We start from the raw sequence: 72089 nt of genomic DNA on the forward strand, positions 1-72089 counted from the left end.
ATTGAGATATTAATGCCTTCCTGTCAGTTGTTGATTCCGTGTACACGATACTGGGAAAGCTTATGCTGTTCTCTGCTGATGTTGTCATCAGTACGGGGGAGAGCAATTGTTGTATGAATACAGGTTTTACTCCACCTGCTGCATAATGCAGTATAGACTCTAATAGTAGGGCTACACACGTTTTGATCATAATTACATCCGTACTACTGAAATTTATCCTGCAGTTGTAAGGTGATGGGGGCCAGGGTGCAAGGTTTATGCTCTTGCCACAGATGAAAAGAGCTTGATTAGGTTGAATTCGACCCGTACAAGGTATTGATGCCAAGAAAAACCATGTAACAACAACATGAAGACGTGTCCAATGCAATCAGTGTGATATTACATCAGGAAATTTAACAAACCAACAGACACTCGTGTCAAACAGCGTATCAAATACTCTCGTCTTTTTCGAACCAAAACTCTGAAAGTGGAAACCTTTAATTCATCATTTAGCATTTAGCCTTATTTCATGTCTGTGTTTTGTTTTTGTCTTTGGATGCAGTCGGGAAATGTGTGCAAATCCCTGAACTGTGCTTTATAACAAAAGAATATTTGGGACAAAATGTTGGAATTTCTTTTCTGCTTGAGTGATTATTGCCAACATTATGTAAAGATCTATGTAAAGTTTATAATAGACATCACAACCACATGTTCTTTGAGCATTTTTTTTTTCTTGATCTTCTACCATGAAACTGCCTGGAGGAAAAAAATATGGGAATATGGAGCTCCATTTTTGAATGTCTTAAATTAGTGTGGAATTTGTTAAATCATTTTCACTCAGGAATGGTATGCTGGCAAAAAAAACAGGGGTGATATTCCAGGCAAAATTTTCTTGGATCTTTCTGAAACTGCTCACTGGTTTACATATGAAATGTGCCCATTGACCCTGTACATACATCCTTCTTGCATCACGTTCCTTGATGCAATGTTGTTGCATGTTGCACATCGAGGGGGCTGCAAACCAGCCTGCCTGCCCGCTTCTGTAGGGCAACTGCAACTCACTATGGGGCAAGTAGTCTGAAGGGGCGCTTGCCCGCTCAGGGCACTGTTAACACCAGAAATTTTCGCGTGCATGAAACTTCACAATTTTGCACCTAGCCAAGATTCACGAAAGTATTTAAAAATGCATTTAAAACTACTTGTCTACACAATGCATTTGATGTCAGTGGCAGTTCGCGAAAGTTTCATGCCACGCAAAAAAGTTCGTCAGCTCCAATTTGCAAAGTTTCATGCCGCAAATGTATCTATTTTTACAGTAATGGACCCATTCTAGCAAACAGGGGAAACATCTCCTGTAATTGCCTGTACATGTGATGTAAAACAGTCCAGGGTCAAGAAACATGCCAAGTACATGATTCATTTTCATCTAGATACTTCCTCTATTATTTTTGTTCTCGTGACGGTATGATCTCCGCAGCTTGTCTTAAGCTCGACAGTTGATTAGCAACCCTTGTACCCAGCATTTGCGGTATGATGTCAAATGCCAGGGACAAAATGATATCTGCAACAGATTGACAATTGCCAGATTGTTTGGATTTCTATGTTACACTGCACTGCACTGTTCACTTCTACAGAAACAATACAATGTATCATGCAATATCATCATCAAACATTATATTGGTCGTTTGGCACTTGGTATTTTTTGTTTTAATTTTGTTTTAATCTTGAGCTAAAAGTTAATTCGTAGGAATATATACATCAGTCAACCTTTTGCAATGTTTGTACATAAATTTTGCTAATTTCATCAAAGATGATGAAGTTCTTGAACCTTTATTAACTGTACATGTACTCATACTTTGCGCTTTAGGAAGAAGGGGGGAAAAAGCATTGTAGACCTACAGGATGCAACAATTGTATCAGTCTAGCACTCCCATGAAAGGGCTTTTTACACTTGTAAATTTTTGCTTAGTCCCGTACCAACGGTGGGCTAAGGGAGTAACGATAGTCCTGGTTCAGAGAAAGTCCAGGGTTAAGAAACAGAAGTGTAAAAAGGGCTTAAGTGTGAATGATAGTGAGGCATTCAACCCGTAGCTGCTGAGAACATCCACAAATGAAGTGGTTTGGTTGTGTTGCTTGTTGCCATGTGGATGGACAAGTAACAGTATTGCTGCAGCTAGTCATCTTTAGATTATGAAGCGGGTAGTAGAGAGGCCACTTTTCAGGATCCAGTTTTAGCCACGTGAAAGTTATGTAACAACATTTGCCAGCGTTGAAGCAAGACACTGACAATGTGCTCGTGACATGCATTCAACCAGCTTGGAAGCATTCTAGATTTTCAGGCTTTTTGAATACAGAATGCTAGCAGACACAGCAAGGCTAACTTTCCTGACTGATTGTAGTTAATTTCAACAACCAATGTTACAGATGTTGTGTGTGTGTGTGTGGGGGGGGGGGGGGGGGAAGGGGGGAGAATGATACCGTTAGACCTGAAATGCAAATGTGAGCCAACTGCCTTTTTAGCAACATGAAACTTTTGCAGATTGCCACTGGCATTCAATGCATTGTGTAGACAAACACTGAATGTGCATTTAACTTAAATTGTGAATCTTGTCTCCTTGCAAAATATGCAAAAATTTCATGCATATGAAATCTCTGGTTTTACAGTGCTTAGTTACTTTAATTTAAAAAAAAAAGAAAATGGTCTTTCATGACGCACTCAATCTTGAAATCATGAAGGGAATGATCAAAATTATGGCTTTCATACCTTCAAAATCCAATATACAGAATGCTAAAAGTTACATTAAAGATGGAGTTAGGATGAGGAATATTTGTAAAGAATCCTCAAATTGTGTTTTCGCAAAACAGTGATATCAGACTAGTTCACGCTAATTTGCAAAAGAGATGCAATGTTAAAGTCACATTCACACCGTTAAGTTGCAAGATAAATGCAATATTAAGGCAGCATTAGTCTCCTATCAACCCATACACTGTTTTTTACTCAATTTCTTTGCTTGATATAGAAAAAGAAGGCTAAGTTTTCACAACAAATTGTTGTAATCTTGAAGTGACTTTCATGCAATAATGACTGTTATTAGGGAGGGAGTGTTATCAGCCAACTTGAATCTGACAAGTCAATTATATCCGACAAGTTTTGAGAAATTCTTAAGTCTGATTGGCTGATTTCTCTAAACTTGTCGGATATAATTGACTTGTCGGACATTTTATCCGACAAGTTCCTTCATGAAATGCCCCCCTGGTCTCTGAGTGCTTGATCTTCTCTGTGTCAGTCGATGAGTCTAGTCATAATGATATGTTCCTGTTGCAAAATATCATCGCGGAATATCTTATGCAAGGGGGGGGGGGAGGAGGTGTCTCAGTCTACAGTTTAATCCTTTTCTGTCTGGTCAAGTCGTATGTTACAAGCGTTGATATAAGCTGCGTGTTGTGAGGTAATAAATCGCCAACCCAAAGAAAGAGCCAAGCGACAGCAAACGTTGGGAGTGCGGCTATTTATGGTGAGTGTGTGTACCCGTAGCTAGGGCAGCGCAAAGGGTGCAGGGCGAGTAGTAGTCATAGCGGAGTGTTAATTAGGAACTTCCGAACGTCACAGCCCCATTACAGGCCATTGGCAGAGCAGTTCCTTCTCGGGCTACTGCCGGCTTGAAATTTAGAAAGCCTTTTGTGTGAAACATGAACCTCTCCTTGTAGAATAAAGTTCACGTACATTGATGTCTTATTGCGGATTCATACAAAATCACATTACGTTGTATGTTATCAATTTTTGAAATATCTTTTTCTTTGTTGCAACCGTGTCATGAGAATAGTTTGATCATTGTTCATTGTAAAAAGAATAAAGAAAAAATGCAATTCAGATTGTACATTATGAATAATGCCAAATGCTAGGCATTCATAGGAATAGATAAATAATCCAAGTTTATGACAATACGAAAAAAAAAATAGCCAACAGACCAAACAATTACAGACTTGGAAACAGAAAATTTATGCAGTATTTGATAAATTCTAAAGGTTCAAGGACAATTCATTTCATATTCATCCTTTTGATTAGCACTTTTTTAATAGACTTAGGTAGTTGTAGTCAATTTAAAACTAATGTGATGGCTTTATATAGCAAATATCTCTGTGTAATTAATAGCTTAGCACAGCTGGGTAATTTGATGTACTGTTTGCTAAAATACTGTAAGAAGACAGAATGCATTGTAAAATACTGTACGTGTAGACAGTGTTGATTACGTCATATACATAGAAAGATAGATCGAAAGTATGATGTGAAGTTTAATAGTAATGTTATCAACAAATTATCTAATCATTCATTATGAAAACAAAACAAAGTATTAAAAACAAAGAGAGTCATACATTATTGCAAGTGGTTTAATAATCTTAGACATCCAGCTCACAAGATATAATTGTAAGACCAACAAGGTTGAGAAAGTGATACTAGAAAACTGATTATGCCAAGAGCGATATTTACCTGCCCAATAATCATCCTCGTTTGCACACTAAAGATGCAGGACGAGATTGCAAAATGGGTGTTATTTCAGAAAAGTGATTACATCACATACCGTAGCTTGGTGAACTCAAATACCATCTGACATCAGCCTTGAAAGTGAAAACATTCTTGGGTTTGTATGAGGGTGTGTTTGTGACCGACTTTTTTTTACATTGGCAAACACAAAAGCTGTCATCCATGTCCACGTCATACAAGCATTTGGTATACTTCTGATTTCTCAATGCCACTTTCAGACCATGAAAGACCTGGTTCTAATGCCAATGATAGATAGAATGTAACCCTATTTTTCCATTGTAAAGGGGTTTTCCAGACGAAACTTCCTGGTATGTGGTGTAGTGGACTGTTATCTCAAATAATTTTGGGGGATGACTTTCATAGATCTGTTCTCACTGTGCTTCCTTTCTGGAGAAAGGAAGGTAAAAATAGTCTCAGAGAATTACAAGCTACACGGTACCATATATCGCCCAAAATCCATTATGCTAGTCAAGCAAACTGCTTGCAAATATTGATTTCGGTCTCATCCATCCTTACCTTAAGAGACAGTGATATACTTGTACTATCCACAACATTATATCTATTTTTAAGTAATTTTTAAGTGCTCTTATACATTGTATTTTGTGCAGTAAGCTTTTACTGATGTAGACTCAGGAGACTCAACAGAAAGGCTTCTTTGTCATTGTGACATAAGGGTGAATTCCAGCATAATATTGGTAGAAATGAGCTGCGCTCTCCTAGTGCTTTCCTACAGTGTAGTTATTGTCATCATCGTCATCGTAATTGTTCTACATGTACTACATGTGTATGTACTACCAATATTGCTAATTCAGAAAAAAAAAAAAGTTTTGCTGTATGCATTGATCTGTGCAATTCATCTTGATCTTTGTAGCACATCATATAGTCATTTATGTTGAGAATTCACATTTTGATATAATTCAGCAGAAAAATGAAGCTTTCCCCTGACATAGCCACAATTTTCCATTGTTGCAGACATTATTTACCATTTGCAGATGAAAAAAAAAATCCAGCTTTAGTGCTTCAAAATAGTTCTAAAATATGAATTTATAGGGATAGAGACAACCAATGTAAAATGTTTATAATCAATACAATCAGTGGTAAGTATTGTTAAATATATACAAAATGTGAACAATAGTTCTGATAAAATTGTTTCTCGAATAAACCATCTACAGTTATGGTTTAATGAGAAAAATAGTGATATCTCCTTAGACAGCACTGCACACTGGCACTGTTATGACGGTCCCTGACCAGTAAAAATCACTGTCAGACCAGTAACTTTTTCAGGAATGGACCAGTAAAAAAAACGGAAAAACTGGGTGCCTACTAGTCTGACAGACCGGTCGGACTAGTAGAAAAAAATTGGGTAGTGTGCAGCCCTGCCTTAGAGTTTAACTTTATTGCAAAATTTTCATATGGTAGGATGTTTTGTGATACAACTGTCGTACACAATGCATCAAATGTGATATTAAACTCTAAAAAATTTTTGAATCACTTCTACTAATGGTAAACAATTTACTATTGTGTCTGCAAGAGCAGAGAGAGTACTGTCGGACTATAAAAGGGTCGTTAGGAGTGACACCCTGTCCTTGTCCGAAGGGGGACGTCGAGCCCTGATGAGTCGTACATCCCATTAGACCGGAGGAAAGGGGGTGGGGGGCAGCGGAAATCAAAGGAAATCGGCTTTCGGGGGCAGAACAATGCTTGAACGGGCTCCAAGGGAAGTGGATTTAATTAGTTCACAGTTCTGGTGGATCGGATGACTGTAATACATTGTATGCAGACTGATATGTGTGTGCTGAGTATAGGAGAGGGGTGAAACATGCATTGCAAGTACATACATTCAGAGTAAAACAAAAAAACAAAGGGCCATATTTTTTTTTACTTTTTTCAAAAAGCATACATAATTATACAATGTATGTCTGTTTAAATTATACACATCCTTACACGCACACACATAGAGATATATTCTATCAGGTCTACATATTGTGTAATCTGTCTGCTACGCACACACACTTTCGAAATATACATACCAGTACTTGAACTATAGAAGTGAGGGTGTAAATTATGTGTGAGTAGACAGATGTATGGATAGATATATGTTCTTCTCTTATCTTTATATATTACTCTCACTTCCTTTCTCCCGCTCCCTCTCACTTTTTCTTGCTCTCTCTCCCTCTGTATGCTTCTGGGACAGGATTTGATATAAAGCAGGATTTATCTGTGTTGCGTGACGATCTGGTTCCAAATGCGGTCAAAAAATGATCAGAGCAAAACTATTAAACAACTTGGTGAAATATAAAGCGTGTCTTCTGTTATGCAGGAAAGAGGAAGAACGTCAGAGAAGAGACGAGTGTGTGTGTGTGTGTGTGTTGCTACATGATTCCCAGTGATTAGTCCAGCCAGATAAGTGGGCTCATAGTGGTTGTGTGTGTGTGTGTGTGTGTGTACACACGTTATCTCTCTATCCGGGTCTGTGTGTGTGCATTGGTATGTGCCAACAGATCACTCTCACTTGCACATGACAGTGTGCATGCATGTGTGTGTGTGTGTGTTTCATTTTGAACTTGAATCATCATTTGATGGAGAGGAGCATCCAAAGCTGTGCCTGGAATGAAAACTCGTGGCACCCAGGAGCGTTAAATGACACGGTCGCAAAAACGGGGGTAGTGCTGCTATTTTCAGTGCTATTAGCGCAGAAAAAAACACCTGGGCCCCGTGTCGAGCTAACTTTTGGTGGATCCCCATCTACCGAGGATGCTACTTGTTGGATATCCTTTAGCAGTTAGTTTCCCTCACTCTGATCTTCTCTTTCCCGCGTTGTACTTTTTACTCCACTTTCCTGCTCAGATGCCCAGCTTACCCGTTGGGGAGAGGTTCCTCTAATAGTATGCAGAACATTGAAGAGCCTCATTTTAGATTCAATCGGTCTGTCCGCAGGGGTTCCGATTATTAACTATCTTATCTGTGTGCACTCTGTGTCTACTCGTCCCCACGCAAACACTGCCGCGCTTCACCTGCGTTCTCTCCGCCGCGGTCAAGGTGGCGTAAAATCGAATTTGCAGACTCCTGCCTGCCTCCCAGCTCTCAACCCAGACCCGGCAGCCAGAGTACGTACGTGTTTGCCACGGGCAATGGATGGCTGATTCCCATGGGGATTCCAAACGACGATTGATACTGTCCATAATTATGAATCTGTGAGCAACATTGCTCGTTTGGATATCCATGTCTTCGTGAGAAAAATTCATCGCCGCCGTTGGCTAGCGGATGTGCCAGAATCTGTCATATTTACACACCTTGCATGTTGAGGAGAGTGTTTCACATCGTATCACTTTGATAAGAATCAACCCCGAGTGGAAACAGCTGAGGTGATCGCCGTCTGGAAAATCGGGACAAACACATGAATATTGAATGCATTTTCGACGCCACGAGTCACAGTTTTTTTCCCCCTCCACACTCACGGCGAGAGGGGAAGGGAAACGAAATTGCTAATGGGGGAATTATTCACCACCAGAGCTCCAGTAGAGTTGGAATATATTTCCATCTGATTAAGACACTGTGTCCTGTTTTGCCCTTCCTTTCTTAGCGGACTACCAAACCTCTTCAGCTTGCTCATTTTTTTTGGAGGGAAGAGGCTTTTATTGCGAGTATTTCTGCAGCTGATTCCAGCAGTGCTGGCTCTCTCTTATAGGAAGATATCTAGAGGAGTCTATCATATCCTTGGCGGAGAGAAAATACTGTCTCGCCGTACCTTCCTCTGGACGTAGCCTTGTGCCAGAGGAGTATGGATCATCGTTTGAGTATCGAGAAAGCGCTGAGGAAGCTTTTCACGCAAACGCCCTCAAGTCCGAACGGTAAGCCTTTCCCCCTTCCCACCGATAGACGGTTATATGTCCCTACCCTTAGCCATCTCAACGGGTGATCAATGTAGTACCGGTTGTCGACTGTCTTATTTCGTGTGTACACATTGTAAGTGCAGCTTGATCCCGGCTTCGGACCATATTGTATGTTAGAACATGATTCATCATTCAATTTACTGCTCATGCCCTGCATGAGTTGTTTCATTCTGGTGTGCTGAACATGGAAATTCAGTGGCTCTTTTTCCCCATCTTGTATCATTTTAATGCTGCCCATTTGTCTTTGCCGCATATTTTTTTCTTCTTGTGTGCCAAATGTGACTCACTAGACATAATACGCTCTGCACTTGCGTGTTGAATCAATCTGGTGCATTCAGTGAAGTTAACTGCATTCATTAGTCTGCATGCTATTAAGGAAGTAATGGGTAACCGTGGGCAGTGCACAGCATGCAGTTTTTTTGAGGAAATGCTGTTTGCTGATCATCAATACAAAAACCATTTGAAGGGAAACCCAATGCCACATGCTGAACTCTCCGAACATTATTGAACTCATGAGAAATACTTGTAGCTTTTTGGCAAGCCCCCAAGCTCTGGATTTTGTAGGATAGTATTACAGTGTACACTACTGAGAAATGTACATCACGTCAGGAAAGTGTAATTTGATGCATGATTTATTAGAATGAAACAAAACAAAGCATAGCGAAATACCAGATAAAATCGTAGAGCTATCTTAAACTCTTGACCTTGTCATTAAATAAGAAAGATCATCTGTAGGTCTTCAGTGGAAATTTAGAATAAAGCTTAGATGACTCAACACTATAATGGGATTTGATGGAGGGAATAATTCTAGGTGTAGCTGTTAGAAAGTCATTTGATATCACTGCACCTTTTATGTGGTACGTTCCAATATCCATGTGCAAGTGTTGTAAATGATAAATCACATAATGTACTGCACATTACCGTCTATTACAAGTTCAACAGTGCTTTCAGTTCCTCTCAATTGTTTGCGCTTAACAAGATGAATAAGATGGACCCCCCCAGATTTTGATATCAAAACATCACCTTATGGTTTTATTTATTCTACCAACACCAAAGTAATTTCATTTTCTCAAGTGATTATGAGAGAAAGATTGGTAGGAGAAAAAATGATACCCATTAAAATTTAGATGTAGCCGAGATGACACTAGAGGACATCTTGGATTAGAGCTTCTGGTCCTACAAAAAAAAGTTTAATGGTGGGTGATTTCACGTTCTGTTGCCATGGAAACCTTCAAAGAATGCAAACTAAGAGAGGTATAGCCTTTCACAATGTGTGCACTGAGGAACACGCTTGGCGTACCCTGGGTATACAGTATGTGTGCCTGAAAGTTGACCTGGTAAAACAAAGTCAATGGTAGGATTCACACTGATGCGAATTAGCAGGATACAAATCTCGGGATACAAATCGGGATTTGCATGATGATCCAAGCCTTGAAGGCATAATTTACCATTTGCAGATGAAACAAAAACCCCAGCATTAGTTCTTCAAAGTAGTTCTAAAATGTGTTAGGGATAGAAACATCTAATGTCAAAATTTCAACCAGTGTGGTCGATGCTAAATATTGTTAAATATACAAACTGTGAGCAATAGTTAAGTCTGTTTCCAGACTTAAACTGTCTACAGTTATGGTTTCATGAGAAAATAGTGATATCTTCTTATACTTTAGTCTTTATTGCAAAAATTGTATATGATAGGATGTTTTGTGATACAACTGACCTACTGTACATACATGTGTACATGTAAGCATCAAAAGTGATATCTTGAACATTTTTAAAATCACTGCTCCCAAAGGTAAACATTACCTTTAAAGGACAAGTTCACAGTATTGAGAGAATGCAGCAATATCAATAGGAGACAATTAGTTTCTGCGCAGTCACTGCTGGATGAGAAGACTGCTATAGCTTGTACTTTTGTCCTTTAAAGGACAAGTTCACCTTCATATGCTGACATGTGGATTGAGTGAATACAGCAAAATAAGTAGAACACATCAGTGAGAGTTTGGGGAAAATCGGACGATCCGTTCAAAAGTTATGAATTTTTAAAGTATCTGCACAGTCACTGCTGGATGAGAAGACTAGTACAGTGTATGATGTCAAATGCGTACAACGATATAAGGAAAATATAAAGAGAATTTCACAAAATTTTACTTTTTGAAAAAAGTGCTCATTTCCTCGACTCATCACTGACGTATGTGAAGGGTAATATTATTCCCCCTTGCCTTTTGAAAGAGGGAAGTCAAGTGTTCTTTTATTATGCGAGAAAAGTGAAGATATCTTGAATTTTCTTTATATTTTCTTTATATTTTTGTACACATACATGTATGACATCACAAGCTGTAGTAGTCTTCTCATCCAGCAGTGACTAAGCATATACTTCGAAAATTCATAACTTTTAAACGGATTGTCTGATTTTTCTCAAACTCTTGCTGATGTGTTCAATTGATATTGCTGCATTTACTCAATCCACATGTCTATGAAGGTGAACTTGTCCTAAAGATTTTGGCCAGTGTGGACATAAAAATCTCACAGTGCGATCAGCATGGCAATTCAAATCCCAAGAAATCTTGCGATTATTTCACAACTACTGCATTAATTTGAGAAATTGCACTATGTTAAGAGTGTAAATGCTGTAACAAATAATGTCAAGATTTTTTTTTTTCAGCATCATTCAAAATACAGATTAAAACAGCACGTAAGCACACTTAGAGGGCAGGGGTCACCATTTCTGTAGGTTTTGGGCGTGCGCAGTTTGGTTGACGATCGACAATTAGCAGGATATTTCTGTCCATCTAAATGGGTGCAAAAGTCTCAGTATTTGGATCGCGATCGACATCACACTATTTTGTCTGCAAATGGTATTCAACCTGCCAAGATATACATTACAAGTAAATTTTCATGCCTTCCTCATACTGCAAGGCTGTTGTTAGCATCCCTCCCCCCACCCACCCCCCCCCCCCCATAGGCTTGGCCTCTTTACAGCTTTGTATGCCACCAAAAAGGAGGTAAAAAACAGAAATAGTGCCTCTTCTATGTTTCAGACTGTACTTTACACTGATAGACATGAAAGATAGCTTCCTGCATCAGGTTTGTGAGTGGATATATATTTAAAGCAGATGTGTGCAGAATTAGAACCGACCAGTTTGTGCTAATTATACATTATGAGCCATTGACAGGTATATTTAAATACCAAAAATCACTCACAACCATGCAGGAACATGGGCTCGGCTGAAAGGTTGAAGTTCATGATGCAGAGCATGTTGGTTCATTACCTGGCCTTCTAATGAGTTCTTTTGCTTTTTTCAATTGGGGGGGGGGGGGGGGCATTGTTACTTTTTTCAGGGTTTTTGAGAGGTTTTTTTCTTTTCTGTGGACTACAGTATGTAGTGTATGTTGAAAAATTGAATGATGCTTAGCAATACTGACTCAGTCACATTTTACATACCTTAACCCGTTGAGGACAGACTGATTTTGCTAAAACACACATTTCCCGTAGACACCTGCCTGAGTACACTTAAGACTAGTCTTGAACGGGTTAAGTTAAAACCAGCTACAACATTTACATTGTACCTAGTAGCACATTCCTTCATGTTTCATCTTTATTTGTTTATTAAATTTCTAACTGAGTCCTCTGGATCTGTGAGTGAGCCAAAATCCACATATTGCATTTTGCCATAGTGTTGCACAATACTAGAATACATTTACAGGCACAGATTTCCCACACATGTAATGTGTTCTTTGAATGTCATCAATGGCATAATGGCCAAATCCTGTTGTTTAATGCAATAGGGCGGCAGGAATATGGAGTGTGCCCTGAGTATCGTGCGATTGATGAGGAGCTGTAGAGGCGAAGAGAAATGGGGAGATTATTCAATGTGAGTCAGCGCGGAGAATGTGCGCTGTTATCACATGATGCGTTGATTCATTGCGGTGATGCGTCTCGCCAATACAGGGGTGCGCGGGGGGTCTCGTCATGAGACATGAACTGAGAGAGACTCTCAAGAGAGTTTTGGTTTCAAAAACACGGCCTGGATTGACGCGTGCAATGTGCACATTTATGGCACGAATGCATCAAAGGTCTTTTTTACACATTGGCCAGTCTCTCAGAGGAAAAGTCTGGGAATGGATCTTTTTCTGTTATTCAGAAAATGATCAGTGAATGTTGATAGGCTCCCTTTCTTCAAAATCAAAGCTTGCAAGCCAGTGAACAAGATTTGAAATAAGCACACATGCTGGGCAGAAGTATGTTATGTTTTATTCCTTTCATATTTTTTTTTCTTTTACCAATAGATTCATCCCTCTCACTCCTTTTTATGGACACAATAGTACATGCCTTCTCTGTTGGCATTGCTGTTTTCAATCTCTGTGTTTTTGTTTTCTTTCTCTGTGTGCTTGTTTGAAACCAGTTCTTCAGATAACAAGCTGATATTCCTGTTTTTCAGATGAAAGTACAGCGAACTTGTGATGAGGCATGCGTTTAGTTAAAAAGGTTTTCATGACTTTGAATAGTGTAATGTTCAACAGAAATGTATAAAGTTCAATCCTTTTTTCTTTTCTTTTTTTGAGCTCCTTTACTGTTTTATGCACTATTATTTATGTCATAACTGGACATAAGAGAAAATGACTCATTTCTGAGATAGGGAATTAAAAATGAGTGCTTTAATATCAAGCAAAAGGACCTGTTTTGCTTTAACATGCATTTGCTATAGACACATGCCCAAGTACATGTATACTCTGCACTAGTCTTCAATGAGTTTGAAAGTACCATTTTCACTCTAATATTTATTTGGCTGTTTGCAATTTTTCCCATGTTATGAAGAGACAGTTGCCCATGAATCTAATTTTCTAATATCTCTCTCTCTCTCTATTTCTCTCTGCTTTTTATTCTGTTCTTGATAACACCTTGTGCTTTCTTCGTATAACTCTACCTGGTTTTCTGATCCATCAACCCATTTATCGATCCATACCTATCAATCTTACATGTGCCTGTCTGTCTGTTTATCTACAGTATCTATCTATATATCTATCATTCTATCTATCTATCTTTCTATCTATCTATCTTTATACAATGTATGTCTATCTACAATATCTGTCTTTCTGTCTATATCTTTCTGTCTGTCTGTCTATCTTTAGATATCTATATCCATCTATATCCATCTGTCTAGCTATCGTTCTGCCCATCTATCCATCTATAGATGTATTTATCCATCTATCTATCTATCTGTCTATATGTTTATATCCATATCTCTATCTACCTACAGATTCTATCTATCTACCTACCTACCTATACCTACAAGTGTATCTATCTAACCTTTCTATCTACCTATCAATCTATCTATCTACAAATGTACCTATCTATCTCCCTATCTATCTATCTATCTATCTACAATGTATCTATCTATCTATCTATTCATCTATCTATATTGCTACCTAGAGATCTATGTATCTATTTATATGATCTTTTAGTATCATCTATACTGTAAAACATGATATTTTCGAGGCATGAATTTTTCGCGAATTGGAGCCGACGGCCTTTTTTGCGGCATGAAATTTTCGCGAACTGCCACTGGCATTCAGTGCATATAGTGTACAAAAGAACTTTCGCGTGCATTTTAATTTCACAGATCTTCATGCTCCCGAAATCATGAAATTAAAATGCACACGAACATTTCTCGTTTTACAGTATCTGCTCCCTTTTCCTTATATGTGCTTCGAGTTTGATTTCCCTTTCCACCCATCATTCCATATCTTCAACTTGAGATACTCATGGACACAAATATATTTTAAGCCTACAATGTGCTCTGCCCTGACATCTGGAATAGGCTTTTTAGAGTACAGGATATTGTGGCTGGCTGCAGTGTAAGACTAAATTGGCTCAGAGATATAGAGAATTAGATAATTGCTGCTTTGTAGTCATAGAGAAACATCTATATGGCACTATTGCATTTTTCCTTTGAACAGCAGGTATTTGTGTACATTGTACAGCTTCCTTTTTACCCTTTTCACCTTCTAGTATGCATTGAACGCTATCTCGGCTCCCCATGTGGGGTTGAGTGGGAAGTAGGTAGGTGCATTTTCCTATTGAGCAGGATATGAGGCAAACCATGATATTTCTCGTCCAGGATAGGGCGGTGATTAGTAACGCTAGACGGACTGACGTGTTGTCCTTTAATATGTGTACATGTACCAGCTACAATAAGTGTTACGTTTGGTACCGGTATATGAGAGATTTATGCAGTACACATAATTGCTCGATGCAATACGACAGTAATGTGATTCAAAACAAAACCCAGGCAGGGCTAGAGATTGCAACATGTCATACATTAAGCTTTTTGGAATATCTTTCTCTTCCAAAAGTAAGACTGTATCAGCTGTGCCTATTCATATTCATAGGCAAAAACAGAGGAGAATATACATCTATAGACACAACACCATTTATAGCAGCATCTTTTCTGGCAAAGGAGAAAAAAAATCCCACAGGAGAAGACATACACCATAACCACACTTATGGGAGAAATTTGATTTCTTTTCATCAAATTAGAATAGAGCTACAGGATATACTAGTTGATACCTCCTACACTCATGGTGCAAATATATGTATTGTATATGATATGTGTATATGGATCCAACTTTGGGGGGATGTTCATAATTACTTTATGAAGGAGACACGCAACCTTTGTGGGACAGTTTGTGTCTCCTTGCCGTCAACTACAAGTGTATATTCGGTTCAATCTCATGCTTTATTGCTGACATCACTTATCTACACAATGTCTCCCTGAAGCTGGATCCAGAGTTCTTTATAAAAAAAAGAATATGTATATAAAATTATAAATAGCTATATATTTATATTGTTTTGTGTTTGTTCAGTGTTGAAAGTGTCTGTCCAGAAATCAGAGGTGAAGTTTTATAGTGACTGCAGCACCGAGTAATGAGAGATCAGAGACCCATGATCCTCTGGAGAATTTTCTGTCTTCTCAAGAAATCGAGAATGATCCTGTTTTAAATATATATTAGTCCTTTCGTAAATGAAACTAAGTAAAAACATCAACAGGTCTAAGGTCTGCAAATTTACAGAAACACAGACAGACTGTATACAACAATATGCACACACAACATAGACGCAATAGGCGCAGTCAGACTGGCAAAAGATCGAGGAGTTTAAGATCGCGAAGTTTGGGGCATTGGTACGCGCACAAGAAAGAGTGCGCCGTCCGATGGCTAGTGATTGTGACGTAACAATGCACATCTGTACATGACAATGGCCTCGCGCTTCGGAGACACCGCCCGCAAACAGATCGAGAAGTTTCGCGGGAAGTTTTGCGGGAAGTTTGCGGTCACACTGGCAAAACTTCGAGATCTTAAAGATGGCAATCTTAAACTTCTTGATCTTTTGCCAGTCTGACCGCGCCTAATGTGTACAAATGCACACACAGAGGCAAACGCAGGCAGACACATACATGCACTCACACAGGCGGAGATACACTGGGTGTACGCAGAATTATAGAGGGTTTTTATGACAGAACTAGTTTGTAATTGCATGTCTGAAGTGTGTTTCTAAACTATGCATGTAGATGACAGATTGTTCAGACTTGGAAGTTGGTCTTCTGGCCAGCATTAAATGACATTTTTAATCTGCACCACTTACATTTGTAGATACGTAAATCTGAAAGCAAATTTAAAATTGGTATGAACAACAGTGATAATTGATCAAGATTGGATAGAAATTATGGAAGTTATGAAATTGTGAAGATTTGGTAATTTACACAAAACAATTCTTTTCAGCAGTCACAATGAATATAATAGATAAAAATGTCCAATATTTTTTTTATTTGTTTAAATGCAATGATAAAACATGCCCTAATCTCAAATGCTTTGTCTATTTATGACTGATCATATTTTTTTAATTATTCAGCAAGGAACAACATTATGCTTTATGCTTTTTGTACCAGTATAATTGAATTTTTGTAAGCTTTTAGTGCATGAGCAATGGAAAGTTGTGAGGGAATCATGATGTTTCTCATTTGTATATTCACATTAACAGCTCGAGAACTGCTTGGAAAAAAATAGTGTAATTCTTTAATTTCATAATTTCCTAATGTTTTTTTTTTTCAATTTTGACCAAATTTTCACTGTTGTACAGCTAAAGTTTTACTCTTTCTCTTCAGACAGAAGAACTTTTAACTGGTCTCCAATTGCCATTTTAACTCTAAACCATACAACAGAGTTTAGTTTCACTGACTGCCAATCAGACACTTGAACTCTCATCATTGATTAAACTACTTTTATACAAGAGTATTAAAAAAGATTTACATCAGTCCGTTTACATGGGGCTAAACTACAAGCTAATCATCAAAGAATTAAACTTTGAGCTAATCTTTTATTAAGTTTTGGAACGTCATGTAAAAATAACGCATGCATGCACCACGGTGGAAATGATTTACAAGATCTAACCATCTTGACTTAACAAGCAGGCACCCAGAATCAAGCCAAACTATTCAAAGTTGTAAATACCTCTGCATGACAATTACGATGAGACATTCATGATTTGTGTTGTTGTTTTATATTTCTATATTTTTTTTTAAAGAAATATGATTCAAGTTTGCTTTCAAATTATATATAAAAAAGATAGATTAGCAATAGCATGAAATGTGCTTCTAAATACAGTTTGTATGAAAATTATCTCTTTATTAGCTGGAAACCCCTCACAAATGCAGAAAATATTCATTGCCCACTCCTCTTTGGAGCAAACATTTAGGGTTGATAAGCTACTTGGATTTAAAAAAAAAGTTAGACTACCTCATTCACCATGCAATTAGGCTAATTTCAGAGTGTTTCTTTTTTATTTTTAATGCAAAGTACCATTGGACTTGAATTATGTACATGTACCAATTGTTGTTCTAAGGAATCGAATATTAAAGAGATCCATATCAGAATAAAAAATGGAATGTCAAAAAAAAAATTGTGGATATAGATCTTGCCCCTACAAGGGTTAGATGGAGAATACTCGAGCAGGATTCGAACCTACGACCTCCTGATCACTGGACAGGCGTCATCTCCACTAGACCACCGAGCTCTCACCCGACAGCAAGTGTTGGTTCTGGTCAGGTAGCATGCAGTGGGTACTGCGTAATTTATTCAAATTCGATGTAGGGCAATTTGTCAATCAGTTGCAACTTTACAATGAATTGTTCTTTAATATGTAAAAGTCTGAAAATCGTCCGGAGGTCTCCTTTAAAGGGAACATAAACCCAAAGAGCAATGTGGATTGAGTATAAAGAGCATTAACATTAGTAGAACACATCAGTGAAAGTTTGAGAAAAATCGGACAATCGATGCAAAAGTTATGAATTTATAAAGTTTTGGTGTTGGAACCGCTGGATGAGGAGACTACTAGAGGTTATGACGTATGAGTGGACTACAATATAAAGAAAATATAAAAGGAATTTCACAAAAAATAACTGTTTTAGAAAAATGAAAGATTACTTAACTAACCGCTTTCAGAAAGCAGGGGGAAGAAGTACTACCATATATCAGTATCAAGTTGATGGAATGTGTAATTTTCATGAAAATTTAATTTTTATTGAATTTCCTTTAGATTTTCTTTATATTGTTGTCCACTCATACGTTATAACCTCTAGTAGTCTCCTGACCAAGCAGTTCCAACACCAACATTTTAAAAATTCATAACTTTTGAATCCATTGCCCAATCTTCCTCAAACTTTGACTGATGTGTTCTACTAATGTTACTGCTTTCACTCAATCCTCATTGCTCTTAGGGTTTGAGTTCCCTTTAACTCCCCTTTGTCTGCCGCCAGCACTAAATTTTATTGTGAATTCAGGCGACAATTTTTGAATAGCACCGGGAAATCCCAGAGCTTAGCAATGTTGACATGACTTGGGGGGGGGGGGGGGGGGGAATGTTTGGTGCTTGTATGAAGTATGTACCCTACGTTGTATGTTTTCATTCATAACAGTTTGATAGTGACAAGTAGAGTTAAAGGGGAAGTCCAGGCGATTTTCATAATTTCACATCATATCATACATAAATTGACAGCTCCATGTTTAAATTTATGGAATTGATTGTAGTAGTCCTTGAGCAGCGAAACCAATACTCTGAAAACCCAAACAAATTATGCTGAACAAGGCAGCAGCCTCACCATGAGAATGCATTAGCGGGGGGCTCATCATAAAAATGCATTACATGGGTAGGAGGCTCACATTAGAAATGTTATAATTATTTTCTTTTTATCAATTGCACGTAGCACAAACTTATAATCTATGTTATAATTGTATTATCTACTTTTAATTTTCTTTAAAGGACAAGTTCACCTTCATAAACATAAGAATTGAGAAAATGCAACAATATTAGTAGAACACATCAGTGAAAGTTTGAGGAAAATTGGACAATCGATGCAAAAGTTAAGAATTTTTTAAATTTTTGTGTTGGGACCGCTGGATGAGGAGACTACTACAGCTTGTGAGTCATATGCGTACAACAGTATAAAGAAAATGTAAAAGAAAATTCAACATATTTTCACTTTTTTCGCATAATAAAAGAGCACTTGACTTGCCTCTTTCTAAAGGCAGGGGGAATAATATTACCCATAACATTTGTCGGTAACGAGTCAGGGGAATGTGTACTTTTTTCAAAAGATGGAATTTTGTGAAATTCTCTTTATATTTTCCTTATATTGTTGTACGCATGTGACATCTTAGTTATTCATACACTGCAGTAGTCTTCTCATCCAGCGGGTACTGCACAAAAACTTCAAAAATTCATAACTTTTGAACGGATTGTCTGATTTTCCTCAAACTTTCAATGATGTGTTCTACTAATATTGCTACATTCTCTCAATCCTTATGTTTATGAAGGTGAACTTGTCCTTTAAGAATATACATAGATAATATTTTGCATGAGACAAAGTGACTGCTTTAAAACACATCTAGACCTATTTGCTATTGCATGGGTAGTGCTGCTTTTTTTTTTCTCTCTCTCTCTCTTTTTCCCGATGATTGTTCTAATTCACACGTTCATGTATGTATTGATTTGCTTTTGATTCCAATAAAACACATTTAAAAAAAAAAATGTAGCAATGCAACACCATTACAATACCTGTGTATATGGAAGTTTGTTTGTCCACATGTATAGGAGAATACGGTCATGTGACCAAGAATGATATGATTTAAAAAAAAAAACACCACAAAGGATGTACAGCCATTTTGTTTCTTCAGGTGATACCACATTCTGTATGTGTGTGGGTGTGTATGGGTTTTATCTTCAGTGTATTTGTTCTTAACGCGTGTCTGGATCATGGGGAATACCCTACTTCATGTATACTAATGGATCAACTTGCAGTTTACCTGCACAAACATAGGGCCTACAATACCCCATCCACACCCTGCATTTAGTCGAGCTGAGTTCCTGTAGCTATTGACCTGTGAGTGATAGTGTATGATAATAGGTAGGCATATATTTTTAGATGTCGTAAAACTGTCTCTGAGGTGTTTGTGGTTTTTGTTTTTCTCTGTATAAGCAGGATCCAGCGTTACCTTTTATAGAAAGAACGGATTGAGGAAAGCTGGAGGAAAAACGAAAGCAGGAAGTTTAAATAAAAAAATGCCAGAAAAAGCATTCCCAACCTTCCCTTTCCACCCTCATGTACAAGGTGTGCAAGTAAAGGACTTTGGACTGGATTTAATAATTCATTTAAAGTGTACTGATACCTGAGTATTATGTTGGCTACATTTGTACTTCATATATTTCACACATATGCCCTAGAGCTGCAAAATATTAGAATCTTTTGTCACTCTGATTTTTATTTATTCTTATTTCTTTTCTTTTTCCCTATCTTTGTCAAAGTGCCGATTGGGCCCTTTTCCCGTTTAATAGCAACATTGTGATCTCACGAATCGCTGTTGGACCGCGAATTTAACAACATGGGAAAACGTCACCAGTCATTGAGTAGTAGTGCACTTCCGAGAGCATTGGTGTCAGTTTGCAAAAACAGCATCTCACGAAAAATATCCATGATCTCCTCATTAGCGAAAATATCTGTATGCGAAAATAACAGCTTTTACAGTAGTCATACTGCACCTGATTCACAGATTGTCATCATTTGATGTCAATGTAGGAAAATTTGTCAGTCAGTTTAAAATACAGTATTAAAAACAACTTACACAAGAATTTCATTAATTTGCATAATAGTCATCTTTACTGTTTATGTGTGTGTGTGTGTGTGTGTGTGTGTGTGTTTTCCTCAATCTTTCTTTATTTTCTCTCTTGAGAATCCATAGTTTTCTCCCCTACTCTATTCTCCCCCCCCCCCCCTTACCCTAGAACTCTCTCCCCACAGCTTCTACATTGTGTAGTTCTTTTTTACCCGCTTTCATTCATCAGCGATGTGTGCATACCCAGTCATAATGACTGTACATGGCCGCTGATTAGTCTGGGCCATGATCACGCAGGCAGCGAGAAACGGAGGAGGAGGAGGGGGGGGGGGGTTAGGGGGAGAAAAGTAAGCATTATAGGAAGAGGAGGAAGCTTTGATGGGTCAATTCAGACACACACCGGTGTCTGCCCGCCAGGCTTCAGAGCAAGATATACCTCAGTATGCATTTGTGTTGTACGCTGCCCTCGTGTGGGCAATATTGTGTCTGTCTTCCCATTCTCTAAACACCAACTAGAGATGCCAAGCCAAGGCAGTGTGTAGCAGTGGTTTTCTACAGTGCATCATTAAAGTGTTCTCCCTCGCCGTTTGCTGCAGAGATTTCCACGCACCATGCGTGCACTCGATATCATTTCTGGCGCGAAGAAATGTTATCATATTTGATCACTTCCGGCCCAAAAGTGTGCGTGTGTCATGTCTGTGTGTGTACGTACATGTAATTCCCAAAGATTATGACTCATTGTGTTATTTTTGATCAGTATGTCACACCACTGAGCATCACATATTCTACAGGATTCGCTTTGGAATGATTATTTTTCCTGTTTTTCCTCCTTTGTTGACAATAAGCATGGATTCTGGATCACCCAGACAGCGGTGCTTGCCTCACGTTTGAATGACAAATCTGACGAGTGCATGCTTGCAGTGTGTAAATTTGTTTCAAATGGACCACCAGTGGATAGTACATGCTTGTCTGCTATAACTCTATTGTAGGACCTACAGCTGTACACTTTCCTATGGAAAGTACTCTCATAACAGTAACACTTCATTATGCCGGTTTACATTTCATCTCGTCCAGTGTCGAATACCTGTTACCTAATGGCCTCCTAAGCCTGTGGAAAAGCAAGCAAGAGAATTCGCAATTTGCTCCTTTTACTGTTCTATTAAATGCAATATTGCACTGAATGATGTGATATTGAATATGGATGATGTCTCTGTACATGTATATGGACAGTGAGGTATACTGCAAGCCAGGAATTACACGCACTGTCCTTATATGGAAGTTAAACCAGGAAGTGAAGCATTTGAAAGTACTTTGTTGATGTAGGAAGCAGGCTTTGTGTACCCTAGAACGCATTGACCGGCCATCACCGCAAAACAAAACAAACTCGTCTTCAGAGCAGGATTCGAGCCAGTCGGGGCAGTGCTTGACGCCTTGCGACATTTGAAGTGGAAAGGAATGAACGTCTAATTATATCTGTACAACTGTATGTGCTAGATAGAGTTTTTTTCAGTGTAACTCCGTAGCGCCGGCAGTTGCCAAAGCGGTTCTCACTGCGTTCCAAAGTCTAGGTGCATTTGTGTGTGTGTGAATGACCTTTGACCTTGCTGTCCATCATGTATCACCATCATCATCATCATCACCATCGTGGTAAGTGAATAATGGAAGGCCTTTGAAGGGTGTGAACTTCTGGCATCGCTATGGTGATCACGCTGAAAAATGCAGTGTGCCATCGTATCGCTTGCGACCTCGAGTCTCTTACGTCGCAACGAGTCGCACATCGCTGAAGATGTGTGGGGAAAGTTATTGCTGGTGTGTAGCTTATGCATCATGTGTGTATGTCTGTGTGTAAGTCTGTTTATGTGTGTGTGTGTGTGTGTGTGTGTGTACAGATTGTTAAATAAATGCATTAAAGTGACATGACAATACCTTGAATCGATACTCCGTTGATTCCATTGAAGGAATGCCTCTCACAAGTGAGTTGGCACATTCAAAGAGAAGCCCATCTATACTGTACAACACAAACAACACTGGAACAACAGATGAGAAACATATATAGACAAAGCAAAAGAAACAAATGACATTGTTCAACAATCCAAAATACCTCAACCAATCTAATGAAAATTTCTTTGCATTTTCGATCCTTCCTATTCTTGTCACAGGTCCACCGAAGATGAGCTCTTGGTCCGACTCCCAGAGTAACACAGAAAGTCCCCCCGCACCACCAGTACGATTTTCCAGCAGCAAAGACCGTGAGAACCGCTACGATAGTATGAACCCCGGCTCGAAACCCCTCCCGAACACGCCCCCAGAGGAGCAGAAGAAGGGAACGAAGTGGATGAAGAACATCCTCACGGGAAAGAAGAATGATGAGAAAGGTATCTGCGAAATCTTCTGCCCTTGAAAATAAAAGGCAGCTTTAGATTTGTGATGCTAATGGGATGATGCACCTCCTCTTAAGTTGCATCTTTATCTGTTTTTAGGTGATTTGTTTTGTTTTTTCCCGTGTCTTGTTGCAAAGTAGCTTTAGATTTTTCAAAGATGCAGCGTATGCAAGAATAGAATAGCATGTGAAATAGTTTCGATTGTGATGTCACATTTTGGCAAGTCAGGCTATTGCGTCATACGTCATACAGTAAGCAGATGGTAAATGGAACGTCAGAACAGAATATGCAGTCTACATGTACGTGACCAAAGCCTCATTGGTGACGAATCTTTGAATGCCCTAAAATGGAGATATGAAAAAAAAAAGTTACTTGGCTGACAAGCAGATTGATTAGAAACAGCTGTTTCATGTATACGTAGAACAACATGTTTTGCCTGAAAGGTGTGTCATAGGATTTTGATAGCATCATAAGATTAGCATCGCAGATTTGAAGCTGCTTAGTATTCGTCATTTTAGTTGTAGATGATGCAAATTCATCATGGGAATCTCCTATTTTATTTGGGTTTGATTTCAGCAATGACTTTGTGTATACAGTATGTCCCCAAAAAAAATTACAATCAGATTTTTGCATTGATAACACCCAATATTATCAAACCGTAGAAATGCTACTTCAGGGTCTTAAAATATAACATCTTAGCTCTTTTTTGCAGAAAACCTCATTCAATTGGGTTTATAAGCAGTCACAGAGAAATGTGGAATGTTGTAAAGCTTGTCATGAGTCTGATTCTTCCAAGTTTAGCACTTGGATGCTCTTGGAACTACATATTAATGTGTAAGCACAATAGACAGAACTTGGAGGGAAGGGATTCCTGACATGCTCTACAAAAATCCTCATTTCTCTTTGACCACTGAAGCAAACTTAATAGGGTATTCTGTAAGATGTGGGCAATGAGTTATAGTTTCATACCCGAAATTATGTTTGGATTGATTCACTATTTTTAAGGTTATCGTTGTGGAGGGTACCGTTGTAATTTTTGGGGGGACATACGATACACTATGTAAAAAACATTTTGCAGGTTGGCTGACTATGAAAACATAATTATACTTATGTACAGATAATTTTGTCCATGTGAACACAGGTATATTGCAAATGGGAGCAACAGCTAGTTGTGATATGGAACCAAGATTATAGGGCTACTATGGATGCTTTGGGCCAAATTGGTAATTCTGTGATGTCATATGATTTTGTTTTTTGTTTTTTGTGTGTTTTTCTTGGTATTAAAGGTATTTTGTGTGCGTATTATGATGAGTCACAAACTAAACTTGGCTGAGCAAGTGCAATTGTAGGATTATTGGGTACTTGGTGTATATGGCAGATCTATCCAATGTTGTAACTTTTACAGACTTTGCCATTGCTGCATACATTGACATACCCTGTTACTCTTTTCATTGTCTTTTTTTTTCTTTTTTTTTCTGAAGACAGAATATTGCAGAAAAAGAATACACTGACTGTGAGCATCATCATTTTCATAATGATAGTTTGCTTAGTGCATTCCAAGTTTAAGTGAAATATTGTTAATATAAATATATATTTATGTATTTCTGTCATTTGTATTTCTCGCTTCGCCACCCCTCCCCATTTTTCCCACGTTAGGACAAAGGACGCGACCAGAGATTTCCCTTCCCACCAAGTTTGAGCACACGGTCCACGTCGGTTTCGACAATGTCACGGGAGAGTTCACGGTAAGAGGAAATTCGCAGTGCAGCATTTTAAATATCAATCATGAGTTAATGTTTGCCAATCTGTTGAACTGTTTATGGCACTTCCAACAATCAATATGACCCTTGCAGGGTGCTATAAACCCACTAGCCCACTTCAATATCTAGGGAAAGGTAAAGTTACCTTGGGGCAAGAAGGAGCAGTATTTTTGCAATGCTGTGAATGAGGATAATGATAGGTACTATGACAAGGAACTACTGCTGCTGCTGCTGCCACTTCTACTAAACAGCTAATCATAGTAATAATGATATTGATAATTAATGATCATGATGATGATGTTAGAAGTAATGTTGATAATAATGAAAATGAGAATGATAACAGTAATGACAATAATAATGATAATCACGATGGTATTGATGATTACGGAACAACCACTCTTCTATAGAGGCGTCATACATGTACATTTAGCAAGGTCTCTGAAAGTGCTTAAAGGGATCGTATAGTTTTGGTTGAGACCTAACTTCAGGTTTCTAACATTTGTGGTGAGATAATGAGAAACAAATGCAGTTTGAAAGAGCATCTAATTTTAAGACGAATTCCGCATATATTTGATGAAAATTGGTTTTGTAATGGCTGAGATATCCAAAACAGAGTGATCCTAATAAAAGGAGGGACCCACCTTTTATTACGATCACTTTGTTTACTTTGTTTTTGGACGTCTCAGCCATTCCAAAACCAATTTTCATCAAATTAACTTTGATTTCATCTTGGTTATGGTATGCTCTTTATTAGTTCATAATGTGGTTTCTTGGTATCTTGCAGAAAGTAAACAGCCTAATCCTCTATCCACCAATACTGTACTGTCCCTTTAAAAAAAGAGAAAATGGCAATGGTGCATATTACTGGGGTTAGAGTTTCATTGCCCTTCAGATCCAGACCTGTGTTCCTTTGAGGTATATTTTCATGCTAGGAGAATGGAGAGGAGATACAAAGTAGACGAAGAAAGGAGACAAAATACATTTCAGTAGAACAAGAATGAAAGAAAAGAATACCATAAAAGTGGTTTCTTTGGCGGTGGTTTTATTTTCGCGCTTTGAGGTTGAACCGCAAATTTAACATCACGCGAAAATGTTTTGAAAAGTCGTGCGAAATTAACCACGCAAGGAAATGTTTTGAACTTGCCGCTTGTTACAATGCTATTGCGCACATGCACACACAAAGATTCCACGCATTGAGTGTATTGATGGTCAACACACAGCGATACCGCGCAATGTAGGTCAACTCCTGTGCGCGTGCCCCACACGTGCAGTCTGTACATATGTTAAAAGTACTCGAGAGACGGGATTTCAGGTAAGCCTGCATTTGATTTTAATTTCTATTTAATAAATAAAAGAATAATTGGATTATAGTCTGGGTTTTCATGTGCAAAATAAAACAGTTTTTGCCAACCGAGAATTCACAGATTTTGCCGACCGCGAATTTAAACACACGTGAAAAAGTCAGCACCGATGGAAACCGCGAAAGTATCTGTAGCGAAAGAAACCACTTTTACAATATGCTTGTTGCTGATAGAACTTTGATGTATTTCCCCATAGATGGTGCAAATCAGAAATGTGTTTGTGTGCAACTATTCATTTAGAAATATCATCTTCACAGGTGTGGTTCAAGCTCGAAAGTATGACCTCTTTATCTTTTTGAAAACTGTAGTACGAGAATATGAGGGGGAAAAGAACTTTCTGACCCTTGCAGATAAGTCTAAAAATGAGTGCCTCAGCAATAAAAGTGAATGCTTGAAAAGGAAATCTCAATAATTTTGTTCCTCCCTGGCTGCCAACTAACTTGCCCGGCGATAACGCTATGCCTAGGTGATCATTGATGCGTTCCCAATCATGATGAGGGTGATTTACTGGTTGCCATGGTGACTGTGAGGTGATTAGAGTTTCTCCCCCGCAACGTACGTGTAGTGACGTCTCTGGGAAGGGAAGCTAACGTGGGAGTGCAGCCTAAATTTAGAAGATTGATGAAGACTTGCGGTTAAAATGTTGTGCTGGGACTTGGCAACAATTAGCAACACTGAGATTAACTTAAAAATTCATGCCCACCTAAGTGTACCTACTTTTGCTGTGCTTTGGCGTGAATTTAGGTGATGATTAAAAACAGACCTACCCCACATTTTTCTGTTTAGTTTATTATTTCATAACGTACAAGGGCTTTTGTCATTGGAAAGTGTGAAGTCTGATCAGTCATCTTTCTCAGATATGATGAAATTTCTGCAATATATTGTAAGTGCCATGTTCTTTATTTGAAAAAAAAGATAAGATCAAAGTTTTATATGTCCTTCAAAACAAAGCAACATGTTACAACTGATTGACAAATTGCCCTACATCAACATAGGTGTAAATAAGCACTGAAGTGATCAGTGTTTTAGTAGTAGCCATGGTTAAAAAATCAGGGGCATACGTACTCAAGCAGGATTCAAACCTACGACCTCCTGATCTCCGGACAGGCGTCATCTCCACTAGACCACCGAGCTTCCGCCCGACAGCTAGTGTTGTTTCTAATCCTTATAGCATGCAGCGGGTACTGTGTAATTATTCAAATAATTATTTACATCGATGTAGGGAAATTTGTCAATTAGTTGCAATAAAAACACCTCGATGGAAGAATTTCTTGAATTTGAATAAAGCAACAAGTTAGCTGGCATTACTTTTTTACATGCTGTACGGAAGATTCCAGATCACAGTTGAGCAGTTGAAATACAAAGAAGTAGATGCTCCTGAAATGTCGTTTCATTAAAAAAAAAAGGCTTTACCATTTCAAGGACAGGTATGTACATTGTGATAAGAAATAGAATGTAATTACAATGTAGTCATTTTACCACACCAAAAGACAGGAGAATGCAAAGATGTGCATGTGCATGTGATATCTTGCCTCTATTTCTGTCTTTCTACACGCGAAAGTGGCATAAAGTTGAAATCAAACATTAGGTGTTTTAAAACATTTGCAACTTACACTACACAAGTTAGATGATGCAAAACAATAACAAAAAAAAGCTACCAATGCCATGTACACTTTAGTATGCGCAATGAATACCAATGTGTTTTCTACTGTATGGTAATAGTGAAGGCAATTAGTTGAGATTATATTTCTTAGAGCAGGAGGAATTCAGAAGCTGGAGGTGGTAGTGTCACAGTCCAAGCCAAACCTAGTATAGCACCCTCTCAGTGAACTGGGATTCCTTGTGGTAGACGTGTATATGTCATTCTTGCAGTGGACTTCAAGCTTGTGAAACCAAAACTCCTCGTAGACTGGCCGAACCCTGCCCGCTTTTGCTTTTACGTAGCACTTTTATGAATGGCAGCCCCCTCTCGTTATGAGTGTACGTTTGTCATCGACCATATTTGTCGGTAAAACCACCAGGCTGAGGCGGAAGTAGAGCCACTTAAAATGAGAGAGATTGCCTTATAAGGAGCTTGATATGCCTATATGGTCTTTTTTTTTTTCCACTTTGCTCTTGTTTCAGTCAAATAGCCTGGGGTCAAGGCAGAAGAAATTGACCGTTGTTTTATTTAGGATGTTAAACTGTCCCAGCTTAAAGCCCAATTACCCACCATGTTAAAATTTACTGTATCTTAAAAAAGTAAAATTAAACAGAGGTAATAAAAAACATTAAAAACTAGGAGAAAAATGTGGAATTCTCTCTATCATATGTAGATGTAAAAATTTTAGTCTCTAGCTGTTAAGTCTGGACGCTTTGTACAAATAAATGAGTTGATCTTTATGATACCCACCCATACGCAACATGTAGAGGTCAAGTGGGGACACACTCCCTTTCAGTGTTTTATTTGTGCACTACTGGTAATGCAGAGTTACTGTGCTGCAAGCACTTTCAGAGTGTACTAAGATGCATAAATCACAGCTATTTAAATGTTTCCCCTTTTATCATGACTAAAACTTTGTTTCCTCATAATAGACATACAATGTACTTTCGGAGCGAAAGCATTCCTTTTCCCAACATGTAACAGCTGGTGAAGAAATCTTCAAAACTATGATGGTAGTTTGGAAATAGAGAAAGTGTTTGAAGCTTTTCATGTACAACCAAATAGAGCTGGCACTCTGCACCAGCACAGTGCTGTCAACACATTATAGAATTAAATAGCGCCACCGCAGTTTGAGTTTTTACATTTTCATGCGATAGGGAGAATTCTAAATTCCACGTTTTAGCAATATTATAGTAATATTTAAAAGACCTCATATGCAGATTACAGTGTATCATTACCCCGCAAGGCTTGCGTTACTCTGTACATGTACGTTATAAGTCTTCACAAAATTTTCTTCACATTACACACTCGTACACTCCTACATGTGACACACCAATACACATGCACATACATACTAGACATAAATATACTGCACATATGATATTTTTTGCCTTAACCCGTTGAGGACTAGTCCCAAGTATACTTGGGCATGTGTGTGTGGGAAATGCATGTTGTGGCAAATCAGTCCATCCTCAATGGGTTAAAAGTTCATATTTTATAATACATATACAGGATAATGGTCATGAATGATAAATACATAAAAATCCAATGCAATAATGCATTTGTAATGGCAAGGTCCACAAAGCCTAAAACTCACATTCTAGTGGTGTAAAATAATTTGCAAGATCAGTTTTCATAGAACTTTCATTGATGATATCAAGAAAGACAGAAATAAAAGCTTACCAGCAAAAATCTTGCTTTTTGAAGCAGTTCACATTTATTACTTTGATTCAGCTGTGTAGTCCACCACAAATGTAGAACAATCAAAAGTTGTTTGTGTGATTTGTTTGGGTGTGTTAGTGCCAGAAGAGTGTAAGACACAAATATGAAAGTTTTCTACATTAAAAAACATTCAAGGGGCACAAAACTGGCCACATTTGTTGTGCTACTCAAACAGCAGACAAGAACATACATTGTAATGTTAGTTAACCAACCAATCAAACAACCTTCTGTGCCTACACTAGTCTCTCCACAGAAAGAATTCCCTTCTCATTTAGCGTTATTGCCATTCTTGCTCTCACTTGGCAGAAAGTAAAATGTAATGTGCATAATTGTTGTTGTTGTTTTGTGGGTGATTGAAATTACTCTCACAATGCACCAATTCAGGACTGATTTCCATTCCTGTACATACAGCTTTATTGAAATGTGAGGGATGCAAATTCAACACAAACAATCCAAGTTGTGTCTAATGGATGCAGTGGGCAAAAATGCACAGGGGAATTGCTGTTTTGTCGTGTCTGCCAAATGTAATTTTGCTTGCCAACCAGAAAGAGGGTAGCCCTGCTATAGAAGCCTACTGCCTTTTGTATAGTAGGGAGGGACACATCTATTTTATTGTATAAGATTGTGTGTGTGTGTCTGTGTGTGTTTGTCCGTGTGAGAGAGCGCGAGAGAAGAAAGTGTGTGTGTAGACTGTAAGTCGTGGTGAACGTCTGCCGTGAGTCACTACACAGTGTGTGTACCCAACCTACAGTGAGGATGACTCATCCTAGGCCATCATGTATGAACACACTTGGAGAAGGAGGGGGGAGGGGGATGTTGGGTGGTTGTTATTGTGGGGGAGGGGGGTTAGAGGAGGGGAATCATCCCAGAACAAGGGGAAATGTTCCATCTCGAACGAGCGACAGTCATTCCTGCACATCCGCAATCAATCAAGCAAATCTTTCTCCCCCCCCCCCCCCCCCCCCTTCATCCTTCGGCCCTAGACACAATGCCCTACTGTACTGTGCCACTGAAATTTATGTGTGCATTCTCTGCAGCATATACATCGTGTACATCTCTCATGCAGCCTATACTCCTCCCACTCAGCATACAACGTAGCACATTTTCTGTAATGTGACTTCCTGATTCTGTACGTGGACTCCCGCTAATCTCTTGGGGGTCCATTTCTTAGCAAAACCACAATGCCCACATCTGCATCATACATAAGCTGACTTGTATTATTTGCCAGAATTAATTTGGGCATTTTACATCGTACATACAATGTATGTACTGCCTTAAAGTTGAACCACCGTACAATATGCTGTGCATTTATATGATAAAAATTCATGGCATTTAAAGTAGAGAACATGGTATTCTAGAAGATAATTCTTTTAAATTTTTAACTCGTATAATATATGTTAGCCTCATCAGTGTAGTTTATCAACAACAACATTCAGTACCTTGTTGGTAGGTAAGATTTGCAGCACATGCACATGTACACGTCTTCATCAATTCAAGATACCAGCTCGTATTTTAATTTGCTATGTTCCATTGTATGTACCCAAGAATAAAAACTTCCAAAGTAAAGGGATGTAATTATATACATAAAATATAATAAACACAGGCATTTTTTAACACTATTACAGTATGAATGTCAATATTTGTAACATATCTAGATAATTTTATACACTCATTTGAACAGAAATTTTATGAATTTCTGATTGTAGAGAATTAATAACTAGTGCAAATGTGAAGCTGAGGTAACAACCTTTAAAAAATCAATGCATTGCAAGATAATGTCAACATAAAAGTCAAAATAAAAACCCTCATACCTACCTACAAGAATCTGTGACACAAAGTTTGTAGTGTCTGCCTTGTGGGAAAAAAACAAAGATGCATGTTTTATGGACAATACTAATTATACCCCTGAAACATGATACTGTTTTAACTAATACTGCAACTTCCATGAAGCATACATACATGTAGATTGAAGCCACACGCTGATTGCTTGGTCATGATTTTGTTCAGTAATTGTTGTGATAGCAGATTGCAGTAAGATTTCAGATGCAATGTGGTTATAAAATTTATCAATCCAAGACACTGTTAAAACAATGTGACTTGTTTACTTGTGTACAGCGTCAGAAGTCTGAGCTACTTAGTTGTAATTAATTGTTGATAGTACTACATAATAGTGTCTGAGGCATCATGTAGAAATTAAGTTTAAAAAAACAAAACAAAACAAAAAAATTGTAAAAATAATTTTTCAGTGCTTCAAAAATGGAGAAATCTTTGGGTGATAGGATGCACCACACTCTCACCACACCTCAACTTTTGTGTAGAAAGATGTTGGAATAAACCATCTCAAAACTTTTTATTTGCATTGTAACATTGTTCCTGGATATATCTTGAAAGTGGCAGTTACTTTTTAGAAACTCCACTTTAATATTCTCAAGTGTGTTTCCATCCATTTGACCTTCATCATACAGAACAGTCAGCAAGTAATATGAAATCTAATCTACATGTATGTACATGTGTCAAGCTATAAGTCCCATCCATCTCATTCCATGTTTGACTTCATCTTTCCTACCCCTCTTCAAAAACAGGGCATGCCCGAGCACTGGGCCAAGCTGCTCTCCACCTCACAGATCTCCAAGATGGAGCAGCAGAACAACCCGCAGGCCGTTCTCGACGCCCTCAAGTTCTACGACGACTCGCAGATGACGCAGTCCGGCAACGACAAATTCATGACGCAGCACAAGGTTATGTTAAGTTCGGGTGAGTGTCATGGCAAGTGTGAGTGGTTGTTCGGGTTGGAGAAGGTACATTTGTGGTTCGTGCAAGTTCAACCTTACGACCAAGCCAGTTCGACCTCTATATAGTCCATATGTGACCACCCAGCTCAAAACCCACAAAACTTAGGCCAAAATGAATTTTCACTTTTCTGCATAGTTTACCAAAAAGTAAGCTCTAAGCCTAGAAATGATATAAATAACTTGCTAAAATTGGACCATCCTAACCCATTCAAAGAGTGATCAAAATTAGAAAGAGTTAGAAGGCACAGATTCCTAGAAAACGGAGGAAAGGTATGATTTGAAGATTACTCGGGCGTGCTGTGCAGACGTATCAATGAAAAAAAGTTATGGTCCAGAAAAAAACCCAAAAAACACGAGTACAATATCCCGATTTTTGCTTTGTTTTAAGCTGCAAAATTTTGGCATTGGGCAGAGAAAAGATTACTCTCTCAGGTTTAACAAACTTTAAAAACTTGAGTTGGTAAACCCAAATGACACGTTTTGGTCCATTACAGAAAATCCTGATCTGCCAGTTTTTGTGGGTTTTTAGCTGGCAGTCACATGTTATGTTTGTTCAAGATCTTGTGCTCGAGGAAACTTTGCTACCCTTTCCACATGCTTACAAAACAAATGAAAATGAATTCTGTAAACAAAATTAAAGTGTGTTCAGACTCAATTTTATGGCTTGCTGTATGGTGTCACAAATGGCTCCATGACCTATATGCTAACTGCGACAGTTGCTCCTATGAAATATCTGCTCGCTTCAAAGCCAAGCACATATTCTACCCACAAACATAAACCTAGCCCTAATCCCAATCCTCACATCAAATTACATTTAAATCTAAAACTCTATCACAACCCTAACCCTAACCCTAAGTCCTTGCAGAAAATAAGACCGGAGCAATTTTTGCTGGAGCAGATGTCGTGTCACCGTCACAAATGTTCCTTGAGAGCATGTTGATGGTTCCAAATGGTTCCATACCATGATGAACCCAGCCCCTTGAAAATGCGGTCCACAGCCCGCCAGGAGCCCACCGTGCCATACTACAGAATGTACATACATAACCTTTTGATTTTGAGTACAATTGTTACACTTTCCTCACAAAATTTTGCCACCTTTAACAAATATCCCATATCAGAGCTAATAAAGCATGAATTGAATTTCAAAACATTAGAGTATCTCCAAAAATACTTCTTGATTGCTCATTTACACATAATCACAAGAACACAAGTAATAGAATCTGTCCCCAGTCTGACATCAGGAACAATGAACACAAATTTTTTCACGTCTTGGTATTTTGAGTGCCATCTCGTAACTACAGACAGCTAGGACTAAGTTTATTTTGTAAGAGCTATACAAACAAGGAATCTCCGATCAGTTAGTTTTAATGAATTATGACAACTAAAGAAAAACAACACGTGGGCTTATCTCAGAGTCCCCTTCTTTGCCCCGGAATACCCTGTAATCTTTTCAAAGGCTTGGAATGACATACAATGTAATCTTATCTCGAGGGCACATTTTTGGGACACTCTTTAAAAGAGAAACAGTGTAACACGTAGCAGTACTACATTGTTAGCCTTGCTTCGACTCTTCACCTGTCATATTCAGGGGGAATATTTGCTGCAGAAATTGGCATCTTACCATCATTGAATTTGAACCTCCAAATTTCTCCTTATATCCTGTATTGGATAAAAGTTAGTGAGAATATATATATTTTTTAAATTCATTAAGTATACAAATGTCAAGAGGACATTTGCAAAAGTTTGATGATTTGATAGAGAAAAGCAGGAACTTCAGTCAAGTAACATTTTGTAGTAGTTAAAAAGTTGTTGATTTTTTTTTAAATCTGCATCTGAAACAAACACTTTTACTTTATCTCAATGACAGAGTGCAATGGAGAGCATTTTCATTACTGTACCTCATGAAACCATTTAACAATAAATAGTATGAATAATAATTAAATGTTGCAGCATCAAAGGCAGTTCAAACTATTGTTCTGGCACATAATTTGGTTTATGGATAGTACTCTATACTTCGTCTTGGTTAATTCTGACCATTATCAAATTTGCACAGATTCGACAGGCTTCAGCTTAGCATGTTGAGGTTTTATAGTTCTTTGTGCACCATGCAGATGCACACCTGAAAGTCTCATTAATTTGAAAATACCACTGCACATTTGTAGAGAGAATAATGTACAGCTTGAAATCTTGCCAGGAATCACAGCTCAAACATGAGAATCATATCTCATCACTCCTCTGATGCTTCGCATTTCTCGTAGACCAAGTTTAGTGAGAATTGCTTGTTTTAATAGGATTTTACAGAGTAGAGTATTTTGTACATATCTTGTTATCTCCCCGATATGTCATGGCATTCATAGGTTTGCACTCTTTTGATTAAGTTGAGTGAAAGAAAGAAAAAATAAATGTTTACACTGCAAAATATTCCACCATTCAAGTATGCGAAATATTAAACTAGTTTCTTTGTGGTACATATACATTGTAGATCCATGACATTTGTTCCGTTGACAGTTGCTCCCATGGAATATTTGCAAGCTAAACCCAACATAAAACCTACCCACAAAACATAGCCCTAACTCTAATCCTAATCCTGACATCAAACTAAACCTAAAACCCTATCACAACCCTAACCCCAAGTCCTGAGGAGAAAATAAGACCAGAAAAAATTGTCGCAGGAGCAAATGTCAGGTAGGAACTCACTGTCGTGGTTGTAATCTCAAGATTAATGCATATAATGGTTCTACATGTAGCTCCTGATATTTTCAGGCTCTCAAAATGTTATGATGTCCTCCCTCTTTGAGTTGTACATTTTGTACCTAACCAAGAATGGAAACGCCATGTGCCAAGCTGAAATCGACTTGGAGGAAACAATCTGCCGCCATGACGACAAAAAATGGCCAGGGTTTTATCATTTCCCAGCCAAATGTGTAATTGCAAGCTTCGGAAATGTCGTCCGATAAGAAACAGGCATTACAAGACAACGGTTTTTACAGACAGTCCCCAATTAGATCTGTCGTCAGGCCATGTAGGATTCTGTTCAGATTTCAGTTTAAAATTCATTTCGCAGTCGAGCTCTCTGGCGACAAAATCTTGCGTGGCTTCCTCTGTTTCTCTTGCTCTTCTGTTCATAGCCAACCCTTTGCCCCCAAGGGTTTGCTATCAAACATATTTTGTATGTGATACGTCAAGATTTGGACCGTACATTGTATGTGTGGGAGCGACTTCATTTGTTCAAATGCCACATGTGTCATGCACATTTAGGTGATTCCAGTGAAGGGAAAGACTGAGCTTGTAAACTCTCTCTTGCCTACATGCTACGTGAGATAGTCCACTTACATTCTGAGTGCTGCTGTAATGCATAGAATACACACCCAAGTCAGTCGACTGGCAAATTTGATAATTTCAAGTATCTACTCTGTGTCGTGTCCTAATTAGTATTCAATACTTTCTTTTCTTTTCATCTGTTATACTAGTTTGTTCTATTAAATCCATTTGTTTGAGTGTGCTGTTGATAAGGTTTTCTTTTTGCGAATTTTTCTGACGTGTGCGAATAATGTCCATTTTTCCCACTCTCTGCATATATATGTTACTTTCTGCAGGTAATAAAGTTCCATTTGAAGACTCGTTTGAAAACCAAGCAGTCATCACACCGGTAAGACAGAATTCTCTAACTGTAAATATTGCAATTATGTAATATAATTGTATTGTTAAAAGGACTGGCCTCAACTAGCCTGCTTGCTATTGATGGTTCTTTTTTAACCAACTGCAGTATTCTTTAAATTTTGACTATTTCATGTTTGTTATATTAAAATATTATTGTTTGGTAAAAGATTTCATTTAATTTCAATTCCATATCATATTCTGCTAACCTTTTTAGTCTCAAGGGAATTTTGCTGGAGAAATGATGTTTTCATAGCCAAAAATGTGCATAAATATGGATTTTCATAGCAAATCGTTTGGTTCAGTATCAAATCTGAATTGGGGTGCAGTTGATTGGGAATGATTTTTTCCGATCTTTTAAATAAATGACTCACCAGGGATATAATAATAAACTATAAACTCCATAATAATTGTTTTGGATATAAACTCCAAATTTTATTGTCCAAGAAAGGAAATTCATTTTGCCCAATTGATCGTGGGCCCGGCAGCCACTGAGCAGCGCCAGATCGACGTTGCTCTAACCTTTTCAACTGTTGAACGGCAAACAAGGTAGCAGCAACTCCCATCTTTTAACGTCTTTTGGTATGACGCGGCCGGGGTTTGAACCCACGACCTCCCAATTGTGAGGGCAGCCGCTCTACTCACTGAGCCAACACATCGGTTGTGATTGAAAGTGAAAAAAGTAGCACATCTTTGTCTCTCTTTCCTTCCTCTTTTGCCTCTTCTGTCACCCACATTCATGATAAGAATTTAGAAGCGAGTTTTTCTTTTCTTAAATGGGAATTCCAGACCCATTATAAAAGTTAGTCTGAAACGAGAAAACAATTTCAACAAGTATGACGGTGAAAATTTGATCAAAATCAGATAGAAATTAAGGAAGTTGTGAAATCATAAGAAATTGTAAAGTTTTGCAAAGCCGTGCTCAAACAGTTAATACTCTGTGAATATGCAAATTAGTCAGCTGATGATGTTATCACCTTCAGAGTTTCCATTGATCATCTCAAAAGAAAAGAAAAATATTAAAGACGAAGAAAATTCAATTCTTCTGCTATAAAAGTGTAAAACATGTGTTATTCCTAGCTGAATAACTTCAAAATAGTGAGCGACCGATGTATCAGGATGAGTATTCGAGACTGGGATATCATTACATTTCAACAAGATATCTGGAAATTTCAAGATTTTATGTACAAACTATACGGCAAATTATGAGGCAGTGACATCATCAACTCACATTGCTTATTCATGAAATCTTCCAGAACCGCTTCATAAAAATTAGTAAAACTCCATGATTTTTTGTCCAATTTTGATCAAATTTTTGCTGTAGTGCATGAAAAATTGTACTTTTCATTTTCAGACTAACTGTAATCAGGTCCAGAATTACCTTTTATCGACAACAACAACAGCAGCAGTAACAACAACAACAAATATTTGATAGTGAATACACTGATACTATGTTGGCTGATTTGATACATTCTTTCCATAGAAACCAGCTGCAGTACCTAAACCAGATGATGATTATGACGATGAAGACGATGATGCCCCACCTCCCGCAATAGCACCCCGCCCCGCCCATTCACAATCAAGGGTGAGCTTTGTTTCCATGTCTACCATGAGATGCTTATCATATTTTCAAGTTATATGTAAGAGTAAAAGAGCAATTATGGAAATCAAAGATAGGTAATAACCAAAGCAGTTGGAGTTCACTTTGACCAAACCCTCCAATTATCACATCAATATCCGTATTGGTTTAAATTAACATACAGGTGCTTGGTATTCTCTCACTCAAATGTTGGTCTTGTGATAACATTTAGGTACTTTAAAATACCAGTGAGAGAAAACTAATCTGAATGGTACATGTATAGCTAGCCACAGCTAGTGTTCCTCAATTCATGAGGTTTTTGCGAACCACAAACCAATGATTTGTTTCTTTCACCCGGTTGTAACAGTATTACTCAAGAATAGAAGCAGCACCCCAGGAACCACCCCCTCCGAGCCCGACCCCGCCTCAGACCAACACTACCAACGCCACCAATGCCAACACACAGGCAGCAGAAAGGAGGGACAAGAAGAACAAGAAGAAGATGTCGGACGAAGAGATTCTGGAGAGATTGCGTGAGTTACACTTCTCTGTCTCTTTGTCTGTCTGTCTGTCTGTCTTTTCTCTCTCTCTCTCTCTCTCTTTTTCTTTCTCTCTTGCTTTCTCTCCTCTTTTATGTCCACAATGGCAAGTCAACAAGGAATGTGAGAGACTATACGTGACCCGCTACAACAGAAGGATCCGAAAGTCGGGGAGGACAATTTTCTGAAAATGGCATGACATTATTCCCTTACTCTTCTAGTTTAATACAGCACACCTCATAAAAGTACTTGGTTGCGGAGATATTGATGATTTTATTAGCGCATGTCAAGTGACTGAGGAAATCATTGTTTCGAGAAAAACGTCTTCAAAGTCTTCCTTCCAATGCTATCATAATCAAGGGGAGGCGAAACACTTTTCACCGCTTTGACCTCCGCGATGTTCATTCAAGCTTAGCACCAGCGGTCTACGCACGACTAATCAGTAATCAGGATGCCACGCATTGACCAATAAGATCACTCCCTTGTTGCTAGGGGCGGAGTCTAGCTGCGGCGCTAAATCCAAATCTTCGGACACGTTTCTGTTACGGTGAAAGTCGGAAAATCATGGCCCAGAAAAATGCTGATTCCTTGGCTTTCCTTTGATCATTTACAGTTTGTAGCTTCGAAATTTCGGCAGATGATAGAAGATACATTAGACTACAAAATTATGTCAAAAACAGAAATCCGAACGTTTTGACGGATTTTGATGATCTGACTTCAAACTCGATTTTCTCGGCTCACCCGTCAGCGACTTTAGGATCCTTTTGTTGTAGCGGGTCACATACTATGGCATAATCAGGGATGCCAGTTTTCCGGCAATAGCCGGAATTCCGGCTTTTTCATATTTTGGTGTCCAATTTCCGGCTTCGTGATATTATTTCCGTCTGTGTGGGAAAGCCGGAAAACACGAGAAAGAAACAAAGAAAGAAAGAAAGAAAAACGAAAAAATATGATCATCTAAACTTACGGGGGACATTCACTTTCACGATTTCCGTAGTATGTTTCGCATATACTTCGGCATGAGAATATCACAAAACGACTGTCATGCAAAACTAGTGCGATGTTGCTGCTGCTAGCTGGGACTATGCAACACGTTCGATGATAGCGATCGATTGCGAACAGTGTGTGGTGTTTCTATGCGATGTACTATGTGCGGTCGCGGTGCATGAATCATACTGCGCTCGCGCTATAGCTGCAGCGCTGAGACGGTGTGGTGAGTCGATTGAGTCAGCTGAACGAAGCAAAACTACGGATTTTACGGCACTAGGACTTCTTTATTTTTGCTACAAATTCCTTTTTTTTTCTAGAATACGACCACATTATTGTCTGGAAAGCGTTATACCAGCACGTGCGATCGCAATCGAACAACATGTGGTGTTTCTAGGCGATGTACTATATGTGCGGTGCATGGATCATGCTGCGCTCTCGCTATAGCTACAGCGCTGAGAGAGTATGGTGAGTCGATCGAGTCAGCTGAACGAAGCAAAACTACGGAGTTTACGGCACTAGGACTTCTTTATTTTTGCTACAAATTCATTTCTCTGGATTCGATTTGAGGGAAGAAGAGCCCTCAGAAATGCTCAGATTGCACCAGAGAGCATCTAAGAACCCCAGAGCTTCCAGGGCCCTTGAGCGGGCCCTGGACCCCGGCCGAAGGGACTTCGCGCTTCGCGCTCGCGCACATCAATTTCGTTCACAAAAAAAAAAAATTCTGCCCAAGAGCAATTTGCCACTGGCATCCCTGCATAATATACTTATGGACAGTTCTAGAAGTTTCAGTTGCAAACATATGTATTGTATGTGTAATGCTAGGGAACTGAGAGCTACAGATTTGGTACTTATGGAAAGTTCTAGAAGTTTTAGTTGCAGGCATATGTATTGTATGTGTAATGCTAGGGAACTGAGAGCTGCAGATTTGATGCTTATGGAAAGTTCTAGAAGTTTTAGTTGGAGGCATGTGGATTGTGTGTGTAATGCTAGGGTACTGAGAGCTGCAGATTTAGTACTTATGGAAAGTTCTAGAAGTTTTAGTTGCAGGCATATGGATTTGTGTGTGTCATGCTCGGGAACTGAGAGGCACAGATTTTGAGATTTTAGAGTGCAGTGATCTGTCTGTGTTTGAAGCATAATCTTGTGTGATAGGGGAGAAAAAAAAACCCACAGGTTAAACCTTTGAAGGAGTCTTATGCGGATTCATGTTTTGTTGACTGTTTGTCGTCATTTTATGTTTGTATTATGTATGCTAGTGGAGGGCAAATTTCTGTATTTCAATCAGACAATAAATGTTCTTGAATCTTGGAAATATATTTAGTCAAGGTTTCAAAGATAGTGTAAGAGAGAGAGAGAAAGAGATATCAAATTGTGTTTAGTTTGTGTGAATCTATCTTGAGATTTGCTGAGACATAATGTTAGATTTTATGTTTGTTTATATGTTTTTACATCTTGCTGTTTGATGTAGGTTCCATTGTGAGTGTAGGCGACCCCAAGAAGAAGTACAGCAAATTTGAGAAGATTGGACAGGGAGCGTCGGGCGTTGTGTACACAGCTATTGAAGTTGCAACAGGACAAGAGGTAAGGACACGACTATTTGACCATCACTTTTTTTTCTTTATGAGAGCTTTCCCTACCCCCCCCCCCTCCCATATTTTGACGTCACACATACAGTGTAGGTGCCATTCATTCTGGAAACATTTGATTCAAACCCAACGTCTTCTACTTTCATTGTGCGTCACAGAATTTCCTTATTTGGTCGTGCTGATGGGGGCTTATGTCTTTAAAGTCACATTACTTAATTATTAAGCAACATCAAAGCAACATCAGTTTCTTACAATAGCATTGATTAACCCATTGAGAACGAGACCCCGAGTATACTCGGGCAAGCGTCTATGGGAAATGCGTGTTGTAGCAATATCGAACCATCCGCAACGGGTTAAATGAGACAGATTGGTTACATTATAAGTACAAATCATGTCATTCCATGGCAGAGCTTTTGGTAGGGAAGCCAGCAAAATTGCCTCCTATCACACATGTTTGGAAGGAAAGCTAGCAAAGTAGCGTGACGTACCGCAGTGCACTGTGGCGAAATATCCTTCGAAAAGGAGGCCAACCCAGCATGTTTTGCAGCAAAACAGTCATGCACATTAGTATATGCCTATAAGTAGAAAGCATATTCGGGAGATTGGGCAAACACCGAGAAGCCCCACTACCCCATTTCGAAATTTTTCAGGGATTTGAAACTAACCCTTTCAGTACCCTATTTCAAGATTATTTGAGAAAGATTCAAAAATTACCCCAATCATGAATATTTCAGGGCAAAATCCCAAGAGACCCCCTATTTCAGCAATTTTTGGGATTTATTTGCCGCATTGAGCCACTAAAATGTACCCCTTTTCCCAAGAAATTAGGAATGTGCATGCATTTACAGATGACCACCTGTGTGGGGGGGGGGGGGGGGGGGGGGCAGGTAGTTAGCTGACTGACTTTTCAGGGCTTTTTGTTTGTAATTTTTTCTACTACATGTGTACAAACTCTTTTGGTTTGTCTTTTCAAGTGTTCTACAGGTCTTTCGTCTAGGGTTGAATGTCATGATTTTGTTCGTGTACACTACTGTAAAAGTGGATATTTTTGCGTGACTAATAATGTGCTCGGCCCGGTAAGAAGAATTTCGCGTGATTTTGATTCTGCGGAATCATGACAGTAAGTACGGGAACATATGGCAAGCAAAAATATTTTCATGCTTTTATTTTTGCGCTAGTTTCTGGTTGCGCGAAATGCACAAAAAATTCAGTACCGCGAAAATTTGCACTTTTACAGTATACATGTACGTATTAATTACCTTGCTTGCTCAGAATCCCTCTTTTCCTTTTCTTTTTATATGTTCCACTTCTTTCTGTCTTATATCATCCTGCTGTCATGCTCTCTTTCTCCCTATGTACAATTGTTTGTATGTATTTGTGTGTGTGTGTATGTTTGTTTGTGTGATTGTCTTTCTCCCTCTGTGTCTGTTCATCTGTCTCTGTTCTGTCTATCCATTTGTTCTTTTTCCATCTGTTTGTCTGTCTGCCTCTGTGCCTGTTTGTCTAACCCCTTTGTCTTTGTCTGTCTGTTGTTTCATCTGTTTGTCTGCTGTCTGTCTGTACTGTTTGTTTGATTGTCTGTCTATCTGTCCTATCTTTGTGTCTTTCTTTCACATGTCTGTCTATTCTTGTCTGTGCTCATTTTATTCATCTGTATGTCTGTCTTTCTGTCTATCCTGTGTATTGATTGTCTGTCTACTTTTGTGTCTATTTGTCTGTCCCTCTATCCCTTTATCTGTCTGTTTGTTCTTTCATCTGTCTATCTTTCGTGTCTCTCCTGTTTGTTTGAATATCTATCTGTCTGTCTGCTGTGGTGTCTGTTTATCGATCTGTCTGTCCATTTGTCTGTCCGTCTGTAGGTGGCCATCAAGCAAATGAACCTGCAGCAGCAGCCGAAGAAGGAGCTGATTATCAATGAGATCCTCGTCATGCGTGAGAACAAACATCTCAACATCGTCAACTACCTGGACAGCTATCTCGTCCAAGATGAACTCTGGGTAAAAATTTCTCGATATTTTTTCTAATGCCCCCCATTTTTCAAGATCGCGCAACTCTCTTAGGATTGGAAGCGATTATTGGTGACATTATTTTGAAAGCTTGATCTAGTTCCCATTTCTTTTCACCTTTGGTAAGTGGGTCATGACGGTATACACCATATCTTTTACAGTGTAACTGGTCTTAGTAAGAGGTTGTACAGAAATGGCTAGTTGGCTGCCAAAAGCTCTAAAGTTTTATGCATCTATCAAACCAAGTATGTGTAATTATGAATTATTTTGAAAGGTTGTACTGCTGTACTGTATGTGCTTCCGTATCAATTTCGTATTGAAGACCGATGAAGCACAAATGAAAATTCTTTTCAATCACTTGCCTTTCCTCTGACAACGGGCTTTTTCAATGATGAATCATTTTGGAGATTTGGTCTTAATAGTTCTTCCATTGCATCGAGTGCTTAGTCATTTTCTTTTTTCCCTCTCTCGCTCTCTCTGTATCTGAAGTGGGAATTCTCATTAAGTTTTCCGTTTTTTTTTTTTTTTCTGGGATTTTATCATTCACAAGTCTTAATTGAATCCTTGTGCAGGTGGTCATGGAGTTCTTAGCGGGAGGCTCGCTAACTGACGTAGTCACGGAAACATGCATGGACGAAGGCCAAATAGCCAGTGTGTGTAGAGAGGTAAGTCTGTCTTGTTACTTCCCGCCTCCCCCCTCCACCCTCCCCCTCCCCCTTCCCCCTCCCCCTTCCCCCTCCCCCTTCCCCCTCCCCCTTCCCCCTCCCCCCAATATATCTCTTCTGACTTCTCTGGCAAGGATGTTGCTCCTCCCGACATTGTCATAATTGTGGATCTTCTGTGCTAAAGTGAATGGCATGCAGCTGTTTGTAAATATGATTGCTAGGGCATGATCAATCATCACACAGCATTCTACATACCACTACTGAACAGGAGGGCTCTTCAGGAATGATATGTAGGGTACCCCGACTTTTTTTATTTAACACTTTTGATCTGAAAATGCTCCCAAACTACTCATTATCCTGGTAAATCGCATCATCCAGACAAGTTTCTTCCAGATCTTTTTGATGTATTGCAAGCAAATGTCAAATGTCAAATGGTGGAAGATGAATTGAGAGCCCCTGTGAAAACTGTTTTGCCCTTAACCCGTTGAGGACGAGTCCCAAGTATACTTGGGCAGGTGTGTCTGTTGGAAATGCGTGTTGTAGTAACATCAGCCTGTCCTCAACAGGTTAATGATGTCCCAAAGAGAGCTTGCAATTTACTGGTCTTCTCAAGATAATGCTTTTGTTCGTGGATTCTTTTTACTCACAGTGTCTTCAAGCCTTGCAGTTCCTTCATCAAAGACACGTCATCCATCGAGACATCAAGAGTGACAACATCCTGCTTGGGATGGAAGGCAACGTTAAACTCAGTAAGTGGCTGCCAGTATCAGCGTTGCCAGGCAACCAATGAACTAAAAAACAAAACCAAACCAAACAAAATCTTCCTTAGAATGAGTCACTACCAGCATCAGTGTTGTCAGGCAACCTGTCATCCTCAAACACAGAACAAAACAAAATAAAACAAGAGTAAAAGCAAAACATCCTCCCTGGAATGGAGGGCAATGTTAAACTCAGTGAGTCACTACCAGCATCAGTGTTGCCAGGCAACCTGTCATCCTTATAAACAAAATAAAATAAAAGGAAGCGAGATTTTAAAAAAAAATTCTCCTAGGATGGAGGCACAGTTAAACTCAGTAAGTCGCTGCCAGCATCAGTGTTGCCAGGCAGCCTGTCATCCTTTGAGAAGAAGAAAAAAAAATCAAAGGAGAAATGAATTTGAGCCTAGAGCATTTTGCGAAGGCCATGTAAACTGTTGATAATACTCGGTTCAGGGACATTGTCAACTCTGAATGCTCTACAACAATTTTCAGAGCCTGTGCCATTACAGTGCATTGTGCAGTGTATTCTACAATTTATTTTCCGTGCATGCTGCTATTGAAGAGGTCAATTTTCACTTTTGTGCATTATTTTATTCTTTCTTTTTATTTGCCAAAACAAATAGGTTTCATGGAAAATATTGTTTTTCCCAAACTGCAGGAAAGATAGAAATACTGTTTTTCTCAAAAGAAAAATAGTTTTTCAGGCCTCATATTACTGTGACGCTGTTTGCAAGGTTGGCATTCCTGCTCAGTATACATTCTTGCAATGTTTACAACCTGTTGGCAAGAGTTCAGTAGCTTCAGCCGCATTAACCAATTGGCCCCCATGGTCTGAAAGTATGATCTCACTTTGTATTCAAACTGGTTTGAAATGGTAGTGAAAGAGTTAACCCATCAAGGGTTTTGGGAAAAACTTGGCTGCGGAAATTGTCATCTTGTTAACATTAGATTGGCAACACAAAATCAGGCGAAAAAGAATTCACAACTATAGATGAGGTTCCGTGACGTCAAATGACGCATTGCCTGAGGGTAAAAAACAAATTCTATGTGTATTAACTGCATAGCACTAGCGCACAGTATGCGTACCGTGCACCACTCTGCCTATCATGGGACATTGGATGTAATGCTTACGCACTTGCCAATGCATATGGGGGCCCCCATATGCAGTTTTTGCCTCTCAGCATGGCTTGATGATGTCATTGGAATCTTGCCTATTTGCTCATTTGAGAGGGGAAAAATAGGAACTTCGGTCTTCTACATTGTGTTGCCACTTTTAGATTCAGTTTTGAATTGGTGAAGAAGTGACTTTTGAAAATGTTGCCATCGAAACAAACAAACAATTATTACATCTGAATCAGAAAAGGCTCCAATGGAAGAGATCTTTTTGTAACTACCATACGAAACACTCACAATGAATAGTAAAAATGATGTAACAATTACATCTGAATAAGAAAAGGCTCAAATGGAAGAGATCTTTTTGTAACTACCTTTACGAAACACTCACAATAAATAGTAAAAATGATATAACAAACAATTACATCTGAATAAGAACAGGTTCGAATGGAAGAGTTCTTTTTTTAACTACCTTACGAAACACTCACAATAAATATTAAAAATGAAATAACAAACAATTACATCTGAATAAGGAAAGGCTCGAATGGAAGAGTTCTTTTTTTTACTCTACCTTACGAAACACTCTATAATAAATAACTAGAGAAGCACTCTGAGAGCGCAGACCTCCACCAAGCATGCAGCTCATTTCCACCGCTGATCTTGTTCTTCCATAGAGATATCAGCAATTTCCACCTATACGTACTTATAGCATGCTGAAAGTGTTCATAGTGTGCTGAAAGTTGCCCGATTTCCCAATATAGAAGCCTTTGTTACGTCATAAACCCTCAGCTGCACGGCGCGCCTCGCCCTAGCAGAAACTAGAGCACGCACTTTAGTGCGCACATGCAAACCTCAAATATGCGCAGCCTGAACTCCCAAGTTCATTGACCCTACCTGCCAAAATATAAAAAATCTTTCATAAATTCCCCCAAAATTCTCGGATCACTACCAAAAGTTAATCGTTGTTACTTGTGTCATTTTCAACCTTTCCTGCAAGTTTCATCCCAATCCGTTAACTACTTTTTGAGTTATTTTGCACACGGACAAACTAACTAACTAACTAACTAACGAACAAACACACAAACCAACGGTAATGAAAACATAACCTCCTCCCTTGGCGGTAATGAAAACATAACCTCCTCCCTTGGCGGAGGTGAAAATAATAATTGAAGATACAGCCCCAAACCAAAGAAATGATTGTGTACATCGTCAGCTCAGAACCAGAAGGGCGTTACTGCAATTTTGGGGAGTATTGAGTTATTGGTATCATGTTGTAGAGCTCAATCTCTTCTACATTATAGTGTCAATTTTAAATAATTTTCATTTTCAGTAACATGTTACAAAATCTAAACCACAAGGGCACTATTTTACACACTATTTTGCAACGATGCTTGTAAATCTACCCATACCCATTTTTGATTAAGTAAACTTTTTATGTCATGAAAATTGATTGCTTCTGTTTTATTCATACTCAAATCTTAGAATGCAATAGTGCCCTTCTTGATCTCAGCTGACAATATGGTCTTGAGAGTATAAGAAAGAATCAGAGATCTGGGAACTATCATCAGGCCAAGCAATGAACTCAAAGTTGGGACAGATCCAGATCAGATCTAGCTGGGAGGGATATGTAGACCTTCAAGATGTGCAATGTATTTTAGAACATGGCAAAAGTGGGTGCAAGATATTGTTCCCATATGGCTTAAGTATAGTGAAACATTTCCTAACTTGTGAGGACTGTTTGATATAAACTTGTTCCTTTAATAGATTACAGTTGAACCTCTCGTATCCGGACAAGTCGGGACCGGGGCACATCCGGATAAGGGATTTGGCCGGATACAGGAGACTCAATGCTTTAAACATGTACATATACATACACATGTACTGATGTAGCCCATTAGTACCACATGTAGTAATGTGTATACTGCAACCTTTTCATTGTTACACTCAGTAACAGACAGCTACATTACCTAATACCGTACCGGGCCCAAGGTAAAAAGTGATAGCCCATTGCGATTGGGTTGCTCTCTTCCCCACACTCTCTCTCCCTCTCTCTCTTTGTGTGTGTACTGTGTGTGAACAATTTTTGAGTGTTCAATATCATTCGTTGCTCAGCCAATGACTCAAAACAATGCATGTCTATCTAGTCATATCAACGGCTGTGTGTGGACCTACTGTATATGTGGCAATGCGATATGAGAGGACTCGAGCGCATAATCTGTCCATGTTTTTGCGATGATTTGTGGATGTTTGGGGATGTTAAAATGTCTGAAGGTAAGCAATTTGGAAGGAAATTTGATGTAATGTATGTTAATCATGTTGGAAGTAATATGTAATTCATGTGTGTTTGTGTAGGAGTTCTCAAGGAGTTGGGAATCCCCCTTTCCTCCCGCAATTATAAAAAAAAAAATCAAGGCGAGATTGCGTCCGTATAATAGAGAGATCCGGATAAAGGGAGGCCATATAAGAGAGGTTCAACTGTAATTGAATTAAACTTAGAATTGATTTTAGAGTTTAAGTGAAACAGACCCCAGGAGACTAACCCCTGCATTCCTTCATTCTTCTCACCCCCCTCATCTATCTTGCAGCTGACTTCGGCTTCTGCGCCCAGATCACCCCGGAGCAGAGCAAGCGAACCACCATGGTGGGCACACCCTACTGGATGGCTCCGGAGGTCGTGACCCGGAAGCAGTACGGCCCTAAGGTGGACATCTGGTCACTGGGCATCATGGCGATAGAGATGATCGAGGGAGAGCCGCCATACCTGAATGAGAATCCCCTCAGGGTAGGTGATATCCATAGCCAAAGAGCTTCCAGAAAGATTCGCGTTTGTTCATTTGAAGAGTTTTAGTACAAAAATCAATTAATGCCATTTTCAATATTCACCTTTGGTCATTATCTAAAATTATTTTAAAAATGAAATTTTTCAATCATATTGCGCTCATTACAGAAATGAAAAATATTCTGAAGGTACTATGAAAATTGTCACATATGTTTTGATTTTTTCATGATTTTCAGCAGATTTAATCTCATATACCTCAAATTGATAAAAATGGAATTATCTGTTTCTGCATTTAAACTCTTCCTTTGTTCCCACTCGAGTTATGTGTCATATCTTCCACAAAGTGACAAGACCTCATATTTCAAAAGTCATGAATTTTTAAGAGAGCAAAAAAATAATATGTCCATTTTCGTAAACATGTGCTGAAAAAAACATCAGCAGTGACGTCAAATAATGTAGGAACATTGTTTTGGATTACATTTATAATGTTCTGTTTTAAAACTAAAATCAGTATTTATGATATTCAAAACTTATGAGGATTTTTAATAGATGCCAGTCTAGATACCAGGTCTTGTCACCCCAGGAATGATATGCTATTGTGTCTGTTTTCTGATCTTCCCCTCCACACGAATGTGATACTGTAAAAGTGGAAATTTTCTTGCCTTATTTTGTGTACTTTTGCTGGGTGAGATAAATTTTGCACGTATTTGATTTCAAGGGCAGTTGCGACAACTTAGCAAGCAATTTAAGAGGGTTTTTGCCGCACATACAGCAGCAAAGTCACTCATGCTAGAGGAAGTGAAGAAAGCCACGAAAAAAAAATATATATCAGTTATATCCTTACAATATATACATGTATGTACCTATGTCGAGATCAAAGTTATAAAACGATGTTCACATGGTAACAACTAACAAATTCACACACCTTTAATATTTTTGCGCTCGTTTCATGTTGCACAAATGCACAAAACTTCCACTTTTATTGTAGATGAATATTTTATGTATTACAGAAATCGACCAAACAGTGTGTCTATTTTTTTTTTTCATAATCAGTGATAAAAGGTTACAGTTGTGCAGATACCGAAATTTACAGACCATTATTGGCAAAGCCGGGTGGTTGATTTCAATAGACACCAAACTTGAGTTGAGATTACCCCGAATTGATTGCCGTATTTCCAAAAACATGAATGATACAAAGGCAACAAATCCGGGCACATTTGCTAAAACCTGGGCATAATGAAAAGACTGTCATGTTTTAGTTTCAGACATCAATCAATATAGCATACTTTGATCTCTGCAAAGTATCTGTTTTGGTCATGTGATATTATCTTGCCTGTGTAACACTGCCACGTATTGATGTGTGAAATGGACAGAAACTGACGATGTGCTTAATCGGGTATTCGTTTCAGAGAATTCTATTCTTCTGCCATTGCAGATATGCATGAACATGATGTAATTTACTCTGAAATAGAGTGCAGAAAAAAAAGAAAAACTAAAAAAAAAGCTGTGGAAGTAGATTGGTAATATAGCTGCTGGCCATCCTTTATGTGATGTGTAGCATTCAGACATCTTGAGAATTATCCTTTATCCTTTTGAAGAGACAAAAATAAATGTTGACGTCATTGACATCATTTGTAAAAATCTTCCATCAGCTAAGGCCGATCTTGAAGTTGTGAATATGTAAAGGCAGTTTTGAAGGTCAAACATATGCCTCCATCTCAAGCTCAATTTATATCTTTATGTGGTATAGCAGCCAGGTAAGCATGTATTCTGCAGATGTTCCGGGGACTCAACCTTCAGAAATTGTAGTAGATATGTATTCATGTTTTGTCTTTTCTTTATATGCATGAATAAGATCATTTCTATGAGATTCTTGAATGCTGCATAATATAAGTCATTTTGTGAGTAAGCAAGCAATTTGGATTTTTCCCCTGATTCTGCTACTAATCATAGAGCACCAAAGTGATGATGTGACATGTCACTGTCTTTTGTCATAGCTCGGGTTTGAACCGGGTGTGGGTATTATCACTTGTTCCAGGTGAGATTGTGTGGAAGCAGTTTCCATGGCGATGAATGGCTATGACATCACATGTTGTTAAAGGGATGGTACAGTATTGGTGGAGATGAGAATTGGGCTTATAACTTTTTGTGAGATACCAAGACACCACTTATGAAATAGTACGGAGGATACCATTCTAAGAGGTATTCAAAGTTTATTTGATGAAAATCAGTTTTGGAATTGCTGAGACATCCAAAAACAAAAACAAAACGGTCGTAATAAAAGGTGGGTCCCACCTTTTATTAGGATCACTCTGTTTTGGATATCTCAGCCATTTCAAAACCAATTTTTGTCAAATAAACCCTGAATTCATTGAGTCACATGCTCTTTTATATTTCATAAGAGGTTTCTCATTATCTCACAAAAAAAGAAAAATGTTAGAAACCTGAAGTTAGGTCTCAACCAAAACTATACAATCCCTTTAAGCTATTGATGCGAAACATTGTACAGCTGTTCTTTGTGGTCACAATTAACCATGTGGTTTGTCATCACCGTATCCCCCGCCAGGCTCTGTACCTGATCGCCACCAACGGCACGCCAGAGATCCACAACCCGGAGAGGTTGTCAGCAGTCTTCCGAGATTTCCTCTCCCAGTGCCTTGAGACGGACGTGGACAAGCGGGCAGATGGTCAGACGCTGCTCAAGGTAAACTTGGAGGGGATGAGAGAGAAAGAGTGAGCAAGTGGAGTAGATAAATAGATGAAACAATAGATGGATGAGTGGAAAGTTAGATAGATAGATGGATACATGGATGGATAAAAGGATTGATAGACAGCTAATGGATGGATGGATAGATGGATGGTTAGATAGATGAATAGATGGATAAATAGATAGATGAATAGATTGATGGATTGATAGATGGATTGATTGATAGATGAATATATAGATTGATGGATGAATAGATAGATAGAGAGATTAATTAATGAATGGATGGATGAATAGATATTTTGAATGTTTTATTTGTGCTTTATGGTCAGGCTATTTAACCAAGAATTACTTTTATTCTTAGATATGTGAAGCCCTGTTTTAACAGACCTTACTGCGGCAATATCACAACAACATCCAGAGAACAAAATTCATCGCCTCGGACAGTAAAACAACAGGAGAATACAAAAGCGAAATACAAAAGTTACTGCGACAATGTCCAAGCAACATTTATCGGGGAATGTTATATCAGGCAGGGTAAAAAAAAAGATTACCCAGATGCAACCAGGGCCTGACATTGTCATCATTCTGGTAACTCTAGTTTGAAAGGTTCTGTTGAAACACAGGCTTGAGACACAATTTTGTTTTGATTTTAATGATGGTCATTTCCAAGAATCCCTGACGAGGAAATGATTTTTGTTGCCGAGGTTTTTCTCTTAATCCTACAATACAGATCAATGCTGTGCAATAATTAGTTGAGACATCTTTGGTTAGATATAATGTGTATTGTTTTCTCATAAGGAAAAGTATTAGTATTTTTTTAAGCAAATTCTTTGAAAGCAATGAAGGTGAAGTGGCTTTGTGTTTTCTGCAATGGTCGAATGCAGAGCAGAATTCCTAGTGAGATCTGTTGTATGTGACTTTTTCATTTCTTCTTTTCTTTTTTTGCTATTTACAGCACCCATTCCTGAGCATGGCGAAACCACTCAGCTCTCTGAGGCCTCTTATTGCTGCCGCGAAGGACGTCCAGAAACGTTAAAGGGACCAGCGCCCTCGTTGACGCGGCAAGACAGAGAGCCGATATTGTGTGATTAAACATTATTCCTGTACCCATGTTGCAAGGGGAACAAAGAAATTGCCCTCTCCCATCTTATCTTCATTTGAATAACCCCTTTGTGGAAAGGGGGGGGGGGCAAGTTTTACCAGGAGATTAGTTTTTTAGCTCAAACTTTTGCAAAACAAAACTAGGATGCTCGCCAGCATTTTAGCTCTGCCTAGTTGTCATCACGTAAATCATAGAGGAAAAGGAATAGAATTTGAAACGACAGTTTTGAAACTACAATTTAGCAATTGAACTCAATCTATGCCTTTGTTGTGCCTGTGCATTTCAATGTGTTTGAATATCAGTTATGATGGATTTTAGGTGTACATTTCTGTTTTGTTTTATTCTTGTTTTTCGAGATGATCAGCTTATTTGATTCTCTTAGAAAATAAAAGTTTGAGAAGTTTTGTCCTTTAAGCCAGAGTTTGATATATATTTTATCCCTTTAACATGTGCAGTTTGTTCTGTCCTGTAAATGTGTTATTATTTGCCCACTTTCTGTAAGTTTGTATCAAGATTAATTCTTGAGCTTTTTTTACCTTGCCTTTTTTCTTTTTGATTGTGTCAGTTGTGTTCAAGATGTTCTGTAGGCCTATACATGTACTTGGTACTTGGGCTGGGGTTGTGCACGTCAAAGAGTCAACTTTGGAACATACGTACCTTTGCATGTCACTCATGTACTTTGTATGTCAGAGGGATTGTGGATACTTACACAAGCATCACTGCATTGGTTGTGAGAAACGAATAAGTGAGAAGTAGCAATGTTCACCATCGAAAATTAGACCTTCTGACTTCGTATCCCCGGTCTTTCTCTCATGCTTTCTGTCTCGCACAAGCTGCACGTGCAGAGCGCAAACACGAGCCCCTTCCTGTCGGTAGGATGTAGATCCCGTCCGTTTCCGTAGCAACGGTACAGCAGATTGTATGACACTTTTTATTTGTTCCCGTGGCAAGGTTTCTATGGGCTTGGTGTAGGTGAGGTTGTTGGCAATATGTGCTAGTGTTAGGTGCATATCTGCTCTGCTACCAACTCTGATCAACATCCAGGGCTCGAGTTATTTTGGATTGTGAATTTTAGGACCAAGTCCCTAATGTCCTTAATATAAATTTTCTTCCAGACCTGATTAATCATGGGCATTTGAAACTGGTTGAGATATTTTATTTGAAACAGAAGTGATGTTCTTCTGTTTGCTGGATAAATTGTATGAATGAAATTTCAAGTTCAGAATGCTCCTGTGTTGTTTCTGTGTCCATATCATTTATTGCATCTTTATGCAACAATCTTGTTTTGTTTTTGTTTTTGTTTGTTGTTTTTTTTTTGTCTGGTTTTGGGGTTCTTTTCTCTTTTAAAGGGTTAAGACCACTACATATACCTTGCTATTATAAATATCCTTCATATACCTCAAGCTATCCCAGACCTGAATCGAGGACTTACTTGAACCTTGCACCAAAAAAAAAAAAAGAGGTGAATATGGGGCAAAAATGATCCTTGAATGATAATGTTATATTACGTTACTTTCTTCCCTTCGTCCAGTTTCACTATATTTGCCACGCGTGTTTCACGATGTGTTCATTTTCCCGCCGTGCCTTATTATTCGCCCAAAGCTTTCCTAGTTAATACTTGACTGTAGAGGGAGCCCCATACTGAGCTCTACAAAGGCTCATATTATTGTACATGTACCATACTTTTGTTGTCATTTAATATATGCATTGCTTTTTACCATCCATGATTTGTTGCACGTTGCAATCAACTTGTTTTATATGTATATGCTGCGTTCCTGTTTTTCACCTGTATGACTTGGGAGAATGTTTTATACCCATCCCCTGTGCCCTCCACACCTCAGAAAGCAACATCAGTGTTTGAAATTGGTGTTCAAATTTTTATCTCAGTACACACTATTTGCCTCCGAAATTTTCAGCTCTCAACCCTTACAGCCTTCAGTGATCTGCAGAATAACCCGACTTACACCTTGATCATGTGACGGTCGATAAGCGGGTCGTAGACTTTCAGAAATTTGTAGTGCCCCTTGTCTTTGTTTAGGTGGAGTTACAAGAGATTTGGACCTCATACTGTCAGATACTTCTTTTTTCAGGGGAAAACGTTTAGAGAGAGTCTAAAAATCATCTTAAGATGATTGAGGGCATCCTCAGGCCATCTAACTCTTTTGAGCATGGAAAAAAAAAAGTTTTACTGTGTTTAAGGCAGCAAGAGATAATTACACAGATTTCAGCAAAGCCCATTCACAAAAAATGTTCTGTTAAAAATCAAATACAAAAAAAAGTTAAATGCCACTTGGCAGTCAACAATCTTACAGGATCCTGCATCTTGGAGCTTGAATTTGATTTTCATGTTTGATATCAAATGTATTTTTTTTGTTGTATGCAACCGGTCTTGAAAGTCATGTATGGTTCTGTACTACCGTCCCTTGTCCGTTTGCCCATCTCACTGTATTCATAAATCTATGCGCGGATGACAAGCGGTGGTTACGTGTAGCCTGGTGTCCAGGCTGTGAAATATTTTGTGTGTAATGGCTAACATGACTCAAGATAAATCCTGGCTAGAGGAGACTAACTCAACAGGGGTTCAACCTTTGTCTCAAGATGTTATATGCTCCGAATAAGGAAAAGTGAATGATTGCGTTGGCAGAGTTGGCCTTATTATACAGGCTTTTACTGGTATTTTTTTTTATTTGAGGGGATGCCTCTTTTTGATTTTTTTTTTTTTTTTTTTTTTTTTGAGCAAAACACTATTGCATGGAAGAATACCACTTTACCTTGTATGGTAGTACATCTCCCCAAGTGTTGCTTTTTGTCTGACAAGTATTTCAGGTAATACACGTATAACTCCTCCCTTTCTGTTAAATTGCTCGAGCTTATTGAAACAAAAAGGGGACAATGACCATGGCGTTTTATTTTTGCATCCAACTGAGAGGTTCTTCATTCACTTCTCCAAGGAGATTTTCTTTTAAAGTTCTGTCAAGTTTTAGAATGTGGCAAAGACTGAAGTGAAATTTGATATCATTGGCACATGATGAGGTGTCTCAAATCTCTGGTTGAATGCATTGTGGGTACCAGCTATTATAATGTCTACACACTGACTTACGTACATATGCAAGTGACATTGTAAAGTGGCAAAATGCCCTTACTTACCGAAGAAATTACAGATAATATTTTCTGTTCATACAAATTTATGAGCATGTGTAAATGACAACGAAAATGAACATCCGGGCCAAAAGCGCAAAAGCGTGTGTAATAACATGTTTTTGAGCTGAACTCAGAATCATGCTATATATGTTTTATAACTTTCAGTCCTGAGCAAATCCATCACTTTGTAATAACTTTAGATTGTGACCACATTGTGAACAACAATTTGCAAGGCTGTCTGAGGGGAAGGAAAAAAAAATGCTAAGCAATTTGCAAAATTGGTTGCATTACTTCGCCGTTGCTCGTCGCAAGCGCTCCTGTCGAACTTCATCGGCAGCAGACATAACAGTGCAGGCGATTCATCATACAATATTCATGTGAAGTCTGGATCTGCTAGATTCTCTATGTATGTATTAATTCTATTCTTTATTAATTAGCATGTGTATACTTACAGAGATGTAGAAGGTGAGATGATGTATAAAATGAACAAAAAAACAAATATGAAAAAAAAATTACTTGAACACTGGTAAAGTTATACCAGGACACATTTTTATCAAACAGATGGTGAAGGCTAGATAGTGTATACTTTATTTATATACACTGATTTTACTTCATATATTGATTAATTGTGTTGCAAGGTTTCACAAATCATTATCAGCAAAATTGTGAGAGAAAGAGAGAGAGAGAGAGTGAGAGGGAGAGATAGAAAGAGAGAAAAAGAATGTAATATTGGAGGAAGTTTGTAAGATTTGGAGTGTGAGAGAGAGAGAGAAATTTCAAAAACTGGTATTGGAAACCTTATGAGAATATTCCCAATTACGATGCTGAATAAAGTTCATATGTGGACTTTGCATACTGGTAGTGTTCATATTTGACAAATATGTTGAAGAGTCAGAAGCCACTTTATAAAACAAAAGACTGATGATCATGAATTCCTGAGGTGTATTGTAATATGAATGATGTATGGAACTATTTTTCATATTGGGTATATTATATGAATGTTAAGTGTATATTATGCCATAGGAGATCGTATTGTGTAACTATGAATACAGCCATTGTGTCATGTAAACAACGAAAAAGCATCAAGGTTTTTGATGCATTCATATGAACTTGGAGAAAAAAAACTGAAAAAAGGAGAGAAAAATTGACCATGACATTGCTTTGTGTATGAATCTAACTATTTTTTGTATTCATCCGGCCTGAGTTGTTATCAAGTTGGGTATATTTGCAATTCCGTCAGATACTTTCAAATAGGTGCGCATTGACTTCGGTCACCAAAGTTTCATATCATGCAAGCAGTGTGATAGATATGGATATGAAAATGTACCTATGCTTTGGACAAAGAGATAAAGTTAAAAGTAACTGCTCTCTTGCTGATTGAAACAAAACAAAACAAAACATACTCTGTCCAACTGTCCCATGATGCTATATATGGACAGTATTTGTCTCTGATTTTGAATATATTGAATTCACCATTTCTTTCTGTTTCTTTTTAAACAGAATACCAGATAACATTTGCACTGTAAAGACAAAAAAAAAAAAGGAAATGCAATCTGTACTTAGAGAGCTCATGAAACTTAGGTCATTCGTCGATTGTGTCACCAGCAAATAGCATTATGAGATTAAAACTGAGTTACTTGAATAAAAAATGGTCTTCCCTCAACCTTTTGGAGTGGTCTCCTTGTCTTTTCCCATGATATTTTCCCACTTGGAGTGTGTATTTTGCCTCCATATCCTGTTGGTGTTGATTAATGGTTGTGATAGCACGCATTCGGGCCGCAGGAGAACTATTGGGGAGCTTTAGATTTACGACGCGGACGTTGAGACGATTGTGTTGGTTGTTCCTCCCCTCTTTCCCTGCGTCGTATTGAAAAGCAGCTTTAGATTACGCAGAGACGTAACATATAAAAAGTGAAATGGCGCCCCCATATGACATCAAATACTAACAGCTCTCTGCGTTGTTGAATTGAGCGCTTGCAAAAAAAGCGTAGTGATAGATCGATTTTGATAAGCGATTTTGATAACCGTAAAAGAGGTATTTTTTGCTCTGAACGTCCACGTCGCAAAAATATAAAGCCCTCTATTGTGACAATCATACGTAGAATGAGACAGTCGTCTGTTTTTTCAAGCTTCATGTGTTCTCAAAATGCAGTGACCGTGTTCACAAATGACACAAAGTTGGTGATCTCTACTACCATATCAGGGCAATTAACCTCGGCTAAATACTAGTTAGTGGTAAGATTAGGGTTAGGGTATACCGTCTATAGGAAGCAAGAATTTACAGACATTCAGAGGGATGGTACAGTTTCGGTTGAGTTGAGGGTGTTTTTTCTTTAATTTCTTTGTTTTTGTAATAATTTTTTTAGATAATGTGAAACCTCTTTTGAAATGTGAAAGAGCGAATAATTCTAAGACAAATACAAAGTTTATTTGATGTGCCATGGCTTTGAAATGGCTCGAGTTATCCAAAATAAAGCGATCCTAATAAAAGGTGAGACCCGTCTTTATTAGGATCTTTTTGTTTTATTATGTTTTTGGATATCTCGGCCATTTCAAAACCGAGAGGTTTTTCATCTAATAGACTTTGAATTCCTTTTAGAACTGTATGCTCTTTAACAATTCATAAAGTGGTTTATAGGTATCTCGCGGAAGAGTTAATAGCTGAATCCTTACCTCAACCAATATCATACCATCCCTTCAAGTAAACGGAATACAAATATTTCTTTTTATTCCCAATCATGTTTAGAGGAGAGATAGAGAGATGATAATCATTTTATATACACATCTTTGCAACAACAACAAAATAATAATAATAAGGAAACAATAGATATCATTGCCCCATCTTTTTGCATATCATTTGTGCTTTATATAGTAATGACAAATATTGATGCGGAATTTAACTCCTCGAACTTCGTTTCCGATCATTGATAACCCTCGTGTTATTTCAATCTGTTTTATCGATTACAGTCAGCATGAACCTGAGAGTGATATTTCGTTTTCGCTGAAGACAGTCTGGGTTTATGTCTTGTGACCGTCCAGCGAATGCCTTCGCGATGTCTGGATATAAGTACATGTACATGGTACCATCTGAGGTTGATATTTGATGATTATGAGATTTGATTCGTTCCATGCTAAGAACGGAACCACTCTTCCTTTTTTCTGTCTCGTTCTTCTTTCTTGATTTTTACCCAAAGGTTTTCTTGAATTAACTCATTGCGTCATTCAGGAAATTTCGTCACAGAAATTATGCGTAAACCGAGCATCTAAAATAGTCTTTTTCCTGTCTGACATAATGATTACTGATTTGAAGAAATACATGTAGTTAAAAAGGAGGAGATGTGCATCATGATGTGCTGAATGTAGAAAAGGTATTTTATATAAAGGATATTGAAGGCAACTATGCCAAAGAAATCATTGATTTCCTGGGCGCTTATCCTGTTGAATAGTCGTTTGTTGCGACACGGATTGTCGCCCCTACACGGATTGTCGCCCCCGGCTCGGCGCGACAATCCGTGACGGAGTTGGCGGCACGGATTGTCGCCCCCGACACGGATTGTCGTCTGGCGATAATCCGTGACGCTTGTGCAGTTCCCAGTTTTTGACCTCGAAGGCGACAATCCGTGATGCAATGGCAAAAAATTGTTGCGACACGGATAATTGTCGCCCCGTCAAGGATTGTCGCCCCGGGCTCGGGGTGGTTCCTCCGGTGTTAAGCTTTGGTGGGATGGGCATGACTGGTAAGTTATGCGTATGTGTGTGTGAGTGTGTGTGTGTGTGTGTGTGTGTGTGTGTGTGTGTGTGTGTGTGTGTGTTTGGAGTATAATAATACATTAATATTAATAATTATAATTATCATCAAGTTCAGCCGCTACAACGCGAGAAGCGATGTCTACAAAGCCCGCACTCGACTGAGGGACATACAAGGACCCAAGATCTTCATCAGAGAGGACCTAACTGCTAGCCGAGCCGCACTTTACAGGAAGCTTGTCAATAGCAGAAAGGCGAAGACCTGCTGGACACAAGACGGCATCATTTTCGCCCTCAACAAAGACGCCAAGCGAGTCTGAATCTCATCTGCACTGGACATCGAAAATATGTGAGACTGATCGTTAGTATCTCTTGTGTATCAAATGTATAGTAATATATATAATATGCCTTATAATGTCAAATACCCATGTATAAGTTGCCGTAGAGATGTGAAATGGGATCAAAACGCTATTTTATGTGTATCATGTGATAAATGGAGTCACTTAAAATGTTCGAGAGCACCTCGAGATATATTTAATTCCGAGGTAGATTGGGTTTGCGACAAGTGTATTTTTCAAGAACTTCCTCGATATACTCCATCAACAGAAGTTGAAGATAACTCAGATGGTGTATCATTACACAGTAAATATGATTATGGTAATGCCAAGAATATATTTGATAAAATTCGCTCATTACCTGGATTTAATATTGCTCATCTTAATATTTGTTTTTTAACAAAGAATATTGACGAGATTCGTCACATTGTAAGCAATGAGAAAATTCACGTAATGTCATTATGCGAAACCAGACTGGACGACACGATCTCTGATATTGAAGTAGATATTCGAGGCTATCAATGTATAAGGTTAGACAGGAATCGAAGTGGTGGTGGCATTGTGACCTACATCAACGAAAATGTTGAATTCAGTGTCAGAAAAGATTTATTCATTGACGGTCTAGAGCTTATGTGTATTGAAATTTTTTTGCCAAAGCAAAAACCTATTATTATAGTATATTGGTACCGTCCTCCAAACTCCCACGATGCGATTTTTGATCAGTTTGAAACTTTACTACAGTCGTTAGAATTTTCCTCAAAAGATGTTATAATTTACGGAGATTTGAACTGTGATTTAATGAAGAAACGTTGGTCATGTCAATCGAGACGGCTTCAACTTTTAGCTGAAGATTTCGATCTGAAGCAATATGTCGACAAGCCGACAAGAATCACACCGTCGACAGCTACATTGATAGACGTGTTGTTTTCATCTTGTAAGGATAAAGTGAAATTCTGTGATGTACTGCCGTTATCAATTAGTGATCATTATATGATCGTTTGCTCTTTAGGTAAAGCCAAGGCTGGGAAAGGTTACCATAAGTTTACATATTGCCGAAATATGAAAATGCTTAATCTGGAGGACTTTAAGGCTCATTTAGAAAAGATTAGCTGGGATGATGTACTGGGTGAGTCAGATCCGAACAGTGCGTATGACATATTTTCTCATAAGTTTATTCCTCTATTGGATACACATGCCCCCCTTCGAAAGAAAAGAATACGGCATCGAGAGTCACCGTGGATGAATATTGATATATTACGTACAATGTAAGATGCGTGAAAGAGATCACATGAAACAACAAGCCCTTCGCTCTAAAATCGACGAGGATTGGAAATTATACAAGAGATTGAGAAACTCTGTAACTGATATGATACGGCGAGCAAAACGAGCTTATGTGTCTGAAAGCATTGTAAGGAATAATGGGGATACAAATGCAATGTGGAAATCAATACGACGTATAATGCCAAAGAAAAACAGTGATACTCCCATTCAAAAGTTGATCATTGAGGTAAATGAAGTTAAAGGTTCAAAAGAAATAGCGGCCTCTTTGAATGATCATTTTGTAAGCTTGGCTGCTAGAAGAAAACAGGAGTCTAATACGAAATTTGGTAAAAATATGCAACAATATTTATCTAGGATTAGATCTCAGTTCACTTTTACTCAAATTTCTCCAAATGATGTAATGAATGTTACAAAAAATATTTCGAGGAACAAAGCTACTGGTTTGGATCAAATTCCTGCCTGTATCATAAAAGATACTATTGATTTTATTGTCGAACCTTTGACCCACATTCTAAATCTGTCATTGAAAACTGGTAAAATTCCAAGTATATGGAAAAGGGCACGTGTAACACCTATCCACAAAGGTGGTGATAAAGACAACCCATCAAATTATAGACCGATATCAATTTTACCAGTAATGTCCAAAATATTAGAGAAAATTGTATTTGATCAAATATATCGTTACCTGTGTCAAAATGACATACTCAGCTCGCATCAACATGGTTTCCGCCCTGGTCATTCCACTTTAACCGCATTGTGGTATTTAACAGATGAAATGTGTAAACAAATTGATAATGGAAATGTAATTTGTGTCGTTACTCTGGATTTAGAAAAGGCGTTCGATTTGATTTCCTTTGATGTTGTCATTGAGAAATTAAGATATCTTGGATTCGACTCACAAGCATTGCATTGGTTCAGTGATTATTTCACTAACAGAGAGCAGTCAACCTTGGTAAACGGAAACTTGTCAGCAAGTAGGACGGTTACAAGCGGAGTGCCACAGGGAAGCATTCTTGGGCCCCTTTTGTTTATCTTAGCTTTAAACGATCTGCATAAATCTGTCAAGAAGTGTGCGCTTTCCCTATATGCAGATGACACTTGTTTATATTTTCCTTCAAAGGATCCGTCTTGTTTACAGAAAACAATCAATGATGACCTAGTGTCACTTCTTGAATGGTTTAAAAGTAACGAATTATTGTTAAATGTAAACAAATGTCAGTTTATGTTGATTGGATCTAAACGGAATTTGCGAAATTTTCAGAATGTTCATCTTAACATTCAAAATACACCTCTGCAAAGAGTTTCAGAATGCAGATATCTCGGGGTCATTCTCGATGAAAACCTAACATGGACCCCACAAATTGAAAACGTTAGAAGCAAAACGCTTAAAGTCTTTCATGCAGTCAAGCGTATAAGAAAGTACATTGATAAGGATACCTCCCTGTTGTTATACAAAACTCTAATCCAACCCCACTTGGACTACTGTAGTGTAATCTGGAGGACTGGTCACTCGGGTCAACTACATCGATTGCAAGTTATTCAGAACAGATGCCTAAGAATGGTGCAAGGTGTTGGCACCCGTTACAATAGGGAAACTCTTTATTCTTCTCTTCAGGTCGACCGACTCAAAGAAAGAAGAGGAAAGCAAGCCTTAATCTTTATATTCAAACTGTTGTATAACCTTGCTCCAACAACTTTGTCCGCTAGTGTTCAACTCAGATCATTTGAAAATTACACTCTACGAAACTCAAATACTCAAATTGTGATGCCAAAACCTCGATCTAATTTTGTCCGAAATAGCCCATTATATGTTGCATGTAAAACTTTCAATAACCTTCCTGTTCATTTAAGAAGAATTAGTGACATCAAAAGTTTCTCGAGAGAGATCATGAAGTTAGCGGAAATCCCTTAATGTGTCCATAGAAGTATATCGATTTTCTCTTTTGTTTTTAATATCTGAATCTTTTCTTCTTTTTTTCTCATTGATCTTCTTTGTAACTTGTTCAGTGTTTGTTATTTATTGTATATCATTGCATATGTTTGCATTTTTGCCGTGTGTATGTATACTTTGTTATTCGATGTGAAACACGGCCTTGCTGAAAAACAGCTGTCCAGCTGAAAGCAGGCTTTTATTTCCGTGTATAAATAAAATAAACTCAACTCAACTCAATATGTAGAAACTGTGCATGTGTGGTGGCTGTATAGTGGTAGTGGTTTGTTTGTGTGTATTCGTGTGCCTGTATGCTTACGTGTGTATGTGGTATATAGTGGCGTATGTGTATATCAAAGGGTATATCAAAGGGTATGTGATGGTGCGTGTTTGTGGGCGCAGTTTTGTGCCTGCACGAGTATCTTCTGAGGGGTTTGGTGTTCGTGGGCTACGTAGGCCCTACATATGTGTGTTGTGTGTGAGCGTTCGTGTGTCTACGTAAGGCCCCAGTCACATATTGGGCCGAATGCATAAAAGAAGCAATTGCTTGTAAGCAATTGCTTCAAGCAAAAGCACAAGCTCGTCTAGCAAAAGGTCTAGCTCAAACAATTGCTTAAATCCATATGCATAACCTTTTGCTTCTGCCCAAACCTTTTGCTTGTTCCCCCACAAGCAATTGCTTGCGTACTCCTACAAAAGGGACGTCACGCCTGTGCGAACACAAGAACAAAGGGGAGTGTGATAGCATGTATTTGAAAGGGCATGTCTGTGTGGAAACATTTCCTGACATAGCAATAGAGCTATGAAATGGCACTCATAAATGCGCACACAGACGCACACACATCTATACACACACACACGTATTGGCTAATTCTCATCACTGCTTATAGAGATAGCCCGGATCTGCCAGATCGCACGTGGAGAGAGGTCTCCTTGCTCTCCACCGAAGTCAGACATCCTACCTGTTTTTCATTACGTTTTGCATGCTGACCACTGGACATTCCCGTTGTTGAAACGAAAAAGTGTCTTACACTGCTGAAGAGTAATTTCTTGTAGATTTATACCACTCCTGCACAAGTGTGGTCTTTCTTGTATGAATGTGAAAATGATACTTAAAAGGGAACGTCCCAGTTAAGCAAAAGCTCAAGCTCATTTTACAGAGCTTGGAAAATCGTAAGCAATTGCTAGCAAGAACAAGCAAAAGGTATGTTTTATGCATACGTTTTTAAGCAAGCGCTTGGTCTCAAGCAATTGCTTGCGGGCAGCAAGCAATTGCTTGTGCTTGCTAGCAAAAGCTTCCGCTCGTAAGCAATTGCTTGTTTTTATGCATACGGATTCGAGTAAAAGGCTAGCACAAGCAATTGCTAGCGTTTATGCATCCGGCCCAATGCTCTTCGTCCGGCGTTACGTCCAAATAAGTCTTTTTTTTTTCTGCGGACACCCGGGGATCTCTTGCTGTCACCAGAGCATTTTTACAAAACATACGGGAAAAAATATGCGGGCGATACGGAGAGATACGACCAAATGCGGATACTTGCGTCCACTTGCAGATATTCTTACGAATTGCCACGTAATTTTGTTCTTTCAACTTGCGTAAACTTCCGAATAGTTCGGAACACTTGCGGAGAATTGCGACTATTTACGGAGAGTTGCGGATATTTTCGGATAGTTACTGATTGTTATAAATAATTATGTACAATATGACGATCCCTGCCAAGTCAATGTATTATGACTGCAAATTTATCACATATTGGACTGTCCTACATTGTACACTGGGGAAAACTGAAATTGAATTTACGTACAAGTTGTGAAAAGTTTTCGCATTTCTTTAATTTGCTTTACAGTAATGAAAGATATATGAAATTTTGAACTTGAAGTTTGAATTTTATTTGTGCAGCTCAAATATGGATAAACATCATAAATGTAAAGACTACATAACATAATTATACAACAAATAGAATACTATCTAGATCGATAAGTTAAACAGAGTAAGAAAATATTACTTACAGTCATGGAATAGACAAACTGTGGTTACGCTGTCATTGTGCAGCGATATTCATGACTTTCTGGGTTATGTTAAGGAGATTGTTATAATAAAGCAAAGCCTATTACATTTCCAGAAAAACAAATCATTAGGACATTCGGACACCCCTCCCACACCCAAATACAATATTTGAAAAAATGTAATATCCATGGAGCGTAAAGTGGGTAAGACTATAGGGAAATACTAAATTCGTTCTCATTTTATATCGTTTATCGCTGTCCCACACCTTCCCGGCCAGAAAAGTGAAAAAAATGCTGCCACCTCATCCCCAACCCAAAACTTGCTTTCCGAGTTTCGAAAAATATACATTCAAATAGTACAAGGAAAAAATGTTCAGCACCAATGGTCAAGCGATGTCATGCGTATATGGGTGCCACCTAAAAGGACCATATGTGGGAGAAATTTTGTAACTTGACTTTGCGGTTCTGCCTCTCCACCGCTCCGAGTGTGTTGTAGCATTCCTTCAGGTAAATGCGCTGCAGTTTGGCAACGCGAGTTGTGTGGCTTCCCAAGCGTCTCTGTGCTCCCGTGCGAGTGGAAAACAGAAAACGTCGAAGGACGTAATCGTGTGCAGCATCCGTAACTCTCCGCAAATATCCGTAAGCGGACGAAAGTGTTGTGATACGTTAACTTGCGGTTGATTTCGAATACTTATGGTGGACGTAAACGAACGCAACGGAAGGGAGGTAAAATGTTTTGCGGATGGTCTGCGTTCAAGCTATGAAGAGTTACAGTCAGTTACGGGTAGTTACGTTTGGTTACGGTTACCTTACGTAGGCCTAAGTCTGCGTCCGTAGAGTCCCTCTGCGAAATTTGAACATTTCAAAATTTCGCAGGCTTGCCGCCTTCATTTTACGTTTCTTTACAGACGAGTTATATACGGACAGTTACGTCTACATACGTCCCTGCGGATGCCTGCGTCCACGCTGCGTCCCCCTGCGTCCACTCATCCGCATCTATCCGCGGCGTACGTAACCCATCGTAAAGCACTGTGTGACTGTTGCATTAGCACGCAGGAGATAAAAGGAACGAAACATTCAAGCGACACAATTCCCACAACACGCGCAGCGCTCCATCACACACACACACACACACACACACACACACACACACACACAGACACACACACACACACACACACACACACACACACGCACGCACAAACGGACACTAAATTATCATGTGCACGCCCACCACACTTCCTTGAAACCTCACCATGACTTTTTACATGGCATGTTTGCATGGATGTAGCCATGTAAGTTATGTGTTAGTATTTCAATGACTATGTCCAGAACAATATTACCCATGCAGTAAAATGTGCTTCGACGGCGGGCGACAATCCGTGCCGCCAGCCCTCGTCACGGATTGTCGCCAGACGACAATCCGTGACGGGGGCGACAATCCGTGCCGCCAACGCCCGTCACGGATTGTCGCCCCGAGCAGGAGGCGACAATCCGTGTAGGGGCGACAATCCGTGTCGCAACAGTCGTTGCATGTTTAAGGACAAAAATAAGCATGCTGCACATTATTTCTTTCCCAGCAAGAGAACAATCAGAGCGAAAAAAAAAACCAACATTACAGTCAAGCCTGTCTGTAGCGGCCACCCAATAGTAGAGCAGATAAGCCGAAAATTGTGCGAAATTTGACTAAAGCATGAAACTTTCACCAGTGTTAGTACATGTTATAAGATTCATTTTAAGATCGGGAGGTAAGTCTGAATTGACCTCTGATGACCTCCAAAGGTCAATGACCTCAAAATTTGATAAAAATTGATATTTTGCGTCATTGATTAATGTTAAATATGGTAATGATGTACTAAAAACTCATTTTTGTTACAGTGGAATTGTCTTCATGTTCCATAGAACCCTGACAGGTTTCTACCTTTGACCTCTGATGACCTCCAGAGGTCAATGACCTTAAAATTTGATAAAAATTGATATTTTGCGTCATTGATTAATGTTAAATATGGTAATGATGTACTAAAACTCATTTTTGTTACAGTGGAATTGTCTTCATGTTCCATAGAACCCTGACAGGTTTCTACCTTTGACCTCTGATGACCTCCAGAGGTCAATGACCTCAAAATTTGATAAAAAATGATATTTTGCGTCATTGATTAATGTTAAATATGGTAATGATGTACTAAAACTCATTTTTGTTACAGTGGAATTGTCTTCATGTTCCATAGATCCTTGACAGGTTTCTACCTTTGACCTCTAATGACCTCCAGAGGTCAATTATTGACCTCAAATTATCAGAATTTTGATATTTGGTGCAATTGGTTGATGATAAACATAACGATGTCCTAAAAATTCATTTGTGTTACAACTGAATCTTTTTCCTATTCCTCAGATCAAGGGAAATTATTTACACGTCTCTGCCTTTGACCTCTGAGGACTGTGACAGGTCAATGACCTCAAAATATCAAAATATTGATATTTGATGTATATTCAATGATTAACTGTATACCTCGTGTGCAATCATGCATTATGCTATTAGCATTTATACTACATTGTACAAGAAGTGTCTTCTCATTCCACGGAACATTGGTCATTACCCTGTGTATATCCAACTTTGACCTCTAAGGACAATGTGAGGTCAGACTTTTAGAATATCACTAAAAATTTGTGTAGGATTGCAAATATTGATGTTTGGCTTCATTGGTTTAATCCTAAATGTTTAATCATGTACAAATCACGCCTTGACGTTATAATCAAAGTATGTATGTACATTCCACAAAGCATTGGTTCATAGTAACAGGTCTCAGGAATGTGAGCGGTCAATTACTTCAGAAATTAAGCTTACATGTCTTCAGTGATGGCAGTGACCTCAAATATAATATTTATGTTTGGGTTAGTTATGCAGACTAGCTTGCATGAAATTATGTGCAACATTATCCAATTTGCACTGGACAAAATTTGTACGCTTACGCATGGAAGGTGGGGAGAGGAGTACCATATTTTGGGTTGATGCTTAATAGTTTGTGAACAGGCATATGGCAAAGTCCCTTGAACTGGATGAAAGGGTGACAGATGCTAACCAGAAAACAACAGGCCCACCTCATCAGATGTACGTCACGAGTCAAACAACCCGAGTCGTACAGCCCATGAGTTACGCAGCCCACGAGTCATACATCCCGTGACCTAAACACTAGATGAACAAGGTCAACGAGCTCGACATCAAATATAATAGGCCCACAAGCTGTGCGGTCCGCGAGCTCGACACTCGAGGAAAACAAGGCCCACGAGATTAATATATGTATTACATCAGAAAGCTTAATCTATTCAGTGTAGGTCTTGTGGACCTCCCCCTCCCCCCATGTGTCGGACTCTTATGGGCCCTGGTTTGCCTAAGTGTCAAGCTCATGGGCAATGCTACCTAGTTTCGAGCTGGCGGGCCTGTGTTGGTCAGTGTCAAGCTCATGGGCTGTATGGTTCCGGTGAATGACTCATGGTCCTGGAGCATACAGTGACGTCATGGACCATCTGGAAAGCGACATACTGTGAGGCATAACATGCATTCCACATGAAGCAACCCTGTGTCTTGCAACTTGCTATTGTCATCCAGTTAAGTTTGGGTCATTACGTCAGGCAATTTTGGGCATTTTTTCAATGACCTGTTTAGGAACCTCAATTCGAAATAGGAGTGGAACTACTATTTACTCTAATTGTCTTCTTTATGCTCGATACTCCTTAACACTTGGGCCTGGCCAAGAGTTGTGCCCCCATGCCCAAATATTGGTTGTTTCCAATATGCCGCTATCCGGTTTGCATCCAATGTGTGAATCAGGGTACGCTGGCAGCGGGTAATATCACCTGCATGATCCGGTTAAGACTCTCTGCCAGCAAGTGATGATTCAGTGTAACCTGCTGAAATTGGTCTAGATCTATACCCTCGATCTCTTTCAAGACAGGGCAGCATCTGCGTCTTCATTGAAGCACGCGATCGGCACACAGATCCCCTCCACGACTAAACTGGATAGACATCCTGAGGTCAGACCAGCGTTCTTATGTAGGTCCACAGCCACCGTATGTGATCATCAGAGTCTTCCAATGGCAATATCTCAACAGTTTGGATGAAGGCAAGCTTGTCTCTATGATGAGTGCATTGCACATAGAGTACAGAATGCACGAGATGATAAGAAAGCTTCTTTTTGAATCGCGGGATAGGCTACAAGCCTTTCTCAGGCAGAGGTTCTGAATTATCGGGTCGTGCTCAGTCTGCACACAGTGAGCTGAGCACCATATCAAGTATAGTGTGTAGTGATTGTGTGTAATGATATGGGAAAAATGCATGGAAAAATCAAAATACATGTTTATGTATTTTACGTGGAATCAGTTGCTGTCTGTTGTCTTGGAAGAAATGCATCAATTTTGCAATGTTGTTGTTTATTATTTTCCCTCTCCATCACGAGTATAATTTTATATGGAACGTGTTGATCAAAGTTTTTGTGATGTCGGAAAATGCGAGGCTGTATTGCAGGTGGCCTATTGAAGGTGGCCTTCAATTTGTTTTTCACAGTATCATGGCATGTTTAACAGACTGTAACTCACCAAGATGCCTCTTGAAATGTTTTGAAAAACTTCTGCTTGATTTTATATGAGCGGATGATTATCAGTTGTTTTTCTGCTTTTTCATCTTGTGTGAAACAAAGTATTGTTTCTCTTCAAAAGATAGCGTGCCATTAATCTGCACTTACTGTTGGTGCTCTATCGGCCCTATAAAAGACATTCAAACCCACCTTCAGCCTAGACATCTGTAGACGTTGTGGTGTCGAGCGGGATCTGAACATCTCTCATGAAGCGAGACTTCTCTTTTCTTTTCTTTTCCCCACTAACAATGTGAAACAAAGATATCCGTAGGCGTTGTGGTATGTAGACGAGGTAGAGCGAGACTTCTCTTCTCTTTTCTTTTCTTTTCCCCACTAACAAACAAGTTTAGCAGGAAACATAGAGGCATTCGCACATATTGTTTACATTTCCCATCACATGCTTTTAACATCGGAATATTCATGTACACATTTTGCCTGGAAAAGAATTACCAAGAACTTTTCAACACAATACATGTTCAAAAGAAGCCATTTTAATATGTAATTCACTCGACAGAGTGATTTATAGGGGCCTACTTATCACTGTCCACGTACTCGAACAGTTTTCGCTAAAGATACAAGCGGATGTTCACAAGACTGCAAAGAGTAGAATGATTTGCCCCTTAACATGTCAGACTACTACATCTCTTGAAATATCTTCAAACGTAAATTAAAGTCATTCCTCTTAAATGATTACTCTCGGTCGACGAATGAGGTCCTCGTCTGCATGTCATTGTCGATCTCGTCAGTGTGACTGCATGGGCCGTCCGTTGAGCGGTCTGCCATCACGCTGTCAGTAGGCCTATTCTCTTCGTCACCATCACTCTCCACTTTGTATCAGTCTGACAGGGCGCTTCAACATCTCCGATGACACCAGTTGACTATTTGGAGTTTGTAATTGCACTCCAAATTGGCGTAAACCAAAGTTTTGTGCTATCGTGACTCATAGTTTTTCCTAATGTCCTGCTGCTCGCCGGTTCAGTCATGACAGTCAGATCCTCATCACATTCACAGCGTAGGTCGATGGTGCATTCAGCGTCGATAAAGATTAGTTGGTTGACTTGGAGGGGGGGGGGGGGCATGATGTACCAAGAAAGGGGAACTCCTGACTTTATCTCTGTGGTCTCCAACTATTCTCAAAGTTCCTCAAAATTCCAAAATACTCTGCAGCCTTTGCTTCACTACATAGCGTGAAGCCGCTCCCACTGTGCTTGCCACTCTAACTGATTTCTCGGCTGAGACATGTTTTTTTGTTATAACTAATTTACTAACAAACTTCCTTTCCCTAAAGCATTTCATTGGCTCAATCTTATATTGGGGTGTGGCGTTCACTAGAAATTAATTCCTTACTGGTCAAATGTTCAATTTGCTCCTCCTATTCGTTTCTGTGAAAACTCAATTTTCTATGATTCATCTCAATTTCTGATTAACTCGCCCACTGTCTTTTAGTTTCTTCATTCATTTGTTCTCTGTAACCATTGGTAAAGACTTTATTGTTCCTTGGATATCAAAATGATAAACCAAATTAATATTAGTGTCCTTATGGCAACCAACGTCATCGTTGTTCTGGGTCATTATCCCTGAATTTGTCTTTGGAATTCCTGTTTGACCCACTCCACTAAACAATAAATGCTAAAATAGAGGGATAAATTCTGGCAGGAGGGCCACCTTCCAGCTCAGAGGGTCATTTATGTTTGGGATCAGAGGGCAAAAACACGTCATCACGTCATTCCCCGTAATTTGGCGCGGGGCTTTGGGGATGGAGAGTGCTGACCACTAGCGGGGAAAGTAGCCAACATCAAACTCATAAATTCCTATGACCATAGACTTTTCTTGGAAGAGGTGGTTTTGACCCAAAAAAAAAAAGAAGAAAGGAAATAGCTGGAAGGAAGATAGACGGTTTCATAAACTCCAAGAAGGGGAAAAGACTGAGCATATATTGACCTCACAGGGTGTCTAGGAAAACGACTGCAGTGTTCTGTTTTCTTTTACTCTCTATCCTATTCTATTCTATTATATTTTATTCTTTATTATAAACATGTGCTAGTAGCCATCTGGGTTACAATTGTGTTTGTTTTGTACATCCTCTAAAGGTCACCAGAGGTTAAAGGTAGAGCCCTATCTGTGCTCTTTGGAATATGAAGAAAAATTCTTGTAAAACAGGTATGCTTGTTTTGTACATCTTAACCATGTTTATCATTAACTAATGACACTACAGATCAATATTATGATATTTTGAGGTCATTGACCTCTAAAAGGTCACCAGAGGTCAGAGTTAGAAACCTGTCTTTGCTCTTTGGAATATGAAGACAGTTTCATTGCAAAACAGATATGCTTGTTTTGCACATCTTAACCATGTTTATTATTAACTAATAACATCACAGATCAATGTTATGGTATTTTGAGGTCATTGACCTCTAAAGGTCATCAGAGGTCAAAGGTAGAAGCCTGTCAATGCCCTGTGGAATCAGAAGATTTGTAGTACAAATGCATATTTAGTGCAGCGTAACCAAGATCTAAGCCTATCATTCACAAATGCCTCCAAACATCAATATTCTGATATTTAAAGTTCATTGACCTCTGGAGGTCATCAGAGGTCAAATCAGACTTACCTCCCGATCTTAAAATGAATCTTATGGTACATACTAACACTGGTGAAAGTTTCATACTTTAGTCAAATTTTGCACAATTCTCATGATTTTGAGGGCTTAACCGCTCTACTACAAGGGAGAAGAAATAAAATAACCGTTATAGACAGGGGACAGCTGTGACAGTTCATTATATTTTTTTTTTCACTCAGAGGGAATGGACTTTATAGTTGTCGAATACCACTTCTATTCGGCAGGTGGCCGCTATAGACAGGTCAGTGGCGGATCCAGGCAGGGGGCACCGGGAGCGCGCTCCTCCCCCTTCATTTTTTTATCAAAACAAAAGAAATCAAAAGAACATAATATATGGGGGGCGCCCCCCTTGATTTTATAAAGGCGCCCCTCTTTACGGAATCCCTGGATCCGCCGCTGCAGGTGGTCGCTAGGACAGGTTTGACTAATTGTATATGTCTTGTATGACGGTACATAATTGTGGTCTCCAATTGCCATCTTCAACACGTTTTACAAAATTTTGTCCTTATATCTCATTTGTAGATGGTGGTCTTGTGACGAATGATCGTATATTTACCGATAATTACGAGACCTATAAAGGACTGGCCTGGTAGTCGAATACAAGCCCGAAACAACTATTAACAAGCACAGAAGAACCCCACAACAGTCTTACATTATTGAATATTTAGAATATAGAATAATAT

At 38.8% G+C, this 72089-nt stretch overlaps 1 protein-coding gene across 1 annotated transcript; it reads left to right on the top strand.

The window, feature by feature from the left end:
* Window positions 1-7033: 7033 nt before the first annotated feature.
* On the top strand, window positions 7034-56523 carry LOC139713892 (serine/threonine-protein kinase PAK 1-like). The gene is made up of 14 exons (XM_071625615.1): window positions 7034-8373; window positions 22740-22955; window positions 24618-24706; window positions 32029-32200; window positions 35835-35887; window positions 37379-37480; window positions 37842-38007; window positions 40472-40584; window positions 42449-42586; window positions 43168-43260; window positions 43910-44009; window positions 47717-47913; window positions 50477-50614; window positions 51573-56523. Exons 1-14 carry the CDS (start codon window positions 8304-8306, stop codon window positions 51651-51653), a joined length of 1728 nt encoding a protein of 575 aa, XP_071481716.1. The 5' UTR covers window positions 7034-8303; the 3' UTR covers window positions 51654-56523.
* The last annotated feature ends 15566 nt before the right edge of the window (window positions 56524-72089 follow it).

The sequence above is a fragment of the Diadema antillarum genome, unplaced genomic scaffold (genome assembly GCF_040938485.1).
Source record: "Diadema antillarum isolate AM-2024a unplaced genomic scaffold, OU_Dant_1.0 seq00002088_RagTag, whole genome shotgun sequence".
Lineage (NCBI taxonomy): Eukaryota > Metazoa > Echinodermata > Echinoidea > Diadematoida > Diadematidae > Diadema > Diadema antillarum.

What these genes read in the sequence shown, in the direction of transcription:
- LOC139713892 (XM_071625615.1), top strand. Translation starts at nt 8,304, where the DNA reads ATGGATCATCGTTTGAGTATCGAGAAAGCGCTGAGGAAGCTTTTCACG. An exon ending in AAAGAAGAATGATGAGAAAG is followed by an intron (nt 22,956 to 24,617) that starts GTATCTGCGAAA and finishes TTCCCACGTTAG; the next exon opens with GACAAAGGACGCGACCAGAG. An exon ending in CAAGGTTATGTTAAGTTCGG is followed by an intron (nt 32,201 to 35,834) that starts GTGAGTGTCATG and finishes TACTTTCTGCAG; the next exon opens with GTAATAAAGTTCCATTTGAA.